This window comes from Odocoileus virginianus, chromosome 29, assembly GCF_023699985.2.
Source record: "Odocoileus virginianus isolate 20LAN1187 ecotype Illinois chromosome 29, Ovbor_1.2, whole genome shotgun sequence".
NCBI lineage: Eukaryota > Metazoa > Chordata > Mammalia > Artiodactyla > Cervidae > Odocoileus > Odocoileus virginianus.
In genome coordinates, this window is record NC_069702.1 from 30,923,820 (window position 1) to 30,995,908 (window position 72,089).

At 37.0% G+C, this 72,089-nt stretch overlaps 2 pseudogenes; both read left to right on the forward strand.

The window, feature by feature from the left end:
- The first annotated feature begins 20,629 nt into the window (after positions 1 to 20,629).
- Positions 20,630 to 35,278, forward strand: LOC110124841 (UDP-glucuronosyltransferase 2B31-like; annotated as a pseudogene).
- Positions 35,279 to 35,803: 525 nt separating this feature from the next.
- Positions 35,804 to 53,738, forward strand: LOC110123246 (UDP-glucuronosyltransferase 2B4-like; annotated as a pseudogene).
- The last annotated feature ends 18,351 nt before the right edge of the window (positions 53,739 to 72,089 follow it).

A 72,089-nucleotide genomic window follows, 5' to 3' on the forward strand; every position in this document is an offset into this window, starting at 1 on the left:
TTTGCACCTATGTTCGTCTGTGATATTGACCTGCAATTTTCTTTTATCATATTGTCTTTTCCTGGTTTTGGTATTAGGGTGCTTGTGACCTCTTAGAATGAGTTTGGAAGTGTTCCTTCCTCTGCAAATTTTTGGAAGAGTTTCAGAAAAATAAGCATTAGCTCTTCTCTAAATGTTTGATAGAATTCCCCTGTGAAGCCCTCTGGCCCTGGGCTTTTGAGAGTTTTGATCACTGTTTCAATTTCAGTGTTTGTAATTGGGTTGTTCATAATTTCTATTTCCTCCTAGTTCAGTCTTGGGAGGCTGATCTTGGCTTAAGTATCTGTCCATTTCCTTTAGGCTGTCCATTTTATTAGCATATGTTTGTTCATAATATTGTCTAATGATCCTTTGTATTTCTGTGTTGTCTGCTGTAACCTCTCCATTTTCATTTCTAAGTTTACTGATTTGATTTTTCTCTTTTTTTCTTGATGAGTCTAGCTAGTGGTTGTCAATTTTGTTTATCTTCTCAAAGAACCAGCTTTTAGTTTTATTAATCTTTGCTATTGTTTCCTTCATTTCTTTTTCATTTATTTTTACTCTGATTTTCACGCTCTCCTTCCTTCTGCTGACTTTGGTGGGGGGGGGGAGGTTGGTTCTTTTTCCAGCTGCTTTAGAAGTGAAGTTAGGCTGTCTATTCAATGCTTTTCTTGCTTCTTGAGGTGTGATTGTATTGCTATAAACCTCCATCTTAGAACTGCTTTTGCTGAGTCCCATAGGTTTTGGGTCATCATTCATTGCCATTTGTTTCAAGGAATCTTTTTATTTCTTTTCTTATTTCTTCAGTAACCTCTTTGTTATTTAGTAATGTATTTTTTAATTTCCACGAGTTTGTGTTTTTTGCTGTTTTTTTTTTTCTCCTGTAGTTGATATCTAGTCTCATAGCATTATGGTCAGAGAAGATACTTGATACAATTTCAACTTTCTTAAACTTACTGAGGCTTGATTTGTGGCCCAAGATGTGGTCTATCCTGGAGAATGTTCTATGTGCACTTAAGAAAGTGTATTCTTCTGCATTCGGATGGAAAGTCCTGAAGATATCAATTAGGTCCATTTTGCCTAATGTTTCATTTAAGCTTTGTGTTTCCTTATTGATTCTGTTTTGAGATCTGTCCATTGGTGATATTTGGGTGTTAAAATCCCATACTATTAATGTGTTGCTGTAGATTTCTCCTCTTATGCCTGTTAGTGTTTCCCTTATGTATTGAGGTGCTCCTATGTTGGGTGAATAGACAATTACAATTGTTATATCTTCTTCTTGGATTGATCCTTTGATCATTATGTAGTGTCCTTCTTTGTGTCTTATGATATTCTTTATTTTAAAGTCTATTTTGTCTGAAATAAGGATTTCCACTCCAGCTTTCTTTGGTTTCTATTCACATGGAATATCTTTTTCCAGCCTTTTACCCTCAGTCTGTATGTGTCCCTAGGTCTGAAGTAGGTCTCCTGTAGGCATCATGTGTATGGGTCTTGTTTTTGTATCCATTCAATCAGTCTGTATCTTTTGATTGGTGCATTTAATCCATTTACATTTAAGGTAATTATTGATACATATGTTCTTATTGGCATTTTCTTGATTGTTTTGTTTTGTTTTCATTTATTTTTATTAGTATGGAGGCTAATTACTTTACAACATTGCAGTGGTTTTTGTCATACATTGAAATGAATCAGCCATGGATTTACATGTATTCTCCATCCCGGTCCCCCCTCCCACCTCCCTCTCCACCCGATCCCTCTGGGTCTTCCCAGTGCACCAGGCTCGAGCACTTGTCTCATGCATCCAACCTGGGCTGGTGATCTGTTTCACCCTAGATAATATACATGTTTCGATGCTGTTCTCTTGAAACATCCCACCCTCGCCTTCTCCCACAGAGTCCACAAGTCTGTTCCATACATCTGAGTCTCTTTTTCTGTTTTGCATATAGGGATTATCATTACCATCTTTCTAAATTCCATATATATGTGTTAGTATACTGTAATGGTCTTTATCTTTCTGGCTTACTTCACTGTGTATAATGGGCTCCAGTTTCATCCATCTCATTAGAACTGATTCAAATGAATTCTTTTTAATGGCTGAGTAATATTCCATGGCGTATATGTACCACAGCTTCCTCATCCATTCGTCTGCTGATGGGCATCTAGGTTGCTTCCATGTCCTGGTTTTTGTAGGTATTTCCTTTCTCTTGTGTTCATTGGCTGTGTAAGTCCCTTTAATATTTGTTGCAAGGCTGGTTTGGTGGTGCTGAATTCTCTTAACTTCTGCTTGTCTGTAAAGCTTTTGATTTCTCCATCAATTTTGAATGAGATCTTTGCTGGGTATAGTAATCATGGTTGTAGGTTTTTCTCTTTCAATACTTTAAATATATCCTGCTAGTTCCTTTTGACCTGTAGAGTTTCTGCTGAAAGATCTGCTGCTAATCACATAGGTTTTTCCCTTGTATGTTACTTGTTATTTTTCCCTTGCTGCTTTTAATATTCTTTCTTTGTGCCTAATCTCTGTTAGCTTGATTAATATGTGTCTCAATGTGTTTCTGCTTGGGTTTAACCTGTAGGGGACACTCTTGGCTTCTTGGACTTAATGACTATTTCCTTTCCCATGTTGGGGAAGTTTGCAACTATAAGTTCTTCAAAAATTTTCTCAGTATTTTTCTTTTTTTCTTCTTCTTCTGGGACCCCTATAACTTGAATGTTGGTGTGTTTAACATTGTCCCAATGGTCTCTGAGGCTTTCCTCAATTATTTTCATTCCTTTCCCTTTGTTCTGCTCTTCAGCAGTTATTTCCACCATTCTGTCCTCCAGCTCGCTTATCTGTTCCTTGCTTCAGTTATTCTGCTCTTGGTTCCTTCTATAATATTTTTAATCTCAGTAATTGTGTTATTCATCTCTGTTTGCTTATTCTTTATTTCTTCTATGCCATTGGTGATTGTATTAACTGTGTTAAGTGCTTCTTGCATTTTTCCCATTCTATTTTCAAGTCTTCAATATTCTGAATTCTCTTTCAGGGAGATTAGTTATTTCCTCTCTGTTTATTTGGTCTTGTGAGTTTCTACCTTGCTGTTTCATTTGTGCTGTATTTCTCTGTCTTTTCATCTCTTTTTCTAACTTGCTCCTCTTGAGGTCTTCTTATCCCAGGCTTTAGGGTTCTACTACTTCTTCCTTTTGATTTTTTCCCTTGGAGGGAAATGTTAGTTTTGTGGCTTGTGTTTATTTCTTCTTGAGGGTAAATTGCGCCTGTGTTCTCATTTCAGAGAGCTTCTCTTGTCCCCCCAGAGGCCTGGGGTCTTCTGCTATTGCCTAGAGGTTGCTTTGTAGTTGTTCCATATCTTGATGAGTTTTTGATGTATTTGGGGGGATGCTGGTGATCTCCCCATCTTATTCCTCCACCATCATCCATCTCCCTTGAAGGACTTCTAAGGCATGATAACATACAAATGTTCTCAGGAGTTAACATTTAACAGTAAATATAATCACAGAATAATGTTAAGCAATATTGTTAAAAGTCTGTTGTGCCTCTTGCAGTCAGTGTGTACTTAGCATGTAATTGTGGTTTGTTTTACATCCCCTAAATTTTGGAATAGACATGTTCAATGTGTTTTCCAGAGAAAGGATGAGCAGTGCTACCCAAGCTGCCTTCAGTTACCCAACCATGAATCAGTCACCGTGATTTAGAAAAGAGAAACATAAGCCTCCATGACTGACTGGACCCTGCCAAAGTGTGAAGCAGGAAGAAAAAACAAAAGGGTAATCTGGGGTCCTTCCTTTAGGGTGAATCCTCTGCATTCTGAAGTCTGGCCCTAAATGAACTCTTCTTCTAAACTATCACATTACTCCTCCTGTGAGGGAGAAGGGACTATAAGAAGCAGTCAAGTATAAGGAAGACTGGCATGGAAAAGATTCAGCTACCTCCTTCTCCATGAAATATAGCAGCAACTTATTTTCTAATATAGAATACCCTGGGGTTTTCAGATATATGTGAACAATTTTTTTAGTTTGCTATATGATAAACTTCACCTAATAATCAATGCAAAATTTTGTTGAGAAATTAATTTTACATTCATGCACAGAGTGAATAAATGTTCAGTTCAGTTCAGTTCAGTCACTCAGTCACGTCCGACTCTTTGCGACACCATGAATCGCAGCATACCAGGCCTCCCAGTCCATCACCAACTCCCAGAGTTTACTCAAACTCATGTCCACTGAGTCGGTGATGTCATCCAACCATCTCATCCTCTGTCACCCCCTTCTCCTCATGCTGCCAATCCCTCCCAGAATCAGGGTCTTTTCCAATGAGTCAACTCTTCACGTGAGGTGGCCAAAGTATTGGAGTTTCAATGAACTCTTTCCAATGAACACCCAGGACTAATCTCCTTTAGGATGGACTGGTTGGATCTCCTTGCAGTCCAAGGGACTCTCAGGAATATTTTCCAACACCACAGTTCAAAAGCATCAATTCTTCGGCCCTCAGCTTTCTTCACAGTCCAACTCTCACATCCATACATGACCACTGAAAAAACCATAGCCTTGACAAGACGGACCTTTGTTGGCAAAGTAATGTCTTTGCTTTTTAATATGCTATCTAGTTTGGTCATAACTTTCCTTCCAAGGAGTAATTGTCTTTTAATTTCATGGCTGCAATCACCATCTGCAGTGATTTTGGAGTCCCCCAAAATAAAGTCTAACACTGTTTCCACTGTTTCCCCATCTATTTCCCATGAGGTGATGGGACCAGATGCCATGATCTTAGTTTTCTGAATGTTGAACTTTAAGCCACGTTTTTCAGTCTCCTCTTTCAGTTTCATCAAGAGGCTTTTTAGTTCCTCTTCACTTTCTGCCGTAAGGGTGGTGTCATCTGCATATCTGAGGTTATTGCTATTTCTCCCAGCACTCTTGATTCCAGCTTGTGATTCCTCCAGCCCATCGTTTCTCATGATGTACTCTGCATATAAGTTAAATAAGCAGGGTGACAATATACAGCATTGATGTCCTTTTCCTATTTGGAACCAGTCTGTTGTTCCATGTCCAGTTCTAACTGTTGCTTCCTAACCTGCATGTAGGTTTCTCAAGAGGCAGGTCAGGTGGTCTGGTATTCCCATCTTTTTCGGAATTTTCCACAGTTTATTGTGATCCACACAGTCAAAGGCTTTGGCATAGTAAAAAAAAAAAAAAAAGCAGAAATAGATGTTTTTCTGGAACTCTCTTGCTTTTTTGATGATCCAGCAGATGTTGGCAATTTGATCTCTGGTTCCTCTGCCTTTCTTAAAACCAGCCTGAACATCTGGAATTTCATGGTTCACATATTGCTGAAGCCTAGTTTGGAGAATTTTGAACATTACTTTAGTAGCATGTGAGATGAGTGCAATTGTGTGGTGGTTTGAGAATTCTTTGGGATTGCCTTCCTAAGGGATTAGAATGAAAACTGACCTTTACCAGTCCTGTGGCCACTGCTGCATTTTCCAAATTTGCTGGCATATTGAGTGCAGCACTTTCACAGCATCATCTTTCAGGATTTGAAATAGCTCAACTGGAATTCCATCACTTCCACTAGCTTTGTTCATAGTATTACTTCATGCATATTAAGTAGATTTTTTATTGTAGTCTATTCCTACAGTGTTACAAAAATGTTTCCTAATTACTACAGTCCTCTCAAAAAACCAGTATACCCTCTGTGTTTTTGACAGAAAAGGGAAAGAACTTACCTCCATTGTTATTGCTATGGCGTCATATTACAACATTTTGTGATTTAATATTCATGAGCCATATCTCTTTATTCTTCCTTCTTTCTTATCTTTTAGTATATCATCATTTCAACAGTGGAAACAAATGCAACTGCAGTGTCCAAAAGTGAAATGTTGAGCCTTCTCCATCTTTTAGAACAACAAGAACAATACTAGCAAACATTTCCTGGGCGTATATTACATCCTAGGAACGCCTCTTGGAGAAGGCAATGGCAACCCGCTCCAGTACTCTTGCCTGGAAAATCACACGGTTGGAGGAGCCTGGTAGGCTTTGGTCCATGGGGTCGCACAGAGTCAGACACTACTGATGTGGCTTAGCAGCAGCAGTGGCAGCGGCAGCAGGAATGCCTCTAAGACTCAATGTAAAATTCTCAAAATAGTCAGATAAAGCACTATTCTTATCAATTTTATATATCAAGGAAAAACTGATAAACAGATCCTACTATGATTAGGCTCTCCAGTATAAAATTAAAATTTTTAAATAAAATATTTTATATGCAAGACAGAAAAAGAGATACAGATGTATAGAACAGACTTTTGAACTCTATGGGAGAAGGCGAGGGTGGGATGATCTGAGAGAACAGCATCGAAACATGTATACTATCAAGTGTGAAACAGATCGCCAGTCCAGGTTGAATGCATGAGACAAGTGCTCGGGGCTGGTGCACTGGGATGACCAGAAGGATGGGATGGGTAGGGAGGTGGGTGGGGGGTTCAGGATGGGGAACACTTGTAAATCCATGGCTGATTCATGTCAATGTATAGCAAAAACCTCTACAATATTGTAAAGTAATTAGCCTCCAACTAATAAAAATAAATGAAAAAAAAAAAAAAAAGCAGCCAACAGGATAAGTGTCAGAGTCAGTAATTAAACCCAGACAATCTACTTCCACGTTTTCAACCACTACTTTATTAATGTAAAATCAGCCCTGCCTAGATGTGTCTGTGAACCTATTCAAAGATAAACCTGCTATCTCTGGATTATAACATGTTTTAAAGCATGTCTACAAGATCTATTAATTCTTTACTAGAGCATTCAAACTTTGAACACACTAATCATGAATTTCTTTTCTTTCCCTTTGGGACAATGCATTTCATTCTTTAAACTACAAAATCTTGTCTCTCATCTTCTTTCTTTTATTGGTGGCTGGAAATCCTATGCATTTAAGACATCTTAGCCCATAAGTTAAGATCTCAAGAATCACTTCACAGGAAAATAATTTTTCTTCTATTCTGTGATGCACTCTTTGTTGCCATTGCAATAAAATTTCACAAATTTTCTGTTGCAGTTCATTCTATAAAATGATGCCTGTTTGATTTTCCTTCAGCTACAAAGAGAATGTGATGAGGTTATCAACCATTCAACATGATCATCCTATGAAACCCTTGAACCGAGCAGTTTTCTGGATTGTATTTGTCATGCGCCACAAAGGAGCCAAGTGTTTAAGACCAGCTATCCACGACCTCACCTGGTTCCAATACCACTGTCTGGATTTGATTGGGTTCCTGGTAGCATGTGTGGCAACTGCTGCCTTTGTCATCACAAAATATTTTCTGTTTTGTTGCCAGTGCAAGAAAGAAAGAGAAAAAAGAGTAGCTGTTTCTGAGACCTCCAGTAGGTTTGCTTCATAGATAGCACACCTTCATAATATTCCAGTAGGAGAAATTATGATAAGCTTTCCATTTTCTTGTAACAAAATATAAACTTCACTTTCAAGGGATTTTCTACCTGAGTTAGAAATATGTCATGCCAAGGAAAAATACTGTTGAAAAATTAAATAAAACTAAAACTATACGGGTATATATTGAAATTTATTACTTCAATTCAAAAGTTATACTAAAAAGAAATTATTGAATGTAATCATTTTTCACAGTTTGCATGTAGAAACAAGAACAATAATAAGTCGACTTATGGTGTCCATACTAATTTGTAGATATTCAGAATTTTTAACTTCACTTTGATGTAAAATTTTATAGTTTTCTTGCTATAGAAATTGCTCAATAATTGAAATTCTGTCAAAAGATTCCACCCTTAATTTTATTTGTGAAACCACTATCAGTTCTTCATTTTTACTGTGCATCCAACTCCAACATCGCTTCTTACCTAAAGGCATGGCAAGACATCTGCCTTCATCCATTGTAGCTCATTATCCAGGGGAGTATTTGTGAAATCAGGAATAGAGCAACTACTACCTGCTTCCTATTGTGAAACTGAGGTATTTGCAAAAAATATTTAATTTCATGATCTAATTCTCTTTTTCTCATCCACCTTGTAGTCATCTATTATTTTTACTCTTATATTCAGCCTTTGATAATGCATGTAAGTTCTCAACTGTATAGTAAGAAAATATATAACCTGTACTCTGAAGGGACTTCAGAATTCTCCCTCTCTCCAAATGTGCATAACTATATCTGTATCTATTACATATAAACATCTATATAGATCTAGCTCTATATATAGATCTTATCTATATCTATGTACATATCTAAATCTATATATATCCTTACAAAGTGAAAGTGAAAGTCTTTCAGTCATGTCCGATTCTTTGCAACCCCATGGAATATACAGTCCATGGAATTCTCCAGGCCAGAATACTGGAGTAAGTAGCCATTCCCTTCTCCAGGGGATCTTCCCAACCCAGGGATCGAACCCAGGTCTTTCAGAGTCTCCTACATTGCAAGCAGATTCTTTACCAGCTGAGCCACAAGGGAAGCCCACCATACAAAATAGGACACAATATCACTTAGCTACTTGTAGATATGATGTGAAATTCAATTGACTTGTTGAACACATTGAATTAATTACTATTAAATTATAATATATTGTAACTACACTTTCAATCAGCATTTATTTTTCATTTATCTCTTTCCTAAGGAAGCTATTGCCTTGTTCCTCCCATAATCCTTTATCACGACACAAAATAATACAAACATTATTTTCTTTAAACCTAGGTTCACTGTGACTGAGATAATCAGAAAAAAATGAGCACAATACAAAAATCACATAAATTTTATGGAAAACTGGTGAATCAAATGGAAGCAGTCTGAAGTCTGGTCATGAAAACTGCAAATCAGGAAAGCAGTTTATGATCAATGTGATCCAGATGAGGAAAACAGTACTTGTCTTTCTGGTCAAGGGGACCACTATCCACACCATATGACATTCTTCAGCCTAAGGCATAATTGATTTTTTAAAAAAATAAATTTAAATGTTGTTACTTAGGGATTATAGGAAAATTTATCATATAATTTTCCATAGAACCCCTCTAAATAACTGGCACATATTTAAAGAAAAGTAGAGCTAACAGAAAAGTAAGAAAGTAGAACAATATTATGCCATAGTAGAAAACATTGTTAAGCCAAACATAATTTTCCTCAAATCTATACAGCAAAACTTGTAATAGACAAAGGGCTGGTACTCATCGTATAGTGAGAAGGACTACAAATCTTCAATGAAACATCAAGCAGTCCAATATGAAAATAAATGAAGATTATGAACAACAAATTCGTAAAAGTGAAATGGCCAATGACATATAAAAGGTGACATAGAAAATTTGGGAAATAAAAATTGTCAACAATAATTTTCCTACAAATGATTTGCAGAACAAGTAATCTGGTAGGACTAATTTTGAGGGAATATAATATGGAAATATCATTTAAATAAAATTTATATACACTCTTTCAAATTAAAATTCTACATCTCATTACCTGTCATGCAGAAAGACTTGTGCATGTTCATAATTATAATGAATAGTCCCAATAGCACTTAAATGGCTATCAGTTTGTGAACACACTTACCTACAACATAGATATGGGTTATATAACCATGAAAAGAAGCAGTTAGATTATGGGCAATATTGTTAAATACTCTCCATTTCACATTACCAAACAAAGAACATGTTCCAAAAATTACATAAAATAAGCATGACAGTCTTCTTTGAAAATAAAATGAAATATATATAAATATAAGTAAATTTGTGTACCACAGAGGAAATGATCTTCAGAATACACTGACTTTCCAATGAAGAGAATTCTATAAACTTCTTCATTACTTGACTTTTCACATTACTTGACTTTTCACAATAAAGTTTTTGTTAGTTATATGATTTTTAAAAACTAGTGAAATAACCATATTGATTCAAGATATTAAGTTCCTAATATCTGAAGATATCAAATTTTAAGATTTTCATAACTTGTTATCAGTGTATTAACTTCCTTCAGAACACTTGAATTGAGGACTTTCCTGGTGGTACAAGGGGCATTCCAGGAGGCTCAGTGGTAAAGAATCTGCCTCCCAATGCAAGAGATGGAGTAGATGGAGCTTCCATTCCTGGGTCAGAAAGATCCCCTGGAAGAGGGCATGGCAACCTACTTGAGTATTCTTGCCTGGGAGAGAAAGAATCCCTGATGAGCTGCAGTCCATGGGGTCACAAAGAGTCAGACACGACTGACTAAGCACACACTTGCACTGGTGGTCCAGTGGTTAAGTCTCCATGCTTCCACTGAAGAGGGCACAGGTCCAATCTGTGTCTGAGAACTAAGGTCCCCCATCCTACATGGTGCAGCCAAAAGTAAAACTTTAAAATTTTTAAAAAGACACTGAATTGACTAGAAATCTGGCATATTATCCAATATGTCAAAACAAGGGCTTTTATTTAGGACACCTTATATTTATAATTTCAATAGTTTAAAAAAAAGCTTAATCCACAAATGTCTACTGATTTTATTGTGGTTACAATTGTCAATATTAAATGAATTTTCCAATAGTTTGGGGACCTCTGCTGGCTTACTTCTATATTATATTTATAGTGTTTTTGAGACATGGCTACAAATACTTTGACAGCTCTCCCATCAAGTAATTTCCTCTCTCTTGAACTTTAGTAAGTCTTGCTGCTGTCTCACAAGTGTTTCAGCCTAACCTCCAAGTCTCAGTTACAAAATGCAACACATTCTGTCTCTGCCTCTCTGTCTCTTTCTGCCAATCTAAGTCTCTCTCTCTACATATATATGTAGAGAGGGAGAGAGAGATAGGTATATATCCATCAATCTGTCTATATCTCTATCTCCGTTTCTTCTCTCTCTCCCTATTCACCAAGGAGTTCTGTAACTTACTCAAAGTTTCCGTGATAAATGACCATTTGTGAAGACACACATAGATATGCCTATGAAGTCCCAGCAGTTCCAGCCCTCCAGCAATTTGAGTCTTTTAAAACAAATCACCAGACGTCCACATGATTTCGACCCCACAGCCACCACAAGACTGTAACTACTGAAAAACCTATTACAAGAATCACCTGGATGAGCCTAACCAATATTCAGAACTATAAGAGAGAAAAATAAAAGAGAAGTGTTTTTTTTTTCACTAATACACAACTAAAACAATAATTATGCTTTTATCATACTATTATACTTATGATATAGCTTAATAATGGGAAATTATCAATGTTACACTTTGAAAGTAACTGTAACCCAGAAAAGGGAGCCACCATACCATAATAATTAAGAGGTTGCACTCTGAACACAGTGTGGCCTTAAGTCACTGAAAAACTACTACATGAATCATGATGCTCATAGCAGCATTATTTACAATAACCAAAACATGTGATCCACCTAAGTGTCCAAAAACAGCAATTGTCTTAAGAAGATGTGGGATAGATGTACAAATGAATATTAGCCCCCCTTAGAAAGAATAAAATATTGCCATTTGTAGCAATATAGATCAATCTGGAGAATATTATTCTTAATGAAATATGTCAAACAGAAAAATATTATATCACTTATATGTGAAATATAAAAAGCAATACAAATGAATCTACTCACAAAATAGAATTGGATTGACAGACATAAAAAATAAACTTATGCTTACCAAACTGCAGAAGCAGAAGGACAAATTAGGAGTATAGTGTTATAAATATAAACTACTATACATAAAATAGAAAAGCAATGACAACCTACTAGCTAGCACAGGAAATACCCAATATCTTATAATTACCTTAAAAAGAAACCTACTTCTGCTTTATTGACTATGCTAAAGCCTTTGATTGTGTGGATTACAACAAACCATGGAAAATTATAAGTGATGGGAAACCTGTTTGAGAAACCTGTGTGCAGACAAAAAGCAAGAGTTAGAACCAGATATGGAACAACTGACTGGTTTCAAATTAGGAAGGGAGTATAACAAGGCTGTATGTTGTCAGCCTGCATATTTAACTTATATGCAGAGTACATCATGTGAAATACCAGTCTAGATAAGTTACAAACTAGAATCAAAATTGCCAGGAGAAATATCAACAACCTCAGATATTCAATGATACCACTTTAATAGCAGAAAGCAAAGAGAAACTAAAGAGCATCTTGATGAAAGTGAAAGAGGAGAATGAAAAAGCTGGCTTAAAACTCAGGATTCAAAAAATTAAGATCATGATATCTGGCTCCATCACTGCATGGCAAGTAGAAGGAGGGACAGTAGAAACAGTGACAGATTTTCTTTTCTTCAGCTCCAAAATCAATACGGTGACTGCAGACATGAAATTAAAAGATGTTTATTTCTTGGAAGAAAAGCTATGACAAACCTAGACTGTGTATTAAAATTGAGACATCACTTTGCCAACAAAGGTTTGTATAATCAAAGCTATGACTTTTCCAATAGTCATGTATGGATGTGAGAGTTGGACCATGCATAAGGAAGGCTGAGCAGCAAAGAGCTGATACTTTCGAATTGTGGTACTGGAGAAGACTCTTGAGAGTCTTTTGGACAGTAAGGAGATCAAATCAGTCAATTCTAAATGAAATCAACCCTGAATATTCACTGGAAGGACTAATGCTGAAGCTGAAGCTCCAATACTTTAGCCACTTGATGCCAAGAACTGACTCATTGGAAAAAAAACCCTGATACTGGGACCTTTCAGGTAACAAAGTGGTGAAGAATCTGCCTGCCAAGGCAGGAGACCCAAGAGACAGCGATTTGATCACTGGGTGCAGAAGATTGCCTGGAGAAGGAAATGGCAACCCACTCCAGTATTCTTGCTTAGAAAATTCTATGGACAGAAGAGCCTGGTGGGCTACAGTCTGTGGGGTTGCAAAGAGTTGGACACGACTGAGTGACTGAGCACACACACACACACACACTGATGCTGGAAAAGACTGAGGGCAGGAGAAGGGCACGACAGAGGATGAGATGGTTGGATGGCATCACCGACTTGATGGATGTGAGTTTGAGCAAATTCCAGGAGATACTGAAGGACAGGGAAGCCTAGCGTGCTGCAGTTCACAGGGTTACAAAGATTTGGACACAACTTAGTGACTGGACAACAACAACAATAATGAAATATAACCTACAAAAATCCTGATTTGTTATATTATACATCTAAAACTAATGCATAATTGTAAATCAACTACACTTAAAGATTGATAAATCAGTGGATAGATAGATAGAGGATAGACAGATACACTTATGTTACAAACCAAAGGGCTTCTAAACCATGGCCTCTGGGCCATATCTTGGCAGCAGCCATCTGTGGTTCTACTGGTGAAGTTAAATGTATACAGCACAAAATTTGCCCTTTTAACCATTATAAATTATATAGTTCAGTTAATAAGTTTACATAATATGCAACTACCATCTCTAGCTAGATGAAGAGTATTTTCATCTCCCCAAAGAAACTACATACCCATCAAATAGTTACTTCCCATTTACTCACTCCTCAGCCCTAGCAAATTGCCATCTACCTCCTGCTGCATGTATTAAGGCAGAAGAATGTTGAGAAATTTCAGAACACTTTGCATCTCCCATTTCTCAAATGCCAACATGACATATTCTATGGACAAGCTCTTATATGAAGGAAGAATAACTAGTGGAAATTATGCTTTAAAACAACTAAAGTGTCTAGAAATTCACTTAATAGCATCAAAACAAATAGCCCACTCAAAGAATAGTCAGAAGATCTGAACAGATTCAGAATAGAAATCTGAATTTCTCCAAAGACATATAGATGGCCAATAGGCATATGAAAAGATGTTCAAAATTGCTAGTTATTAGAGAAATGCAAATCAAAACTACAGTGACATATCACCTCACACTCATCACTATCATCAAAAAGAATCAGAAATAACAAATGCTGGTGAGGATGCAGAAAGAAGGGAACCCTGCTACACTGTTGGCGGGAATGTAAATTAGTATAGCCACTATGGAAAACAGTATGGAGGTTCCTTAAAGAACTAAAAATAGACTTGCCATATGACTCTGCAATCCCACTCCTGGTATATATCCAAAGAAAAACTTGATCCAAAAAAAAAGCATGCATCCCAATATTCATTGCAGCACTGTTTACGATAGCCAAGACATGGAAACAACCTAAATGTCCATCAACAGAGGAATAGATAAAGAAGACATACATATATTCAATGGAATATTACTCAGCCATTAAAAAGAATGATATGATTCCATTTGCAGCAACATTAATGAACCTAGAGAATGTCATACTGAGTGAAGTAAGTGAGACCAAGAAGGAAAAATATCATATGACATCTCTTATATGTGGATTATAAAAAGAAATTATACAAATGAACTTGCAAAATAGAAAGAGACTGACAGAAAATGAACTTATGGTTGCTGAGGGAAGGAGATAGATAGAGAGTTTGGGAAGGTCATGTACACACTGCTATATCCAGAGTGAATAAGTGACAAGGACCTATTGGATAGTACATGGAACTCTACTCAATGTGGCAACCTGGATGGGATGGGGATTTAGGGGAGGATGGATACATCCATATGTATGGCTGAGTCCTATAGCTGTACTACCATAACATTGTTAATTGGCTATACCCCCAATACAACATAAAAAGTTTAAAGTTTGAAAAAAAAAGGACCAATAATAATAAAATGTATAGAGATTTCCTGAAGACACAATAAATAAACACACACTTATTCCAGAAAAGTATACTAACAGCAAAATCACTGAAAGCCTAGGCCATTTAAACCCCAAACTGCTCTCTTTTTCACTGTCCATCAGAAAAATAGATTCCACTCTAAGTAGGTTCAGAAAGAACACAGAGCTCTCACTCCCTACAGTTCTTCTGACTGCTATGGTATCTTCTTAGAAGAGTCAAGTCATTTGAATTTCTCACACATACACATCCCAGCTGTATGTTACAGAGGCAAAGTTCCAGACAAGTGTGGTCAACAAGGTTCTCCTGTCTTCCACCCAGCCAGATTCATAGGGCAAAGGTTCTCTTTAAGCAAAACATATTTAGAATACAGAATCCCAAATAGTCATTTCCCCAGCTCATTCATAGAATGGAGGTTCCAGGACAAAAGAGGCAGATTAAAAATAGATACTACTGTTTACACCTAAAAGAAGGATGTCACAGAGAGAGAGAGGTGTGCCACTATCCATATTCCCAGTTCTGAAGTCAGTGTTCAGGGAGTTTGACCAGATGGAGACACAAAACATAAAACACAGAGCTCCAAGCTATTCTCAAGACACTCACTTTATTTGAATCAGATTGTAGGCAGGAAGGTCAAGCCTATGATTACCCACAAGTTATGAAAGATTTGTTGGTAAACAGTTCAGAGGAAGCTAATTGTTTCATGACAGACACAAGCTAAACCATCAGCATGCTAGTTATCAGAGAAAAACAAAGAAAGACACAGCTAAGAATAGTCTTCCTGAGGTCACAACAGACCTCAAACATCGACTTCCAAAAACATCCTTGCAAATGAAAATGAACTTCTGGAAGTCAGATTCTGGAGGAATTTATGCTCCCAAGATATTAACATAACCTATAGCACAATCAGTCAACAGTTGATGAAAGTTAACAATAAAAAATAAAGAAACAGTCAAAAGGAGTCCCCTACTAAAACTACTCTCAGCCCAAGGAATGTGAATATGCCCAAGACTGCACCCCTGAAATAGCCCCCAACAGAGGCTTCACACTGTAGGAGAAAGAGACTTCACTAAAATAGTCCATTTAGTCATTAAACAAATAATAGTAATAATTAATGGAACTGGAAAGGACCAGTATCCAGAGTTGCTATACTCATTATCTAAATGTCAGAACTTAACAAAAATTTCACAGTATATAGAAACAGGGAAATGTGACCTACATGGGGGGAAAAGCAATAGAAACTGCCTCTGAGAGGGACTAATAGTTCTAACAGGTAAAAACTTCATACGAGCTATCACAAATTGTGTTCAATGACCCAAAGGGAATTATCAAAAAGACAAAACAGTAAAATAAAATGAGAAGCTAAATATATATGTATGTATAAATATATACATATACACATATATAAACGATCATAAGAGAACATTGTGAATCATTATATTCTAAAAAACTGTAGAACTTAGAAGGAATGGGTAAATTCCTAAAAACATACAATGTTTCTTCTGTAAAACAAGCTTAAAGAAGTAAAGAAAGTTATAAAAACAATGTACCATTGGCAGAGTCTACAAGTAAGAGATAGAAATCATATTTTTCAAAAGTACCAAATGAAAATTTGAGTTGAAAATTAAAATAATTGAAAAAATTCACTAGAGGGAGTCAGTAGTAGATTTGAAGCAGCAGATGAAAAATTCAGCCAGCTTAAGATAGAGCAGTAAGATAATATAATCAAAAGAACAGAGATAAAAATGAATAGAAAAGTGAACAGAGGGATAGCAAATTGTGGAATATAATTAAACACACTATTAAACACAATTAAACACACTAACATATGCAAAATAGGGGTGCCATAAGAAAAATGAGTAAAGCAAAATATTCAAAAATATAATGCTGGAAAATATCCTAAATATTATGGCAAATATTAATCCATTCAACCCAGTATTTCAATCAGTTCAAAGTAGGATAAACATAGGAGAGCCATACATAGACACTAGTCAAATATTGAAAGCTAAATACAGAAAATCTTAAAGTGCTGAGAAAATAATACATCCATACAAGTGAACTGCAATAAGATATTACTTATATTTCATCAGAAAGTATGGATGCTCTATGGCAGTGGAATGACATATTCAAAGTGCTGAAAGACAAAACTCAGTCAAAAATTCTATGTAAACAAAGCTATCTTTCAAAAATGAGGACAAAATACAGATAATCCTCTGCCCCTCATGCCTTCCCCTGCCCTCGACAAAAAATAAAAATAAAAAAGACTTCATTGCTGGGTAAATTCGCCTTACAGGAAAAACTTGAGGAAGTTCTTCAGGCTGAGGACGGTAAAGTGAAGTGAAGTGACGTAAAGTGAAGTAAAGTGACGGTAAAGTGGCTCAGTCGTGTCTGACTCTTTGCGACCCCGTGGACTGTAGCCTAGGAGCGTGCTCTGTCCATGTGATTCTCCAGGCAAGAATACTGGAGTGGGTTGCCATTTCCTTCTCCAGAGGATCTTCCCGACCCAGGGGTCAAACCTGGATCTCCCACATTGCAGGCAGATGCTTTACCCTCTGAGCCACTAGGGAAGCCCTGGTAAAGGACGATAAAACCAGCCTGCAATTCTAATCCACATGATAAACCAAAGAGCACTGGTAAAGATAAGAAAATTTTTTTTCCATTTATTTTTATTAGTTGGAGGCTAATTACTTTACAACATTGCAGTGGTTTTTGTCATACATTGAAATGAATTAGCCATGGATTTATATGTATTCCCCATCCTGGTCCCCCCTCCCACCTCCCTCTCCACCCGATCCCTCTGGGTCTTCCCAGTGCACCAGGCCCGAGCACTTGTCTCATGCATCCAACCTGGGCTGGTGATCTGTTTCACCCTAGATAATATACATGTTTCATTGCTGTTCTCTTGAAACATCCCACCCTCGCCTTTTCCCACAGAGTCCAAAAGTCGGTTCTATACATCTGTGTCTCTTCTTCTGTTTTGCATATAGGGTTATCGTTACCATCTTTCTAAATTCCATATACATGTGTTAGTATACTGTAATGGTCTTTATCTTTCTGGCTTACTTCGCTCTGTATAATGGGCTCCAGTTTCATCCACCTCATTAGAACTGATTCAAATGAATTCTTTTTAATGACTGAGTAATATTCCATGGTGTATATGTACCACAGCTTCCTCATCCATTCGTCTGCTGATGGGCATCTAGGTTGCTTCCATGTCCTAGCTATTATAAACAGTGCTGTGATGAACATTGGGGTGCACGTGTCTCTTTCAGATCTGGTTTCCCTGGTGTGTACTCCCAGAAGTGGGATTGCTGGGTCATATGGCAGTTCTATTTCCAGCTTTTTAAGAAATCTCCACACTGTTTTCCATAGCGGCTGTACTAATTTGCATACCCACCAACAGTGTAAGAGGGTTCCCTTTTCTCCGCACCCTCTCCAGCATTTATTGCTTGTAGACTTTTGGATAGCAGCCATCCTGACTGGCGTGTAATGGTACCTCATTGTGGTTTTGATTTGCATTTCTCTGATAATGAGTGATGTTGAGCATCTTTTCATGTGTTTTTTTTTTTTTTGCCATCTGTATGTCTTCCTTGGAGAAATGTCTGTTTAGTTCTTTGGCCCATTTTTTGATTGGATCATTTATTTTTCTGGAGTTGAGCTGGAGAAGTTGCTTGTATATTTTTGAGATTAATCCTTTGTCTGTTGCTTCGTTTGCTATTATTTTCTCCCAATCTGAGGGCTGTCTTTTCACCTTGCTTATAGCTTCCTTTGTTGTGCAAAAGCTTTTAAGTTTCATTAGGTCCCATTTGTTTATTTTTGCTTTCGTTTCTAAAATTCTGGGATGTGTGTCATAGAGGATCCAATGGAACAGAATAGAAAGCCCAGAGATAAACCCACGAACCTATGGTCACCTTATCTTCGACAAAGGAGGCAAGGATATACAATGGAAAAAAGACAACCTCTTTAACAAGTGGTGCTGGGAAAACTGGTCAACCACCTGTAAAAGAATGAAACTAGAACACTTTCTAGCACCATACACAAAAATAAACTCAAAATGGATTAAAGATCTAAATGTAAGACCAGAAACGATAAAACTCATAGAGGAGAACATAGGCAAAACACTTTCCGACATAAATCACAGTAAGATAAGAAATTTTGTAAGGCAGTACAAACACATATTTCTTCTCTTTCTTCTCTTCACAAATATAAGAAAGCAAGCATGTAAATCATATACATAGTTGTATTGTTAGACATATGATGTATAGTTAATATATTTGTCAAAAGCAAGATAAAGTAGGTGGTGATAACAAGCTGTATTAAAGAAAAGAATGATGCTACATGATAACATGAATACATGGAAGCAAACATAGAAAATAAGAATAGATAAATAAAAAGGTTATCATAACCACTGAAATAATATATACTTATTCTCATTTTGCCTCATTTTGCCTTAAAAAAGGATAAAACTATGTAAATTCCAGTATACAATACATACACTAGTATATAATTACATGTATGAATATAGCATGTATAACAATGACAGCACAAGTTTCCAATAAAATAGAGCTTTTAGGAGCATTTTTTTCAGTAGTGAACAGGAATTAAGTTAGTAAAAAACTAATAAAAATTCTGATAGTTTATCATGTATATATAATAAACCAAAGAACAATACAAAAATAATTTAAATCATTAAATGAATTGAGATGTTGTGCTAGTAAGTATTCATTTGATGCAAAAGAAAAACATCAAAAAAAAAAAACTGAGCAAATAAAATGACGTGCAGATATAAATCCAACAGTAGCAATATTAACACAAAATGTAAATAAATTAAAAATTCAATCAAAAGACATGTATTAAAGATTGTAATAAAATATTCAACTATGTTACTTAAAGATACAGTATACATTCAAAGATACAAATAGGTGGAAATAAAAGAATAGAGTAAGATATATATCATATGAACAGCAACCATTAAAAAAATCTGGAATGACTATATTAATATCAGCCACATAAACTTTAAAACTAAATTGTTACAATAGATGAAGAGACACATTTTATTATAAAAGTGAGAATCTATCAGTGTGAATATATATCAGTTATAAAGACACACATACCTAACATATGACCAAAACACATTAAGCAAAAGCAGGTGAAAATTAAAGGAGAAGCAACCCAACATTAATACTGGAACACTTTACTCACTTACAGTTAATAATAGATAGAAAACTAGGCAGAAGATCAACAAAGGAAACAGGAGAATTCCATAACACTATAAACCAATTAGATTTTAAGAGACGTCTATAGAATACCCCATTCTAAAAAGAGTAAAATACACAACCTAATCAAGTGCACATAAATATTTCCCAAGATACACTACCACTAGTGAATTTTTTAAGTCTCAATAAATTTTAGAAACACAAATTATAAGATGAATGGCCTCTGGCCACAATGCAATAACAATTAAAAATTTACAAATAAATTGAGAAATTCACAAATACATGGAAATTCAGTTCAGTTCAGTTCAGTCGCTCAGTCTTGACTGACTCTTTGCGACCCCATGAATCGCAGCACGCCAGGCCTCCCTGTCCATCACCAACACCCGGAGCTTACCCAAACTCATGTGCATCGAGTCGGTGATGCCATCCAGCCATCTCATCCTCTGTCGTCCCCTTCTCCTCCTGCCCCCAATCCCTCCCAGCATCAGGGTCTTTCCCAGTGAGTCAACTCTTAGCATGAGGTGGCCAAAGTATTGGAGTTTCAGCCTCAGCATCAGTCCTTTCAGTGAACACCCAGGACTGATCTCCTTTAGGATTATTCAAAAAAAGCATCACAGATGAAAGCAAAAGAAAAATTAGAAAATAATTTAAGAAAGAAAATGAAAAATAAAAATTAGGAGAATACACTGTTAAGAGGGTTGTTTAAAACCTAAACATCTACATTAAAAAATAAATATTTCAAATCAATAGCTGATGAGATTGGCTCAACAAGCAGGGTTTCTGAAAGTGCAATACTGCAAGAGAATGAGAAACGAGACAGAAGAATTCAGAGAAAAGCGAGGATCACGGGACCAACCCTGCTCCAAGGTGAAGGTACCGAAACTGAATCAAAGCCAGCTTTATTATACTTTCAGCCATGAATGAAAGAATATGCGGGGAGTTAAACTATAACTCATGTGGCCTTCAGGGCCAAAGAATAAAATGGTCATTAACCATTGAGTAATTAAGAAACAGTAATCGATAACAAATCAGTAACTAAGACTAATAATATTCTTATCTATAGATTTTCCCCCAGATACGTAAAATATGTGACTCTGAGACGCCAGTTGAGAAACAGTCTGTGGTCGGTTTTCCAACCCCAGGATCATATCTTGTTTTCAAGATTATGAACTATTCCCTTTGGACTTGTTCAAAGAGTCTCATACCTTAGAGCATCTAGTTCATCAATAATTATAAATTTCTTTTGTGGCCCTTGTCGGGGTCTACTTTTCTTTTATTCTTCCTGTCTCTTACAAATAGCCTAAATTTATACCTTAAGAAATCAGAGTATGAGGAAAGATAGGTTCCAGTTCAAGATGGTGTTTAGGAGCCTAAATTGCCAGTCTAACCCAGCAAAATTCACACTCTTTTGCAGGAATGTTTTTTGAAGTTGATGTTATGTCAAAGAATAAATTATGACAAAGAGTATTCTGCTTATGTTTTCCTCCAAGATTTTCCTTTAAGTGTCCAGTCTTACATTTAGATCTTTAATTCATTTTGAGTTTATTTTTGTGTATGGTGAGAGAGTGTTCTAATTTCAATTTTTTCATATGTAGCTGTCCAGTTTTCCCAGCACCACTTATTGAAGAGACTGTCTTTTCTCCACTGTATATTCTTGCCTCCTTTGTCATAGGTTAGATGAACATAGGGTTCATGAGTTTATTTCTTGGCTTTCTAGGACACAGTTCACAGAGGTTTTTTTCATTCTTTTCTTTGTGTGTGCCTAGTTGTTCAGTTGTGTCTGACTCTTTGCAACCCCATGGACTGTAGCACCCCAGGCTCCTCTGTCCATGGGAATTCTCCAGGCAAGACTGGATTGTCATGCCCTCCTCCAGGAGATCTTCCTGACCCAGCAATCGAACCAAGGTCTCCTGCACTGCAGGCAGATTCTTTACCAGCTAAGCTACCAGGGAAGCCCTTTTCTTTCTATCAACTGGATAATACCAAAACATCTGTTTTCAAATTTGAATATTCTGTCTTGTGCTTGATTGAGCCTATTGTTGAATTTCAATATCAATTGTGTTTTTAATTTCATTCACTTATTTTTTAGTTACAGAATTTCTGTTTAGCTGCTTTTATAATTTCTTTTTTGCTTATAAACTACTTTTTTTTGTTCAGGCATTATTTTTCCTGATACTATTGAATTATGTATGCCCCCTTTAATCTCACTGAGCTTCCTAAAAATAATTATTTTGAATTACTTCCTGGCAACTCATAGATTTTCATTTTTGGGGGGTCAGTTACTAAAAAATTATTGTGTTCCTTTGGTAACACAATAATTGTCTTGCAGTGCCCAGAGGGAACTGTCACATTTCTAGCCTTTGGGGGCTCACTTTATTGGCAAAAGTCTTTCACCTGAAGTTGGCTGTGAGATAAATAAATGAATAAGTTGTCATATCTTTGTTCCTGGGAGTACATGGCTGAATAATCTCTGTGTGGCTATCACACAGATCAGCATCTGTGAAGACTGCATGGGTCTTCAGTGACCAAGGCTAGAGAGCTAGTTCTTGATGGTTGCAGCAGTAACTAGTGAAGTCTGCTGGCATCCTCCTGCTGGGGATCTCCATCTTGGTCCATGACACACAGTCGTAACTGAGGGGATGCTTTTTGGCACCAGGCACAGTGTAGTGGGACTGAGAGGGGCAGTGAAGCAAAGGTCCTGAAATTATGTTCCTGTGTAACTACTACACTGCCTTGGCCCTGATGTGCCAGAGTACATGCTGGAGCAGTGGTGTCAGAGCCTAAGGTACAAGCACGTGCAGATTTGTGACAGAACTTAGGTCTGTGGCTCATTTGCTTCAGTGACTTGCAAGGGGAAGGGGTGGGTGCAGCAGCCGTAAAGGGCCTGAGGTGACAGAGCACAGTAGTGGCTTAGGCCCCAAGGGACTGAATGTTATAGCAGCCCAGGCTGAGGACGGTGCATCAAAATTCCAACACTTACCCCAGGGGAAGTCTCAGAGCAGCATGATCCAGTGATGGCATGTTAAAGTCAATGTCAGGACCCAGGGGCTGTGGGTCAGGAAAGCAGTGGGGTGGCCCCGGTAACAGTCGGTCAAACCCTGACTTAGAACCCAACAAGGGGGTTTAGAACAGCCTGGGTAATGGCCAAAGACATGACCGCAAGTACAAGATGAGGTCTACAGCTGTAGCAGCATGGCTCCAGTTATGTGGTGGTGGTTTAGTCACCCTGTTGTGTCCGACTCTTGTGACCCCATGGATTATAGTCTGCCAGGCTTCTCTGTCCATGGGATTTCCCAGGCAAGAATAATGGAGAAGTTTGCCATTTCCCTCTCCAAGGGATCTTCCCAACCTAGGGATCAATCCTGTCTCCCACTTTGCAGATGGATTCTTTACTGACTGAGCTGCCAGAGAAGCCCAACCCCAGTTACAGCAGGAAAAGAACTGACTTGGAACCTGGGGGCAGGGTGCAGTTCAGCAGCTCCTCTCACATAGACCACAAGGCTTGTGGCATCCCAATCAGAGAAAGCCAGGCACAGGATTGACAGGGCCCCACGGGTCAGGTCCCACCACAGGGACAGTTCCAGTCTCAGGAAAGACACAGCAGCAAAGACTCGGCAGCTCTGTGGCTGGAATCAGAGTTGGCAAAGACTGTGGAAGTCCTCAGTAACAAAGGCTGTGAGCACCTATGATAGTGAGGCTTACTGGTCTTTTCTGACACTATTCTTCCCCATGGAGGGAACTTACTCTGACGAAACCTCTGCTGGTGCCAAGCTGTTCTGAACTCAGTGTGCTACGTAGCTCAGTCATATTCAACTCAGTGCGACCCCATGGACTATCGCCCACAGGGCTCCTCTGCCCAAGGAATTTTCCAGTCAAAAATACTGGAGTGGTTTGCCATTTTCTACTCCAGGGGATCTTCCCAAACAGGGATCGAACCTGTGTCTCTTGCATTCCCTGCATTGGCAGGTGGGTTCTTTATACCACTGAACCACTTGAAAGTGAAAGTAGATTAGTCATGTCCAACTGTTTGCAACCCCATGTACTATACAGTCCATGAAATTCTCCAGGCTAGAATACCTTATTCTGGCCAATCCCTTCTCCAGGGACCTTCCCAACTCAGGGATTGAACCCAGGTCTTTCACATTGCAGGTGGATTCTTTACTCAGCCACCTAGGAAGTCCCAATACTACACTCGATCTTAGCCAAAAGACCCAGAATCTCTGAACTGGAGGATGGGGTAATGCAAGTAAAATCAGTCCCACGTTTTCTATATGACCACTCTCAGTTTTCAGTCATGCTGGGTTTCTGTTGCTTCTTCATTATAGTCCAGAGCTTTCCCAACATAGGGTTCACTGGTTTGTAGTTGTTTATTTATAGTGTTTGCTCTTTCTCTGTGGGAGATACAAGTGTTGAAACCTTCAAACTGTCTATCTTGCTGTGTGTGTGCATGCTAAGTTGCTTCAGTCACGTTTAACTCTTTGCAACCCTATGGACCGTACCCCATCTATCTTATTGATGTCACCTTAACTCTAACTCTGCTTGAAGGAGACTGCAGACATTCACCTGCTACAGTTTTCAGGCTAGTCTTGTCTCTTACATAACATAGTGGATTTGCATGTGTAAACTCATCAACTCTTAGATCAGTGACAGCACTGACAATACTGAACACGCTGTATAACCTAGAAGTGTTTTACTCTTTGCCCTTTCACTTGCTTTCCACTTCTGCTGACAATTAATATAATGTCCTTATTTGAGTTGTATTATATTATAAATATATAAACTCCCATATTATAGATCAGGAGTTATAATTTAACCTCCTTTTATATATGCATGAGCACTGGTGAAAGGATGCAGTAATATTTACAGGAGCAAAATGTTTATGAAGTGGCTCTCATTTCTGGTACTGCTACAGATGACTTGCTACTTTAGCTCTAGAAGTTATGGAAAGGTGCTGGTGTGGCCAATGGAATACAGTCATTGAATGAATATGAAAATAGTTCTGCTGCCATATGACCCAGTAATACCACTTCTGGGCATACACACCGAGGAAACCAGATCTGAAAGAGACATGTGCACCCCAATGTTCATCACAGCACTGTTTAAAATAGCCAGGACATGGAAGCAACCTAGATGCCCATCAGCAGATGAATGGATGAGGAAGCTGTTGTACATATACACTATGGAATATTACTCAGCCATTAAAAAGAATTCATTTGAATCAGTTCTAATGAGATGGATGAAACTGGAGCCCATTATACAGAGTGAAGTAAGCCAGAAAGATAAAGACCAATACAGCATACTAACACATGTATATGGAATTTAGAAAGATGGTAATGATAACCCTATATGCAAAACAGAAAAAGAGACACAGATGTATAGAACCGACTTTTGGACTCTGTGGGAGAAGGCGAGGGTGGGATGTTTCAAGAGAACAGCATCGAAACATGTATATTATCTAGGGTGAAACAGATCACCAGCCCAGGTTGGATGCATGAGACAAGTGCTTGGGTCTGGTGCACTGGGAAGACCCAGAGGGATTGGGTAGAGAGGGAGGTGGGAGGGGGGATCGGGATGGGGAAAACATGTAAATCCATGACTGATTCTTGTCAATGTATGACAAAACCCACTACAATATTGTAAAGTAATTAGCCTCCAACTAATAAAAATAAATAAAAAGAAAAGAAAAGAAAACAACAATAACAACAAAAAGAAAACAGTTCTGGATGAACTTGTCAGGAGAGGTCATGAGGTGACTGTTCTGACACCTCCAACTTCCATTCTTGTTGTTCCCAATGAATCATCTCCTGTTAAATATGAGACTTTTCCTTTGGCTAGAGAAGTCTGGCAGGTTGCAGTCCATGGGGTCCCAAAGAGTCAGACATGACTGAGTAACAGCACAGCACACAGCACATTGTAAGAATTTTATCAAACATTTGGTCAGCACGTGGACATATCTGGCAAAAGATTTGTTTTGGACACATTTTTCATTAGCAAGAAGTTTATACTTGGAATTTTTTGATGTTTTTAAGGATCTCTGTAAAGATGGTGTTTCTAACAAGTGATTTATGACAAAACACGGGAATCAAGTTTGATGTTGTTCTTGCAGATGCCGTTGGATCCTGTGGTGAGCTGCTCACTGAGATACCTAAAGTACTTTTATTTGTACAATCGCCTGGTGATTCAGTTGAAAAGATTAGTGGAAAACTTCCATTCTTACCATCCCATGTACCTGTTATGTTGTCTGAATTAAGTGATCATATGACATTCATGGAGAGGGTCAAAAATATATGCACTTTATTTTGATTTTTGGTTCCAAATGTCTAATGAGAGCACATGGAGTAAGTTTTACAGTGAAATACTAGGTAAGTCATGTTTTTAGTTGGTAGCATGAAATCTTATTTTTCCTAGTTCATTTGGAGGTGAATTCACATAAAGTCACATGAATTTGTCTCCTCTAAGTGAAATGAGAAAATGAAAATATAAAATGATTCAGCAAACTCATAAATATTATGGAAACTTTTATGGAATCCTGCAAGTAGAACTCTGTGTTCCGTTACTAGAATAGAACACTCCAGGAAGTTATAAACCACAATTTTAAGGATTAAGACTTTTCCAAAAGATTATATATCTACCTTACTAAACTTCCTTTTTTAATTTAGAAAGCATCACTAGAAACCTCGTAAAATTTTTGATTAATGAAGACATGTATATTGAAGAGTTACACACATATTTGTAGCAATAGTATCCAGGTAGCTTAGAAACTGCTCCAACTTGTGTAACTCAGTCTTATTATTATATTACACTATATTATATATTATGGGCTCCCAAGATGGTACTAGTGGTAAAGAACCTTAATGAAGGAGACTTAAGAGACATGGATTCAATCTCTAGGTCAGGAAGATCCCCTGGAGGAGGGCATGACAGGGTTCAGCAAACTCATTAATATTATGGAAAAATTTATGGAATACTGAAAGTAGAACCCTGTGTTCCGTTACTAGTATAGAGCATTCCAGGAAGTCATAAACCACAATTTGAAGGACTAAGACTTCTCCAAGCAATTATATATCTGCCTTACTAAACTTCAGCATCTCCCTTACTAATACTCCAATATTCTTGCCTAGAGAATCCCATGGACAGAGGAGCCTAGAGAACTACTAGGTCCACAAGCTCACGGAGAGTCAGACATGACAGAAGCGATTTAGCATGCATGCATGCATATTGCATATTATACATGCACATATGTATATGCTTTATCAAAAAACAGACACTTCAAAACATCTTTGGCCAAAACATTCCAAGCCTTTTTCCAAAAATTACCTAGTATATGAATGTGACAAGATAGTCACTTCATCAAAGATTTGTTTTTGTTTTTCCTTTCAGGAAGACCCAGTACAACATTTGAGATAATGGGGAAAGCTGAAACATGACTCATCATGGAATATCTATTGGAATTTAGAATTTCCTCTTTCAGTGCTACCAAATTTCAAATTTATTGGAGGCCTCCTCTGCAAACCTGCCAAACCTCTGCCTTTCTGGATTTATTTCTTCACTGATCTCCAGTAGCATATTGGGCACCTACAAACTTGGGGAGTTCATCTTTTAGTGTCCTTTTTTTTTTTTTTTTTTTTTTTACCTTTTCATACTGTTCATGGGGTTCTCAAGGCAGGAATACTGAAGTGGTTTTCCATTCCCTTCTCCAGTTCTGACCACATTTTGTCAGAACTCTCCACCATGATTCATCCATCTTGGGTGGCCCTACACAGCATGGCTCATAGTATCATTGAGTTAGATAAGTAATAAAGTATTACTTAACTTTTAGAAGAAAATTCTGACACACCACACAATAATGATGAATTTTACTCTAAGTGAAATAAGCTAGTCCAGAAAGACAAGTACTATAAAAGTCCAAAGTATCCAGTCTAGTTAAATTTATGTAGAATTTATGTACATTTATGTAGAAACATAAAGCAGAGTGATGGCTGCCAGAGGCTGAGGAAAGAGGAAAATGTAGTTTCTTAATGACATAGTCTTCCATTTATGAAAAAGTCCTGGTGATTGGTTGCACTATATGAATACACTTAACACTACTGAACCATACCTTTAGGAATGAATAAGATGGCAATATCTTTTGAAAAGCTACTATTCTAATAATTCCAGAATATATCCAGTGTTCTCTCTTTAGGTGTTTGGAGCAACTTTTCAATATGTTAGCTATGCTGTTGCTCCTTTGTGATGAAGCGTCTTGCTGATCTTGTTTGTGACGCCAGTTTTCTCGCCATTCAGTGTTTGCTGAACCCAGGGTAGGCAAGGCACAAGCTAAGAGGCTGGAAGGAGACTCAAGGAGGCACAGGAACTACAGACAGGGTTATTCTCTCCTGACTGGCATGGCAGCCATGAAACAGCTTCTCTCCTGGCTGATGCAGAATCTGTAGCAGCAGCCATAACATAACCGTAACCTAGCCATAACATAACCTCCTGTGACATAACCATGGGTCACACCAATGTAGCCCCAGTGCAGCAGCAGCCAGGGTGAAGCTCCTACAGGTCTACTGCACAAAGCGGCCCATGACCGGAAGTACCTCGTGATGTGCATGTGCAGTGCTACATCTGTTACAGCTCCCACCTGTTACATAACCGTGCAAACTCATTGTTTACAAAACAGGGGTGACAGGGCCTGAGAGCATGGGGCGAGAGAGCCTGACTGGAGTCATCTTATTCATTTCCCCACAGGAAGCAAATTTTTTTTCCACAGGAAGTGAAAGAGTTTACCCAAAGCTCTGGAGAAAAAGATATTGTGGTGTTTTCTTTGGAGCCAATGGTTATTAACAGAAGAAAGGGCCAATATGATTGCATCAGCTCTTGCCCAGGTTTCACAAAAGGTAGGTAAAGTAATTTAAGAGTGGAAAAATATTTAATGAGTCATGTATATAATATAAAAGGTGTGATTACAGACAATTTCCGCAACAAAGGTCAACTACTATGATAGCTCCAACTTATCTCAGATATTTATACAAACCAAATATATATGACAAGGTCTACAGTGGTGTAATCACTCACCCAGGGCCAGACATCCTGGAATGTGAAGTCAAGTGGGCCTTAGAAAGCATCACTATGAACAAAGCTAGTGGAGGTGATGGAATTCCAGTTGAGCTACTTGAAATCCTGAAAGATGATTCTGTGAAAGTGCTGCACTCAATATGCCAGCAAATTTGGAAGACTCAGCAGTGGCCACAGGACTAAAAAAGGTCAGTTTTCATTCTAGTACCAAATAAAGGCGATCCAAAGAATGCTCAAACTACTGCACAATTGCATTCATCTCACATGCCAATAAAGTAATACTCAAAATTCTCCAGGCCAGGCTTCAGCAAAACGTGAACCATGAACTTTCAAATGTTCAAGCTGGTTTTATGAAAAGCAGAGGAAACAGAGATCAAATTGCCACATACCCTGGATCATCAAAACAGCAAGAGAGTTCCAGAAAAACATTTACTTCTGCTTTATTGACTATGTCAAAACCTTTGACTGTGTGGGTCACAATAAACTGTGGAAAATTCTGAAAGAGGTGGGAATGCCAGACCACCTGACCTGCCTCTTGAGAAACCTATATGCAAATCAGGAAGCAACACTTAGAACTGGACATGGAACAACAGACTGGTTCCAAATAGGAAAAGGAATATGTCAAGGCTGTATATTGTCACTTTGCTTATTTAACTTATATGCAGAGTACATCATGAGAAATGCTGGGCTGGAGGAAGCACAAGCTGGAATCAAGAATTCCAGGAGAAATAACTAGTACACCCACTATGGAGAACAGCATGGAGATTTCTTTAAAAACTGGAAATAGAACTGCCATATGACCCAGAAATCCCACTTCTGGGCATACACACTGAGGAAACAAGATCTGAAAGAGACATGTGCACCCCAATGTTCATCACAGCACTGTTTATAATAGCCAGGACATGGAAGCAACCTAGATGCCCATCAGCAGATGAATGGATAAGGCTGATGTGGTACATATACACCATGGAATATTACTCAGCCATTAAAAAGAATTCATTTGAATCAGTTCTAATGAGATGGATGACACTGGAGCCCATTATACAGAGTGAAGTAAGCCAGAAAGATAAAGAACATTACAGCATACTAACACATGTATATGGAATTTAGAAAGATGGTAATGATAACCCTATATGCAAAACAGAAAAAGAGACACAGATGTACAGGACAGACTTTTGGACTCTGTGGGAGAAGGCGAGGGTGGGATGTTTTGAGAGAACAGTGTATATATTATCTATGGTGAAACAGACGACCAGCACAGATTGGATGCATGAGACAAGTGCTCGGGTCTTGTGCACTGGGAAGACCCAGAGGAATCGGGTGGAGAGGGAGGTGGGAGGGGGGATCAGGATGGGGAATACATGTAACTCCGTGGCTGATTCATGTCAATGTATGACAAAACCCACTGCAATGTTGTGAAGTAATTAGCCTCCAACTAATAAAAATAAATGGAAAAAAGATAAAAAGTAAAAAAAAGAATTCCAGGAGAAATATCAATAACCTCAGATATGCAGATGACACCACTCTTATGGCAGAAGGTGAAGAGGAACAAAAAGCCTCTTAATGAGAGTGAAAGAGGAGACTGAAACACGTGGCTTAAAGCTCAACATTCAGAAAAACTAAGATCAGGGCATCTGGTCCCATCACTTCATGGAAAATAGATGGGGAAACAGTGGAAACAGTGTCATACTTTATTTTGGGGGGCTCCAAAATCACTGCAGATGGTGATTGCAGCCATGAAATTAAAAGAGTCTTAGTACTTGGAAGGAAAGTTATGACCAACCTAGATAGCATATTACAAAGCAGAGATGTTAACTTTGCCAACAAAGGTCCGTCTAGTCAAGGCTATGCTTTTTCCAGTGGTCATGTATGGATGTGAGAGTTGGAATGTGAAGAAAGCTGAGCACCTAAGAATTGATGCTTTTGAACTGTGGTGTTGGAGAAGACTCTTGAGAATCCCCTGGACTGCAAAGAGATCCAACCAGTCCATCCTAAAGCAGCCAGTCCTGGGTGTTCATTGGAAGGACTAATGCTGAGGCTGAAAATCCAATACTTTGGCCACTTCATGGGAAGATCTGACTCATTGGAAAAGACCCTGATACTGGGAGGGATTAGGGGCAGGAGGAGAAGGGGATGATAGAGGATGAGATGGTTGGATGGGATCACCGAATTGATGCAAATGATTTTGGGTGATCTCCGGGGATTGGCGATGGACAGGGAGGCCTGGCATGCTGCGATTCATGGGGTTGCAAAGAGTTGGACACTACTGAGTGACTGAACTACTGACTGACAGTAGTTTAGAGTATCTTTTATTAACAATACTTTGGATTAACATTATCAAAATGAAAATATTTAAGAGATCCAGTATGAATTTTGATATTATAATGGGATTGTGGGCAGGAAGATAAACCATCAAATTCTGCTTTGTCATTTGTTCCTTTTCATTGAAGGACTCTTGAGGACACAGTAAACATACAAATATTCTCAAGAGTTAAATTTTAACAGTAAGTGCAGTAGCACAAAGACATTATGCAATAGTGATAAAAGTCTGGAATGCATCATGCAGATTTTACTTGCCAGATATTCCTGGCCCCTTTCATTTCCCCTAAATTTTAAAGTAGCCCTATCAGTGTGCTTTGCAAGGTGCTATTCAGAGAAAGGATGGTCAGGGCTCCCCAAGAGACCTCCAGATCCCATCCAGGCACAGTGACTTAGAGAAAGAGAAACATCAGCCTCCCTGGTGACTTGGTCCTCCCAAATTCTGAATCAGGAACATCAAAGAGAAGAATGGGTCCTGCCCTTAAGTGAACCCTGTGCATTGTAAGGTCTGGCCCTTAATGGACTCTGCTTCTAACCTGTCATATTGCTCCTCCTGATTGAGGAGGGAGAGGGACTGTAAGAAGGAATCAAGCATATGGAAACTGGCATGGAAAAGATTCAGCAGCCTCTTCCTCCATCAAATAGAGTGGTATCTTATTTTCTAATACATAAAATTCCCCTGGGGTCTTTGGATATTTTGAACTACTTTTATAATTTGCTATCTGATATGGTAATCTTCTCCTAATGACCTATGCTGTTTCTTTGCTGATAGAGTTACTTTACATTCCCAGAGCAAATAGATGTTAAACACTATAAATTATAATCCAGTGTATGAGAATTGATTGGGAATTCCAAAATCCATACCTTACTTTTGTACTGGGCATAGGAACTACATGATTGTCACTGTCACTCCTTTGTGGTTCATTGTTAATGTGTTCATGGTTAGCTCAATAAATTTTATTATCACAAAGTTGGAACTTTTTCAACAGCATTATTGATACTTATAAATTACAAAAAAAAAAAAAAAAAGTCTTCCTTTATAAATGTAAACTATTTCCAAACCAGGAAAGTTGGAAACACTCTTGATTCATGTCAAAAATTACTAATTATTTTTTTCTTGTAAGTAATGCTTTACAATTTGTAATCTAAGAAGGTATACTTTTCAGGTAGCCTTAATTAATTTATTACTAATAAATTATAAATAAGATTGATTTCTCTTAAGTGGCTGATTCAGTTCAGTTCAGTCACTTAGTCATGTCCAACTCTTTGCAACCCCATGGACTGCAGCATGCCAGGCTTCCCTGTCCATGACCAACTCCTGGAGCTTGCTCACACTCATGTCCATCAAGTCAGTGATGCTATCTAGCCATTTCATCCTCTGCTGTTCCATTCTCCTCCTACCTTCAATTGTTTCTGGCATCAGGTTCTTTTCCAATGAGTCAGTTCTTCACATCAGGTCGCCAGAGTATTGGAGTTTCAGCTTCAACATCAGTCCTTCCAATGAATATTCAGGACTGATTTCCTTTAGGATTAACGGGTTGGATCTCCTTGCAGTCCAAGGGACTCTCAAGAGTCTTCTCCAACACCACAGTTCAAAAGTATCAGCTCTTTGGTGTTCAGCTTTCTTATAGTCCAACTCTCACATCTGTACATGACTACTGGAAAAACCATAGCTTTGACTAGATGGACCTTGTCGGCAAAGTAATGTCTCTGCTTTTTAATATCCTGTCTAAGTTGGTTATAGTTTTTCTTTCAAGGAGCAAATGTCCTTTAATTTCATGACTGTAGTCACAATCTGCAGTGATTTTGGAGCCCAAAAAAGTAATGTCTCTCCCTGTTTCCACTGTTTCCCCATCTATTTGTCATGAAGTGATGGGACTGGATGCCATGATCTTTGTTTTCTGAATGTTGAGTTTTAAGCCAAGTTTTTCACTTGGCTCTTTCACTTTCATCAGGAGGCTCTTTAATTCTTCTTCACTTTTTGTCATAAGGTAGGTGTCATCTGCATGTATGAGGTAATTGATATTTCTCCCAGCAATCACTCTGAATATATGTCAAATAAGCAGGGTGACAATATACAGCCTTGATATACTCCTTTCCCAATTTGGAAACAGTGGCTGATGACACTTGTGTTTGCCTTGTGTATCAAAAGATGTAAAAGATTTATATCAAAATATATATTAATGAGTGGATATATAACTCTCTTCTATAACATAAGTGAGTAAATATCAATTTTGAAAATTAGGACTAGAATAAAAAATGAAATTGTAAAATATATAATAAACTAAAGCTTTGTAAAACTTGTAAATTGTGAATTTTTCTCAATGGTATGTTTAAACCTCTGAGGGTTGAGGATTGAAGGGGTATAAAAGTTAAGAAAATTAGAAAAAGTAAAATGGAGAGATAAAGTATGTCAGTTATTAGAAATTTCCCACTCTCTTTTTTCTTTAGAATAAAGACCATCTAGAAACTTTTTAAAATATCTGAATTTGGCAATTAAACATCATTCGTCTATTCCATCATGTGTGCATGGTCATGATTATATTCCATAGCTGATTGAATATAGTAATAAGTATGTAAAATGTAAGTATTCCTACTGATGTCAGTGCATTAGTAGTTATCCTTGCTTAAGATCACACATACTTTCTTCCTTACATGCCATATAGAAGATATTTAACTAGTTATCTATTAATCTCTTGAATTCTAATGCTATAACTTTAAACTCAAGAATAAGGTATTTTTCTTACCCTAACAGCTTCTATGGAGATATGATGGCAAAAAAGCAGACACCTTAGGACCCAACACTCATCTGTATAACCCAGAATGCATTTCTTGGTAAATATTCGCAGAACAAATGCTAAAAACCTGATTATCGGCTGAGAGAGTGATAGTACTTCAATAGGAAACAAACTTATCAAGTGTTTATTATTAAAACATTCAGAAAGAAACCTTTACTTCTGTGTTTTTACTCCCAGCACTGTGGGGAGAAGGAAAACATATCATAGTTGGCACTGTATTATACCTGGTCATGTCCCTTATGCCCAGAATTAAAATATCTTCATTTTGCCTGTAATTGCTTCTAACAGTGAATAGCTTAATGGGTTATTGTTCTAACTCTGAATTCTTTCCTTACTCCTATTGCTTCTCCTGTGTAGGAGTATTTTAAATACTACTGATAAATAACAGCTCCTTATTTATTACCAGTGACTCTCCATTTTCTACAGAAAAAAATCCACAATCATTTTCATGAAGTGGTAGCATATTTCTTAATAAAATGAAGATTCTCCTTTCTTTGGTTCCACTGCCATTACCTTTACTCTTTCTGTGACCTTTACACCATTCTCATCAGATTAAATGACTTCCTTAATCTTTATAGAGTATATTTCTGAATGCCCCCTTTTTATGCATATGTGGTTTCTTTTACCCAGAGTGTTCTTTAAGTTGTTCATCTGCCAATCTTGAATTCACTTGTGAAGTTCAAGTGACAAAGCACTTCTTTCATGAAGTCTTCACTTATCTCTCCAGCAGACAGGAGTTTCTGGCTGTGAGTTCTGAAAGCAATTTAAATGCAGTTTCCTCTGTGTAACCATCTGTTATCTTAAAACACACTGCTTTTTACAGTGCCTTATAATGCCCATTTCTCATTTTATTCTGAATTATAATTAACAATTTACTGAGAGTCACTCAATGCTAGGTCATCCAAAAACCAAAGGCTTTATAACTCACGGTGGAACCAACGGCACTTATGAGGCCATCTACCATGAGGATCCCTATGGTGGATATCCCTGTGTTTGCTGATCAACCTGATAACATCATCTGATGGACCACAGCACACCAGGCTTCCCTGTCCTTCACCATCTCCCAGAGTTTGCTCAAGCTCATGTCCATTGAGTCAGTGATGCTACCCAACCATCTCATCCTCTGTCGTGCCTTCTGCTTTAACTCCTCACTGTCATCAGTAGGCAGATCGTTCACACAAAAAAATCAATAAAGCAACAGTGATCATAAATTACACAATTGACCAGTCAAATTTCATTGATATCTTTAGTATTGATGCATTACACTCAAAAATCAGAACACACATCCTCAGTCTTTGCAGACTGCAGGATTTATGCTGCTTTTTCATTTTAGTCCAGAACTTTCCCAAAATAATTTACATTGGTTTGCAGTTGGTCATTTACTGTTTTTGCTGTTTCTCTGACAGACACAATTGTTGTGACCTCATAACCCTCCATCTTGTTGATGTCACCGTATCTCTAATTCTGGGTCACAGCGACTGCAGACACAAGAGTCTCTCACTTGCTATTGTTTTACACTAGTCTTCTTTCTCACAAAATATAATTGATGTGTGTGTACAAGATGGGTGACAGCACTGACAAATCAATACTAAACACACTGTATCATCTCGAAGTGTTCTGCACTTTGTCTTTTCATTGGATTTCCACATCTGCTGACTATTCATGTAATCTATTTTTCTAAGGAATAGGAGTTATAATTTAACTTCTGGTTGATTTCTTCTGGATATAAGCCTGAGCAATAGCAAAGTTTACAGTAATTATTTAAAAAGTACTAGATATGAGCAAGATGTCTATGAAAAGGCTCTCGCTTCTGCTGCTGCTACAGCTGACTTGCTACTTTAGCGCTGGGAGTTGTGGAAAGGTGCTGGTGTGGCCGGTGGAATTTAGTCACTGGCTGAATATAAAGACAATTCTGGATGAACTTGTCACGAGGGGTCATGAAGTGACTGTTCTGATATCTTCAGCTTCCACTATTACTAATTCCAGCAAACCATCAACCATGAAATTTGAGACTTTTCCTGTATCTTTAACAAAAAGTGATTATGAGAATTTTATAGAACTTCTTCTTGAGAAATTGATGTATGTGGCGAAAGATTCCTTTTGGACCTATCTTTCAGCAGTGAAAACTTCATTTTGGGAATTTTTTGATACTTCTATAACTATGTGTAAAGACGCTGTTTACAACAAGAAACTTATGACAAAACTAGAGGAATCAAGGTTTGATATCCTTATTGCAGATGCCGTTGGACCCTGTGGTGAACTGCTGGCTGAATTACTTAAAATACCATTCGTGTACAGTCATTCACACCTCACCTGGCCATATAATTGAAAAGAATAGTGGAAGACTTCCATTCCCACCATCTTATGTACCTGTTATGCTTTCAGAATTAAGTGATCACATGACATTCATGGAGAGGATCAAAAATATGTTATATACACTTTATTTTGACTTTTTCTTCCAGATACACAATGAGAAGAAGTGGAATCAGTTTTACAGTGAAGCACTAGGTAAGTTGGGCTTCCTGATAGCTCAGTGGTAAAGAATCTACCTGCCAATGCAGGAGACACAGGTTTGATCCTTTGGTCAGGAAGATCCCTTGGAAAAGGAAATGGCATCCCATTCCAGTGTTTTTGCCTGGGAAATCACATGGACAGAGAAGCCTTTTGGGCTATAGTCCATGGGGTTGGAAAGAGTCAGTTACCACTTAGCCACAAACAACTAGGTAAGTCATGTTTTTAGTTGGTTTCATTAAGTCCTATTTTTCCTAGTGCCTTGGAAGTTGAGTTTGTATAAATATAAATTCACAAAATTTTATCTCAAATAAGTGAAAAAGTGAAATAAAAATATAAAATGACCCTCAATCTAACAAATATTATGAAAACACTTAAATTATAGGGTAGGGTAAAGTGCATTACTAGGATCGGATACCAGGAAGTCATTTACCACAAATTGAAGTATCTAGGACTTCTGCAAGTGACTATCCAACTTACAAAATTCCTCTTTTAATTTAAAGTCTTTAGGAACCTCATAAACTGTCTCAATAAATGAAGACATGTACATTGAGAGTTATACACATATTTGGAGTACAAATATCCACTTAGCTTTTAGAAATTGTTTCTACTTGTGTAAAAACAGATGTATTCCAGATCTACTTTATTATCCTAGACTATGCTATGGTATATATTTATCAAACAACAGACACATTAAAACATCTTTGGCCACAACATCCCAAGTTGTTTTACAAACATTATCTAATGTACACACATGACAATAGTCTCATTTGATCAAACATTTGTTGGTTTTCTTTTTACTTTCAGGAAGACCTACTACCTTATCAGAGACAATGGGGAAAGCTGAACTGTGGCTCATTCGAACCTACTGGGATTTTTCATTTCCTCGTCCACGACTCCCAAATGTTGAATTTGTTGGAGGCCTCCACTGCAAGCCTGCCAAGCCCCTGCCTAAGGTCACCTACTCCTCCTTGGTGTTCTTTGTGAATGTTGTGTTTTCAATAGGAATCATTCTGTATTCTTTCTTTGGAATGTTTGATTATAGGTAGTCAGATGTGGGAACCTGGATAAAGTGACCTTCCACTTAGAAAGTGATGTATTTCTATATCAACACAACTATCTGAATTTCATTATCATTACAGAATAAACTAGAGTTCATGGGACACTTTAACAATACATCAATTAAATACAACTTCATTATTCAACACATAGAGAAGCATCATTCATTAAAGGACACTAGTTATATTATACTTTTACATAAAAATATGCATTTTATATAAATAAAATAATAGTTATATTATCATCTGGTGATGCCATCCAACCATCTCATCTCACTATAATATGATTCATTATAATTGTATTATAATTATTATAGGATAATTTTGTATATAGCATATTCCAGAAGTGAGTATGAACATAGAATAATGGTGTAGGCACAGTTTCTACCACCTGACAGTCCACCTGTACTGACAGAACACAATCAAATTGTAAAAAATGTTACAATATGGAAAGACCAGAGTGTTAAAGAAATATTCAGCATGAATCATAGAAATTATCTCTGATTCATAGACAATTATGATATCTGAAGGATGCTCAGGAATAAACAGAAGGAATAGGGCAGGGTTGAAAGAAGATACGGGCTTCCCTTATAGCACAGTTGGAAGAAGATATAAAAGAAAGGTAGGTGCAGTAGTAATGACAGTTGGCAAAAAGTCCAAGTTTAGTCTAGAGAAGAAAAGGCTGAATAAAGAAGAAGATGATGCTGATGAGGTAAGTTGGAAACAGATAATTATAAAGAGTTGAGACATCTAGTAGGGGCATGGGGAAGAATATTGAAAGGATTAAGAAAGAAAGAGATGGTGGTGGTGGTTTAGTCTCTAAGTCGTGTCCGACTTTTGCCATCCCATGGACTGTAGGCTGCCAGGTTCCAATCTCCATGGGATTCTCCAAGTGTGAATACTGGAGCAGGTTGCCATTTCCTTCTCCAGAGGATCTTCCCAACCCAAGAATCGAGCCCGGGTCTCCTGCATTGCAGGCAGATTCTTTACTGACTGAGCTATGACAAAAGCACTGAGCAAGAGATAGTCATATATAATGTAAAAATAAAAAGCAAGATGTAGTCACTGGGTTGGATTGTAAATGGTTAACAGTAGGAAGAGACCATTTAACAGATTGTTCCTAGATACATACAATGAGTGAAAACTAGAGTACGGTGTTCCCAGAGATATCACATTAACTCATTTTTTTCTTTATTTTAAATTAATTAATTTATTTTAATTGGAGGATAATTACTTTACATTACTGTGGTGGGTTTTTCCATATATTGACATGAATCAGGATGATTTACTTTAAATAAATTTAAATAAATCTCTGGGTTGGGTTAAAAACATATATTTATATATACATTCATATACATTTATATTGTTGGAAAAAGGCATTTATTTTAGCTAGTGCACTGGTGAAAAGCCTTAAAACTTACAAAAATACTTTAGTATTTCATCTTCTTCATCTGATCACCAAAACCTTAAAAATTCCTAACATTAAAAAAGTTTACATTAAATGCTGCTGCTGCTAAGTCACTTCAGTCATGTCTGACTTTTTGTGACACTATGGACTGCAGTCCTCCAGGCTCCTCTGTCCAAGGGATTCTCCAGGGAAGAATACTGGAGTGGGTAGCCATTCCCTTTTCCAGGAGATCTTCCCGACCAAGGGATCAAATCCTGGTTTCCTGCACTCCAGGCAGATTCTTGACCATCTGAGCCACTAGGAAAGGCCAAACAATGCTAAATTATACTAAATCAGATATAATAAAATATTTACTTTGAAAATACCAAATATAATATTATCACAGTTTGCTTGAAGGTTAAAAAAGCATAAACTAGAGTTACAATTTTCAGGATGTATATCATAGTGTATATTTGATTATAGGAATAGAGTAAAGTTTAAAATGAAAACACAAATTTTAGCATAATGTCTTCAAGGTCCACCCATGTTGTCGAAAATGGCAGGATTTCCTTCTTTCTCGTGGGTGAATAACATTCCATTCTGAGCATTTGTGTCTCTGTGTGTGTGTTTATGTCTGTGTGTATCTATGAAACATCTTTAAATAATTCATCCATAGGTGGGCACTTAAGTTTTTTCCCTAGCTAATTGTGAATAATGTTGCAGTCAACATGGGAGCACATATACCTCTTCACTGTCCTGTTTTTATTTCCCTTGACTATATACCTGGAAGTAGAATTGCTGGATCATAGAATAGATGTATCTTTAATTGTTTTAAGATCCTTCAATTTATGTTCCATAAGGGCTAAACCAATTTACATTCCCACTGAGAGTGTACAAGCATTCACTTTTCTCCACATTCTCACAACAATTTTTTCTTCTTGGTTATAGACTTTCTAATAGGGGTGAGGTAATATCTGATAATATCTGATTGTGATTTTGAAATACATTTCCCTGATGATTACTGATGTTGAGTATCTTCTCCTATACCTGGTGATCATTTGGAAATCTTCTTTCTACAGTGTCTATTTTGTTCATCTGCCCATTCTTTCATTGAATTTTGTTGTATGAGTTGTGTCTATATTCTGGATCTTAACCCCTCATTCAGTATGTGGTTACAAAATTTTTCTTCCATTTTGTAGATCGCATTTTCATCTTGTAGATTATTTCTTTGGCTGTGCAGAAGCTTTTAAGCTTGATGTAGTCCCACTTGTGATTTTTTTTCTTTTGTTGTGGTCTTGGTATCATATAGATAACATCATTTTCAAGATCAGTGCCATGGAGTTTCATCCTTATATTTTCTTTTAGGGATGTTATGGTATCTGGTCTTATGTTTAAGTCATTGATTCATTTTGAGTTGTTTTGGTGATGGTATAAGTTGGAGGTCTCATTTTGTTTTTGTTTTTTTTTTTCATATGTCTATCCAGTTTTCTCAGAAAAGAAAGAAGTGACTAATATTTCCACAATGGTTATTCTTGTCTCCCTTGCTTCCTTGTTGAATTTAGTTGAACCCTGTATGCTGTTCCATGGTCTATGTGTCTATTTTGGGGCAAGTACACTGTTATTTGAAATATTGAAACTTTGTGGTAAATATGAAATTTCAAGGTGTGATTCTTTTGGCTTTTGCTAATGTCAACATTTTAACAGTATTAGTCTTCTGGTCCATGTCACAAGATGACTTTCCATTTATTTGTGTTTTCTTCTATTTCTTGCAATTTCTTATAGTTATCACTGTACTGATCTTTCACTTCACTGATTAAATTTATTTCTAGTTATTTTCTTGCTTTTGATGCTATTGTAAATTGGATAGTTTTTTTTTTTCAGATGTTTCATTAATAGTACACAGTAATGAAGTTGAATTCTATATAGTGATTTTATATCTTGCAAATTTACTGAATTTGTTAATTAGTTCAGGTTTTTTTTGTTGTTGTTGTTTTCTTGAATCTGTGAGATTTTCTGTACAAAAAAAAATCATGTCTTCTGTAAAAAATAAAAATCTTACTTCTTCCTTTCTATTTAGGATGTCTTTTATTTCTTTGTCTCACCTAGTTGTTCTAGCAAGAACTTCTACTACTATATTGAATCAGTGTGGGAGTAGGCATCCTTATTTTGTTTCTGATTAGAGAAAAAGCTTTCAAGTGTTCACTGTTGAGTATAACATTAGCTTTGGGTTTGTCATATATGTTCTTTATTACACTGAGGTATTTTCCTTCTATACCCTATATGTTGAGGGTTTCATCATGAAAGAATGTCATACCTGTCAAATGTTTTTTGGACATCTATTGAGATAATCAAGCTATTTTACAGTTCATTCTATTTATCCTTGCAACCCAGAGATAAATCTCACTTGGTCTTAGTATATAATTCTTTTAATGTGTTCTTGAATTTGGCTTGTTGATATTTTGTTGAGAATTTTTGCATCAATACTCAATCTGGATATTGACTTTGGTTTTATCTTCTTGTAATGTCCTTATCCATTTGGTATAATGATCAAGATGATGACCTTGTAGGATGAGTTTGGAAATGTTCCTACCTTCCTCCTTAATTTTTAAAGATTTCTTTGAAGAACTGGCATTAATTTTTCTATAATATTTCATAGATATGTCAGTGAAGCCATCAGGTCCTGGGCTTTTTTTTTTTTTTTTAGGTCCTGGGCTTTTGTGTGTTGATAGGTTATTGATTACCAGTTCAATTTCTTTACTTATTAGGAGTGTTCAGATTTTCTACTTCTTCCTGATTCGGTCTTGGTAGGTTTTGTTTCTAAGAAGTTCTCCACTCTTCTCATATATGTATTAATAATTTCTTAGCTTATAATTATTCCTCATAGTCTCAGAATCCTATGTATTTTTTCAGTATCAGTTGTAATGTCTCCATTTCATTTCTAATCTTATTTATTTGACTCACTTTTTTTCTTGATTAGCCCAACTAAAGGTTTTCAATTTTGTTTATCTTTTTGACAAGACACAGAAGGACAAATACTGTAAGATGTCACTTGTAAATGAAATCTAAAAATGCTGAACTTGTAATGACAGGGAGTAATATGGTGGTTGCCAGGGCTGAGAGGTGGAAGAACAGGAGAAATGTTGTTTAAGGATACAAATTTGCATTTTTTAGTAAATAAGTACTAGAGATCTAAGGTACAGAGTAGTGAATATGCATACATGCCCAGTCATGTCTGACTCTTTGCGACCCTGTGAACTATAGCCAGCCAGTCTCCTCTGTCGATGGGATTTCCCAGGCAGGAATATTGGGGCAGATTGCCATTTGAAATTTGGAATTATTCTAGTATAGAAAGTAACTTCTTTTTAATCAGAAAGGCTCAAGGACCACAAAGCAAAATAATTCAGAAACAATTCCAGGCAAATACGGATTCACCAGGAGCTTTATTTAGGTAGAAGTGAATTTCTCAAAAGCTGACCAGACCTGTGCTGCAGAAAGCCCTGGACACCTCTTCCTCTGTGGAGCATGTGCCCCAGGGGGACTCACTGAAGTCATGCTGAAGGTCCTTCACTGCAGTTAGACATAGCACATCCATCTGTGACATTCATTATACAAGTTCAAGACAAAGGTATCATATGTAAAGAAACACATCAGTGTGGTCACTCAAATCAGTAACTATATAAGAGTAACTTTGGATTATAAACAGAACTCATAGAACTATTTCATAGAACATCCAAGCTATAATAATTGACTCCTCAAGTCAGTAGTTAGTAATTTAGATGGAGAGTTTGGAAATCATGACAAAGTTTAAGGTGAAGGATAGGATTACAGAGCTGAATGAATGACATAAAGTGATTAGGATCATTTTTTTTCTTAGTGCTCATAGTCAGGAAATGAAATATTAATGAATAACCTAAAATAATTCTCAAAAAGCCTGTCTGGAATAAATAAATGATTTAGTAGAACTATAATAACAAAGAACCAAAGGGAGTTGAATCCTGCAAGTAACTTCCTTCCAAGAATCTGTTAGTAATTAACATCATGATTAATGAAGATTCTGAGGATAGTATAGTTTAAGAGTATCTTCTTGTCGCTACTGAGTACTGGCTCTATCTTATTTCCTGCTTATACAGAAACACATTTGCACAAATATATATAATGGAAGAAATTGACCTCATATCACCCATTCCTTTCCCAGGATCTCAAGGACGAAAAATGCTTTTTTAAAAAACAAAAAGGAACATTATAAAAAATAATATGAAGTTCCTGAAAAAAAAGTTTTAATGATTTCTTAGTGCTGAATATTTATTAGCACAACTGACCAAAGTCCAAGAGGTGAAGTTAACATGTTCAAGAGAATTGGGGGAGTGGGGTGGGTGAGGGAAGGAAATCACTCTATTAGATAACTGTATAGTATGTCATAAGAATAATGTGCACTTTCTAATATAAAACCTGTCTATGCATAGAGCTCAGCAATTACTTGTCTGGGTTTATATCCAAAATAATTGAAATTGGGATCTCAATGAGATATCTGTACAACATATGCATAAAAATCTATTCAAAGGAGCCAAGAGGTTGAAGCAACCCAAATGTCCATCAACAGAGGAAGCAATAAACAAAATGTCATATATACAAACAATGGAATATTACTCACCTTTAAAACGAAGTTCTGACATGTGTCACAACATCAATGAACCTTACATTAATGGAAAATAACTAGTCAGAAAAAGACAAATACTGTACAATTCAACTTATAAGAAGTATCCAGACTAATCTCACTTGTGAAACAGGGTAGAATGAAACTTGCCAAAGGCTAGAGAAAGAGGAAAGTAGAGTTTCTTAATGATCATAGACTTCCAGTTTTGTCTAGATGAAAATGTTCTGGAGATTGGTTGCACAATGTGAGTATACTTAACACTAATATGATATACACTTAGGAACAATTAAGAAAGCAAATTTTATGCCATGTGTATCTTACTACAATATATTTGTAAGAAATCACTACTCTAGTATCTTGAGACAATTTCTGATTTTCTCTTTTAGTTGCTTGTAGCAATTCCTTCAATAATGTGTGCTATGCTGCTGCTCTTTTGTGATGGGGCAAATTCTTTTTCCACAGGAAATGGAAGAGTTTGTGCAGAGCTCTGGAGAAAATGGTATCGTGGTGTTTTCTTTGGGGTCAATGGTCAGTAACATGTCAGAAGACAGAGCCAAGGTGATTGCATCAGCCCTCGCTCAAATTCCACAAAAGGTAGATACAATAATTTAATCATGGACAACTACTTAATGAGTCCATTAAACTCTGTAAAGATCTGATTTTAGACATTTACTATCAGAAAGGTAAATAATATGATAGCAGCAATTTATCTCATATCTATACATATATATATGTATATGTATATATAAACCAAAATATACATGGCAGGTGCTACTGCAGTACAGGGAGTGCCTTTGATCCATAATAAGTTTAATTATTCAACATAGTAATCAAAAAGAATGATGTTTAAGAGGCACAGTGTGAATTTTGGTGTTATTAAGACAATGGTAGCATGGGCAGGAAGATTAACCAGTAAATTCTGCTTTGTCACTTGTTCCTTTTCCTTGAAGGACTCCTGAGGACACAACAAACATACAGATGCTCTCGGGAGTTAAATTTTAACAATAAATGTAGTCGTGTGATATTGATTCAAGTCAAACAATTCCACTGTGCATTGTTTTTGGAAGTAGTGCTTAATAATTTGTAATTTAAAAGAACATACTTCTTGACAGCACTAACTAACTTATTATTAAAAAAATTTGCTGTTGTTGTTCAGTCATTAAGTTATCTGAATCATTGCAATCCCATGGACTGCAGCATGCGAGGCTCCCTGTCCTTCATTATTGCCCAGGGTTTGCTCAGATTCATGTCCATTGATTTAGTGAGGCTATCTAACCATGTCATCCTCTGCCAGCCCTTCTCCTTTTGCCTTCAACCTTTCCCAGATCAGGGTCTCTTCCAATGAGTTATCAGCTGGCCAGAGTATTGGAGCTTCAGCATCAGTACTTCCAATGAATATTCAAGATTGGATTTCATTAAAGATTGTCTGGTTTGATGTCCTTGTAGTCCAAGGGATTCTCAAGAATCTTCTCCAGCACCACAATTCAAAGGCATCAATTCTTCAGTGCTTAAAGTGGTAAAGCGTATGCCTACAATGTGGGAGACCTGGGTTCTATCCCTGGGTCAGAAAGATCCTCTGGAGAAGGAAATGGCAACCCACTCCAGTACTCTTGCCTGGAAACTCCCATGGATACAGGAGGCTGGTAAGCTACAGTCCGTGGAGTCGCAAAGAGTCGGACACGACTGAGTGACTTCACCTTATCTTACCTTCCCTACCCTTCTTTACTGTCCAACTCTCATATCTATACATGATTACTGGAAAAAAAATAGCTTTGATTATATGGACCTTTTTTGGCAGAGTGATGTCTCTGCTTTTAATACTCTGTTGAGATTTGTCTTAGCTTTTCTTCCAAGAACAAAGTGTCTTTTCATTTCATGGCTGCAGTCACTATCCACAATGATTTTGGAGCCCAAGAAGATAAAATATGTCACAGCTTCCACATTTTCCCCATATATTTGCCATGAAGTGATGGGACCAGATGCCATGGACTTATTGTTTTGAATGTTGAGTTTTAAGACAGCTTTTTCACTCTCCTCTTTCACCCACATCAAGAGTCTCTTAGTTCCTCTTCAATTTCTGCCATTAGATTGGTATCATCTGCATATCTGAGGTAGTTAATATTTCTTCCAGCAATCCTGATTCCAGCTTGTGAGTCACCCAGCCCAGTATTTTACATGATGTACTGTGCATATATAAGTTAAATAAAGAGAGTGACAATATACAGCTTTTTTGTACTTCTTTCCCTATTTTGAACCAGTCTGGTGTTTCATGTCTGGTTCTAACTGTTGCTTCTTGACCTGCATACAGGTTTCTCAGGAGGCAGGTCAGGTGGTCTGGTATTCCCAACTCTTTAAGAATTTTCCACAGTTTGTTGTGATCCACACAGTCAAAGGTTTAGTGTAGTCAATGAAGCAAAAATAGATGTTTTTCTGGAATTCTCCTGCTTTATCTATGATCTAATGAATGATGGCAATTTGATTTCTGGTTCCTCTGCCTATTCTAAACCCAGATTGTACATCTGAAGTTCTTGGTTAATGTACTGCTCCAGGCCTAGCTAAATGATTTTTGAGTCTTACCTTGCTAGCATGTGAAAGGAACATAATTTTAGAGTAGTTTGAACATTCTTTGGCATTACCCTTCTTTGGGTTTGGAATGAAACTTGCCTTATCCAGTCCTGTGGCCACTGCTGTGTTTTCCAACTTTGCTGGCATATTGAGTGCAGCACATTCACAGTACCATCTTTTAGGATTTGAAATACCTCATCTGAAATTCCACTAGCTTTCTTTATAGTAATACTTCCTAAGGCCCCATTTTCTTCACATTCCAAGATGTCTGGCTCTAGGTGAGTGACCACACCATCACGGTTATCCATGTTACTAAGACCTCTTTTGTATAGATCTTCTGTGTATTCTTGCCACCTCTTCTTAATATCTTCTTCTTCTGTTAAGTTCATACAATTGCTGTCCTTTATTGTGCCCATCTTTGCATGAAATGATCCCTTGGTACCTCTAACTTACTTGAAGAGATCTCTCGTCTTTCATATCCCATTGATTTCTCTATTTCTTTGCATTGTTCATTTAAGAAGTCCTTCTTATCTCCCGTATTTAATCTCTGGAATTCTGCATTCAGTTGAGTATATCTTTCTTTCCCTTTCTCCCTTGGCTTTCACTTCCCTTCTTTTCTCAACTATTTATAAAGCCTCCTCAGATAACCACTTTGCCATCTAGCATGTCCTTTTCTTTGGGATTGTTTTGATCACTGCCTCCTGTACAATGTTACACGCCTTTATCCACAGTTCTTCATTCCACAGGCACTCTGTATATCAGATATAATCCCTTGAATCTATTCATCACCTCCACTGTGTAATTTTATGGGATTTGATTTCTGTCATACCTGAATGGCCTAGCAGTTTTCCCCACTTTCAATTTAAGTCTTTCTTCAATTCAAATCTGAATTATGCACTAAGGTGCTCATGATCTAAACCACAGTCAACTCCAGGTCTTCTTTTGCTGACTGCATAGAGCGTCTCCATTTTCAGCTGTAAAGAATATAATCAATCTGACTTCGATATTGAGCATCTGGCGATGTCCATGTATAGAGTCATCAGTTGTTGGAAATTGATGTTTACTATAACCAGTGTGTTCTCTTGACTAAAGTCTGTTAGCCTTTGCCTGCTCCTTTTACTACTACAAGGCCAAACTTGCCTGTTATCCTAGATATCTCTTGACTTCTTTTACATTCCAATCCCTATGATGAAAAGACTTTTTCTTCTTCTTCTCCTCCTCTTCCTCCTTCTTCTTTTTCTTCTTCTTCTTCTTCTTTTTTTAGTGTTAATTCTAGAAGGTCTTGTAGGTCCTGCTGAATCAATCAACTTCAGCTTCTTCAGCCTTAGTGGCTGTGGCATAGACCTGGATTGCTGTGATGTTAATGGTTTGCCTTGGAAATGAAACAAGATCATTCTGTTGTTTTTGAGATTGCGCCCAAGCTCTGCATTTCTGATCTTTTTGTTGACTGTGACGGCTACTCCATTTCTTCTAAGGGATTCTTAACCACAGTAGTAGATATAATGGTCATCTGAATTAAATTCACTGAACTTGTCCATTTTAGTTCATGGATTCCTGAGATATTGATGTTCATTCTTGCCATCTCCTGCTTGACCATGTCCAATTACCTTGATTTCATTGGTCTAACCTTCCAGGATCCTATGTTCTTTACAGCATCAGACTTTCACCACCAGACACGTCTACAACTGAGCATCATTTCTTCACTGGCCCAGTCACTTCATTCTTTCTGGAACTCTTAGTAATTGCCCTCCACTCTTCCTCAGCAGCATATTGGACACATTCTGACCTGGAGAACTCATCTTCCAATGTCATATATTTTTGCCTTTTCATATTATTCATACCATTCTCATGGCAAAAATACTGGAGTGGTTGGCCATTCTCTCCTCCAGTGGACCACACTTGTCAGCACACTCCACTATGACCCATTTGCCCTTGGGTTGCCCTGCATAGCATAGCTCATAGCTTCATTGAGTTACACAAACCCCTTTACCATGACAATGATGTGATCTATGAAGGGGGTACTAAATTATAAATAAGCCAAAATATTAATCTTAAGAGATTGATTGCATACATTTTCCTCTTTGTAATCAAAACATGTAAAATTCTAATAAAATAACTTTCCACCTTAACAACTTGATATAATTAAACTCTTTTATAATAGTCAAAAATAAATAAATCAGTGACTATTGAATCTGAAAATGAGTGCTCCATATAAAGAAATCAAATAAATATGTAGGTTATGTGTAATCTGCCACTGACTTATTGTATTAGAAATAAAACCAGCTATCCATGGAAGAAAAGTTATGACAAACTTAGCATATTAAAAAGCAAAGACATCACTTTGCCAAGGAAAGTTCATATAGTCAAAGCTATGGTTTTTCAGTAGTCAAGTATGTATGTGAGAGTTGGGCCATAAAGAAGGCTGAGTGCCAAAGAATTGATGCTTTTGAATTGTGGTGCTGGAGAAGACTCTTGAGAGTCCCATGGACTGTAGGATCAAACCAGTCAAACCAATGGAAATTAACCTTGAACATTCATTGGAAGGACTGATGCTGATGCTGAAGCTCCAATACCTTGGCCACCTGATGCAAAGAGATGACTCATTGAAAAAGATCCTGATGCTGAGAAAGATTAAGGGCAGGAGGAGAAGGGAGTGACAGAGGATGAGTTGGTTAGATAGCAACACCGAATCAATGGATATGAATATGAGAAAATTCTGGGAGATAGTGAAAGACAGGGAAGCCTAGCATGCTGCAGTCCATGCAGTGCAAAGAGTTGGACACAACTTAGTGACTGAAAAGCAACAACAAAACAGCTTTTTAAATATTTGAGTTGGTCATTGAAAATCTCACTTGTCTGTGCCATCATGTGTACATAATTAACACATCAAACATAAGTATTCCTATTTATGTCTTTGTATTAATAGTTACCATTACTTAATATGTCTTCATATCCTTACATGTCATGTGGAGGACATGTAATTCTATGTATTTGAGTCAATTTAGAAATTATTAGTACAACTTTGATGTTCAACTCTTAGAATAAGGTATTTCCTTTACCTTTAACAGGTTCTATGGAGATATGATGGCAAAAAACCAGATACCTTAGGACCCAACACCCGGTTGTATAAATGGCTTCCCCAGAATGACCTTCTTGGTGAGATTTGTCAGAACAAATAATGAAAACATGAGTAACAGCAGTGCAGAGTGAGAATACTTCAACAGGAAACACACTTACAAAGCAATTATTCAAACACTGAAAAAGAAAACTTTACTTACTTTATTATAATTTTCTTTGCTATGGGAATAAAGGAGAATATATAAAAGTTGTCATTTTATTCTATGTAGTCACATTCCTTACAGCCAGAATCTTTACTTTAGCTGTAATTGCTTCTCACAGTGAACTTTTCAGCAACTTCCTGGATTGTTGTTCTCTCTCTGAATTCTTTCCTTATACTTATCTTTTCCATCTGTAGAGGTATGTTAAAAGCTACTAAAAATAAGAACTCTCCTGCCATTACCAGTGACTCTCAATTTTCTGTAAGAAATAATTCACAATCATTTCTGTGAAGCAATAACTCTTCAAGATAAAATTTAGCTTTTCCTTCCTCTGGTTCCAGTGCCACTAACATTATCCTTCTTTTCCCCTGACACCATTCCTATCAAACTAAATGACTTCACTATATCTTTAGGAGAATAAATTCCCTCATGCCATCCTCTTTTTTTGCACATGGGTTTCTTTTACCCAGAATGCTCTTCAAGTTTTTCACCTGCCAATCCTGGATTCATTTGTAATGTTCAAGTGACTCAGTGCCTCTTTCACAAAGTCTTCATTTACCCCTTCAGCAGACATAGCCCTTTCTTCTCTGAGTTCTGAAAGCAAGTTAAAAGCACTTTCATATGCGTAATAATCTGTTATCTTAAAAGATACTGCTTCTTCCAGTGCCTCATAATACCCATTTCTCATTTTATTCTGAGTTATAATTAATATTTTTACTGAAAATCACTCAATCCTAGGCCATCCAAAAACCAAAGCCTTCATAACTCATGGTGGAAGCAATGGCGTTTATGAGGCCATCTATCACGGGATCCCTATGGTGGGCACTCCTTTGTTTGCTGATCAACCTGATAACATCGCTCGAATGAAAGCCAAGGGAACAGCTGTCAGGTTGGACTTGGAAACAATGTCATCAAGAGATTTGCTCAACGCATTGAAGGAAGTCATTAATAACCCTTCGTGAGTACATATATATATATGTGTGTGTGTGTGTGTGTATATATATATACATATATTAGCTATATATATATATATATATATATATATATATATATATATATATATACTAGCTAATCCTAGAGAAGTTCTCATCTGAAGACCAGGGACTCAGCCATGTGTCTTCACATAAGCACAGTGAGGTGTAAGATATGCTCAATGCTTTTGAAAACAGACAATAATAACGAGTTGTGAGTGTCACATTCAGATTTTTTCATAGTTTTATGGAAAAGGTTTGTCAGTGGTTTAAAGATAGTGGAGAAATTTTGAAAAACTTAATCATTAGAATGCGAAGAACCACTGAAATGGTAATAGAAGGATTAAGAAGCACTGAGAACAGTTACTATAGGGAACCATGAATGCTGTGGATCCTCATCTAACCACTGTACTCTCTTTCGGCATGTGAACTTCTCAAACGTTTTAAACTCTTTAAAGATGGCTTATTTTCAGTAAACCACCATGACATAATCCATTTCAAATTCCAATTACATTTAATATTTTCCAAGTTTTCTATGCTAATATTTTGACTCCATCTCTGATAAAGGATAAACAGCTATAACTTTCTAATTACCCAGTTTCAACTATGTATATACTATTTATAAAGGTGGGTATATTCTTGGGTTGTTTTTTTTTTTTTTTTTTTACTGTGGTCATTTTGTCTTGTTTGGAAGAATTATAAAATCTAAACATAATTGACTTGGGAGGAGTATGCTGACGTAAAAAAGTGGAAGTATTGGTTTCTCAGTTGTGTTTGACTCTTTGGGACCCCATGGACTGTATCCCACCAGACTCCTCAGTCCGTGGAATTTTCCAGGCAAGAACATGGGAGTAGGTAGCCATTCCCTTCTCCAGAGGATCTTGCTGACCCGGCTATCAAATCATCAAACCAGGTCTCTGCATGCAGGCAGATTCTTTACATCTGAGCCACCAGGGAAGCCCATGTGTTGGGATATTCCTTTTTTCAAAAATGCTACACAATTTTTAAAGGTTATTTTCCATTTAAAGTAATTACCAAATAGCAGTTAAATTTCCAGTGTTTTACAACACCTCCTTGAGCTTATATTATTCCCAATAATTTTGCCTCCTACTCCCCCACCCATGTGTTTCTACTCCCCCAAATCTGGTAACCAATAGATTGTTCTCTATATCTGCTAGTCTATAATAATATTTTGATCCCATTATTGATAAATTGCAAACAATTAGAATTTTCTAATTCACTCAATTACAGCTATGTAGATACAGCTTATAAATGTAAGTATATTCAGAGTTCTTTTACTTGTGTTCATTTTTGTCTTATTCGGAATAGATAGTTATGTTGGGATATCCCTATTTCAAAGCCACATTTTCTGAAAAGAGAAATATTTGATTTCCAAATCACTTCAGGATATACATGAATTTCAATGACACAATTATATTAATATCACAAATATGATGCATATATTTCCCCTTTTTTATCATAATGACTTTGTAATTAAAACGTTTTGAGAATGTGTCAGTAATGGCAGCAAAATGCATTTTGTGTTTTATAAGCAGTGTTATTTACATTTAATTTTAGCACAGCTATTTTCCTAAGTGAGCAGCATAAGAAGCACTTTTTTTTTTAAAAAAAGAAACAAATCTATCATTTGCTGTTTTTATGTAAATGTACATATCTCTGGTATATTTATATGTCTTTTGAATTTTTAATAATGTAATGTTGGTGTCAAAAATGAAGATATACTGAATGTTCATGATATGCTACATGTTGTATTCAGTAAAACAGTGTTACTTTACACATATTAAGTAACTTCTTTATTGTAGTCTATCCCTATTATATTAAAAATATATTTCCAGGATTACTGCAGTCTTCTCAAAAACCCAGTTCTCATCCTGTGTTTTTGACAGAAAAGGGAGAAAAGTTACTTCCATTGTTATTACCACATTGCCATGATACAGTACTTTGTGATTAAAGTTCATGAACTATAGTTCTTTATTCTTCTTTCTTGTCTATTAGTCTGCCATCATTTCAACAGTAGAAACAAGTGTGTCTGCAATGCCTGAGAGTGAAATGTTGAGCCTTCTCCAGAATTTCTAGAACAAGAACCAGAACAACAATACTAGTAAACATCTACTGAGTGTCTACTGCATGCTAGGAATGCCTCTAAGAATCAGTAAAATATTCTCAAAATAATTAGATAAGGTACTATCCCTAGCCATTTTATATAACAATGAAAAACTGAGAAACAGATTCTATCATGATTGAACCCTCCAAAGTAAAATTAAAAGTTTAAAAAATAAAAAAGCTTTAAAATGTTAATAAAATTATTATTATTATTATTGTTATTATTTAACCTGAGGAATAGAAAGAATAAAAAAGCAGCCAACGAAGAGTCAGGAATCAAACTCAATCTACTTCCACACTTTCAACCACCACTTCACTAATGTAAGATCAGCCCTGTCTAGACATGTCTCCAGACCTCATCACTGATTTACCTGCTATATCTGGATTATAACATTTTGAAATACATCTACCAGGTCTATCAACAATTCTTTATGAGATAATTCAAACTTTGGACGAACATATTACGAATTTCTTTTCTTTTATTTCCCTTTGGGACAGCTCATTCCATTCTTCAGAATGCACAATCTTGTTCTCTCCCATTTTCTTTCTTTCCTTTGTAGCTTGAAATGCTATGCATTTAAGAAATCCTAGCCCTTAAGATAATATCTCAATAATCACCTCAGAGAAAATTATCTATTTTTCTTCCACTCTGTGTTGCACTCGTTGTTACCATCTGCAAGAAAATTTCACATATTTGTCTATTATAGCTCACTCCATAAATGATCACTGTTTGATTTTCCTTCAGCTACAAAGAGAATGTGATGAGATTATCAGCCATTCAACATGATCAGCCGATGAAGCCTTTGGACAGAGCAGTCTTCTGGATCGAGTTTGTCATGCGCCACAAAGGAGCCAAGCACTTGCGGCCAGCCGCGCACGACCTCACCTGGTTCCAGTACCACTCTCTGGATGTCGTCGGGTTCCTGCTGGCCTGTGTGGCAACTGCCATGTTTGTCATCACAAAATGTTGTCTGTTTTGTTGCTGGAAGTTTGCTAAAACAGAAAAGAAGGGGAAAAGAGACTAGATGTATCTGAGACCTCAGCACAGGGGTCCCCAACCTCTGAGATCTAATGCCTGATGATCTGAGGTCAAGCTGATGCAATAATAGAAATAAAGTGAGCAATAAATGTAATGTGCTTCCCCAATGTTCATTGCAGCACTGTTTATAATAGCCAGGACATGGAAGCAACCTAGATGCCCATCAGCAGATGAATGGATGAGGAAGCTGTGGTACATATACACCATGGAATATTACTCAGCCATTAAAAAGAATTAATTTGAATCAGTTCTAATGAGATGGATGAAACTGGAGCCCATTATACAGAGTGAAGTAAGCCAGAAAGATAAAGACCACTGCAGTGTACTAACACATATATATGGAATTTAGAAAGATGGTAACGATAACCCTATATGCAAAACAGAAAAAGAGACTCAGATGTATAGAACAGACTTGTGGACTCTGTGGGAGAAGGCGAGGGTGGGATGTTTCAAGAGAACAGCATCGAAACATGTATATTATCTAGGGTGAAACAGATCACCAGCCCAGGTTGGATGCATGAGACAAGTTCTCGGGCCTGGTGCACTGGGAAGACCCAGAGGCATTGGGTGGAGAGGGAGGTGGGAGAGGGGATGGGGATGGGGAATACATGTAAATCCATGGCTAATTCATTTCAATGTATGACAAAAACCACTGCAATATTGTAAAGTAATTAGCGTCCAACTAATAAAAATAAATGGAAAATAAATAAATAAATAAAATTTAAAAAAAAAAGAAACTTCTCCAGCAAAAATAAATAAATAAATAAATAAATGTAATGTGCTTGAATCATCCCAAAACCATTGCTTCCTACCCCAGTCCGTGGAAAATTGTCTTCCACAAAACTGGTTCCTGGGGCCTAAAATGTTGGGTACTGCTGCTCTAGCAGCTCTGCCTCATAAATAGAATTCCTCCATAAAACAATGTGGGTATGTATTGAAATTTATTATTTTAATGCAAAAGTTGTACTAAAAAGATATGATTCAATTTAACTGTTTTTCACATATTGGGTGTAGAAACAAGAACAATAATAATCTATTCATAGTATCCATATTACTTTGTAGATATTCAGAATTTTACCTTCATTATTGTATAGAATTTTACACTCTCCGACATAAATCACAGCAGGGTCCTCTATGACCCACATCCCAGAATTTTAGAAACAAAAGCAAAAATAAACAAATGGGACCTAATGAAACTTAAAAGCTTTTGTACAACAAAGGAAACTATAAGCAAGGTGAAAAGACAGCCCTCAGATTGGGAGAAAATAATAGCAAATGAAGCAACAGACAAAGGATTAATTTCAAAAATATACAAGCAACTCCTCCAGCTCAATTCCAGAAAAATAAATGACCCAATCAAAAAATGGGCCAAAGAACTAAACAGACATTTCTCCAAGGAAGACATACGGATGGCTAAAAAACACATGAAAAGATGCTCAACATCACTCATTATCAGAGAAATGCAAATCAAAACCACAATGAGGTACCATTACACGCCAGTCAGGATGGCTGCTATCCAAAAGTCTACAAGCAATAAATGCTGGAGAGGGTGTGGAGAAAAGGGAACCCTCTTACACTGTTGGTGGGAATGCAAACTAGTACAGCCGCTATGGAAAACAGTGTGGAGATTTCTTAAAAAACTGAAAATAGAACTGCCATATGACCCAGCAATACCACTTCTAGGCATATACACCAAGGAAACCAGACCTGAAAGAGACACAATGTTCATCGCAGCACTGTTTATAATTGCCAGGACATGGAAGCAACCTAGATGCCCATCAGCAGATGAATGGATGAGGAAGCTGTGGTACATATACACCGTGGAATATTACTCAGCCGTTAAAAAGAATTCATTTGAATCAGTTCTAATGAGATGGGTGAATCTGGAGCCCATTATACAGAGTGAAGTAAGCCAGAAAGATAAAGACCATTACAGTATACTAACACATATATATGGAATTTAGAAAGATGGTAACGATAACCCTATATGCAAAAAAAGAAAAAGAGACTCAGATGTATAGAACAGACTTGTAGACTCTATGGGAGAACCCGGGGATGGGATGTTTCAAGAGAACAGCATCGAAACATGTATATCTATCTAGGGTGAAACAGATCACCAGCCCAGGTTGGATGCATGAGACAAGTGCTCAGGCCTGGTGCACTGGGAGGACCCAGAGGGATGGGGTGGAGAGGGAGGTGGGAGGGGGGGACCGGGATGGGGAATACATGTAAATCCATGGCTAATTCAATGTATGACAAAAACCACTGCAATGCTGTAAAGTAATTAGCCTCCAACTAATAAAAATAAATGGAAAAAAAAAAAAAAAGAAAGAAAACTCAAAAAAAAAAAAAAGAATTTTATAGCTTTTCCTTGATATAGATATTGTTCAATATTGGAATTCTTTTGAAAGATTCACCCTTTAATTTTATTTGTGAGACCACTAATAGTTCTTCATTTTTACTATGCATCCAGCGTCAACATCACTTCTTACCTAAAGCCATGGCAAGACACTTGCCTTCATCCAGTTAAACTCATTTGCCTTTGGAGTGTTTGTGGAATTAGAAGTATAGCAACTGCTATTTGCTTCCTTTTATAAAATTGAGATATTTGCAAAAATCTTTAATTTCATGACCTAATTCTTTTTTTGTCATCCACCTTTTATTTACCTATTATTTTCACTCCCATAATCAGCCTTTGCTAATGGATATAAGTTCTCAACTGTATGTTAAGAAAATTATAACCTGAATTCTAAAGGGACTTTGAACTTTCATTCTCTCCAAAGCTACCTGAATATATCTATGATCTTATCTATATCTATATACATAGATAAATCTATGTATATTTTTACAATTCAGGACACAGCACCACTTAGCTACTTGCAGATATGATGAAAAATTCAATGGGTTTGTTGAACACAGACTGAATTATTTACTATTATATTATAATATGGGCTTCCCTGGTAGCTCAGCTGGTAAAGAAACTGCCTGCAATGCAGGAGATCCCGGTTTGATTCCTGGATTGAGAAGATTCCCCTGGAGAATGGATAGGTTACCCACTCCAGTGTTCTTGGGCTTCCCTGGTGGCTCAGATGGTAAATAATCTGCCTGCAATGAGGGAGACCTGGGTTGGATACCACATTGGGAAGACCCCCTGGAGAAGGGAACAGCTACCAGCAGGCCAGTACTCTGGCCTGGAGAATTCCATGGACAGAGGAGCCTGGTAGGCTACAGTCCATGGGGTCCCAAAGAGTTGGACATGACTGAGCAACTTTCACTTTCATATTATGGTATACCATAACCACACTTTAGATCAGCATTTATCATTCTTTTTTCTCTTTCCTCAGGAAGCTACTGTGTTGTCCCTCTCATAACACTTACATGTGAACATTCAATCCTTTATCATGACAGAAAATATTATAGACATTATTTTCTTTAAACCTAGGTCCACTATGACTGAAATAATCAGAAACAATGAGCACAATACAAAAATCACATAAATTTTGTAAAAAATTGGTGAACCAAATGAAGACAATCTGAAGGTACTGATGAAAACTGTACACCAATTTACCTTATACCAAGGACCTCAAGAATCTCAGGGATGAGGTCTGTTAAAAAACAGTCATTATTGAAAACACTATGGAGTTTCCAAAAAAACTTAAAAATAGAATTGCCATATAGTCCAGCAATTACCCTTCTGAGAATGTGTTCACAAGAATTCAAATTAGGATACCAACAAGATATTTGCACATCATGTTCATGAAAGCACATTTCACAAGAGCCAAGAGGCTGAAACAACCCAAGTGTCCATCAACCGATAAAGCAATGCACTATTACTCAACCTTTAAAAGGAAACTCTGAAACACCACACAACTTGGATGCACCTTCCTCTAAGTGCCATAAGCCAGTCTGCAAAGACAAGTACTATAAAATTCAAAAGTATATAGCTTAGTCAAATTTGTAGAAACACAAAGCAGAGTCATGGTTGCCAGAGGCTGAGGAAAGAGGAAAATGTACTTCCTGAATGACATAGATTTTCAGTTTTGCCAGATGATAAAGTTCTGGTGATTGGTTGTACAATATGAATACAGTTAACATTACTGAACCACACATTTAGGAATGATAAAGATGGTAATATCTTTTAAAAATCTACTACTCTAATAATTTCAGACCATATCTGATTTTTCTCTTTAGTTGTTTGCAGCAAACGTTTCAATATTGGTCACTATGCTGTTGCTTCTTTGTGATGAAGCAGATTCTTTTCTCATAGAATATGGAAGCGTTTGCCCAGAGCTCTGGAGGAAAAGATATTATGGTAATTTCTTTGGGGTCAGTGGTCACTAACATAAAAGAAGAAAGAGCCAATATGATTACATCAGCTCTTGCCCAGATTCCACATAAGGTAGGCAAAGTAGCTTAATAGTGAAAAATTATTTAATGACTTGCTTAAATAATGTAAAAGGCCAGATTACAATTTCTGCAAGAAAGGTAAACTGCTATGATAGTTCAACTTATCTCAGATATTTATAAAAACCAAAATATACATGGCAAGTGCTACAGTAGTACAGTGTCTTTTACTAACAATGCTGTGGATTAACATTATTATAAAGAAAAATATTTAAGAGATACAGTGTGAACTTTGGTATTATAATGGGATTGTGGACTGAAAGGTAAATCACCAAATTCTGCTTTGTCATTTGTTCCTCTTGAATGAAGGACTCCTGAGGACAGTACACATACAGATGTTCTCAAGAGTTAACTTTTAACAGTTCATGTAGTAACACAATGATATTATGCAATAGTGATAAAAATCTGGAATGCATCATGCAAATTGTATTTGCCAGATAATCCTGGCCCCTTTCATTTCCCCTAAATTTTAGAATAGCCGTATCAGTGTGCTTCTCAGGGTGCTGTTCAGAGAAAGGATGGCCAGGGCTCCCCAAGTTGCCTCCAGATACCCAACCAGCAACAAAGACTTAAAAAAAGAGAAATATCAACCTCCCTGGTTGACTGAGCCCTGCCAAAGTCTGAAGCAGGAAGATCAAAGAGAAAGTGGGAAGATGGGGCCTTGCCCTTTATTAAACCCTGTGTATTGTAAAGCCTGGCCCTAAATGAACTTTGTTTCTAACATGTCACATTACCCCTCCTGATTGAGGAGGAAGAAAGGATTAGAAGAAGGAGTGAGGCACAAGGAAGACTGGCATGGAAAAGAGTTAGCAGCCTCTTTCTCCATAAAATAGAGTGGTATCTTATTTTATAATGTATAAAGTCTCCCTGGGGTCTTTGGATATTTGTGAACTACTCTTTTAGTTTGACATCTGATATTGTAGTCTTCTCCTAATGACCTATGCTATTTTTATTTTGCTGAGAAACTAAACTTACTTTATATTCACATAGCAAATAGAGGTTAAAGACTATAAATTATAATCCAGTGAATGAGAATTGATTGGGAATTCCAAAATTGGTACCCTATTTTGGTCCTGGGCATAGAAACTACATGATTGTTACTGTCAATGCTTTGTGCCTTGTTGTTAAAGTATTCAAGATCAGCTGAATAACTTTTATTATCACAAGGTTGGATATTTTCAATAACATTATTGATGTGTATAAATTACCTACAAACACTTCTTTTCTAAATTTAAACTATTTCCAAACCTAGTAAGTGTGGAAATACTCTAGGTTCATGACAAAACTTACTAATTTTTATTTTTCTTGGAAGTAATGCTTACAATTTGTAATCTAAGAAGGTATGCTTTCTAGGTAGCATTAACTTATTATTGATAAATTATAAATGAACAGAAAGATTTATTTCTCTTAAATGGCTAACTATTTATTTCTCTTAAATGGCTAACTACACATGCATTTTCCTTGTATATCAAAAGAGTAAAAGATATCTATCAAAAGATTTATTAACAAGTGAATATAAGTTAACTCTTTTCTGTAGCATGTCAGTGAATATCATATTTGAAAATTACAGCTAGTATATGAAAGTGAAGACACTCAGTCGTGTCCGACTCTTTGAAACTCCATGGACTGTAGCCTATCAGATTCCTCCATCCATGGGATTTTCCAGGCAAGAGCACTGGAGTGGGTTGCAATTTCCTTTTCCAGATGATCTTCCCAACCCAGGGATGGAACCCAGGTCTCCCACATTGTAAGCAGATGCTTTACTGTCTGAGCCACCAGGGAAATCAGAAAAAATATATTTGACGAACGTTTAAGCTTTATAAAACATATGAATTCTGAAACTTTGTCAATAATGTGTGTAAAACTATGAGGGTTAAGGGTAAAAGATATAAAATTTAGTAAATTATGAAAACTAAGAAAATTAGATATAAAAATTAAGAAATTTAGAAGAAAATAAAATAAAGTGATAAAGTATATAGATTATTAGAAATTTCCCAGTCTTTTTACATTAGAATAAAGACCATCTAGCAATTTTTAAAAATATCTAAATTTGGCATTGAAAATTTCATTTGCCTATGCCATCATATGTAGAAGTTCATGATTATATTTCCATACCTGACTGAACATAGTAATAAGTATGTAAAATATGAGTATTCCTACTGTCAGTGCATTAGTAGTTGTCTTGACTTAAGATCTCTTGTCCTTGTTTCCTGACACATTATATGGAAGACAATTTAACTAGTTGTCTTTTAATCTATTCAGAATTCTAATGCTATAACTTTAAACTCACTGAACAAGGTATTTCCTTTACCCTAACAGGTTCTATGGAGATACAATGGCAAGAAACCAGACACCTTAGGACCCAATACTTGGCTGTATAGCTGAATCCCCCAGAATGACCGTCTCAGTAAAAATTGGCAGGACAAATGCTAAAAACATGAATAACAGCTGAGCAGAGTGATAGTACTTCAATAGGAAACAAACTTATCAAGTGTTTATTATTGAAACGCTCAAAAAAAAAGCTTTAATTCTGTATTTTTACTCCCAACCCTAGAAGAGGAAAGGAGAAAATGTAATTGTTGGCACTGTATTATACCTGCTCATGTCTCTTATGTTCAGAATAAAAAATATCTTTACTCTGACTGTAATTACTTCTCACAGTGAAATATTCAGTAGCTTCATGAGTTATTGTTCTATATCTGAATTCTTTCCTTACATTTCTCTTTTCTCCTGTGCTCAGTTCAGTTGCTCAGTCATGTCTGACTCTTTGGGACCCCATGGACTGCATTACACCAGGCCTCCCTGTCCATCACCAACACCCAGAGTTTACCCAAACTCATGTCCATTGAGTCGATGATGCCATCCAGCCAGCTCATCCTCTGTCATCCCCTTCTCCACCTGCCCTCAATCTTTCCCTGCATCAGGGTGTCTTCAAATGAGTCAGTTCTTTGCAACAGGTGGCCAAGTATTGGAGTTTAAGCTTCAACATCAGTCCTTCCAATGAATACCCAGGACTGATTTCCTTTAGGATGGACTGGATGGATATCCCTGCAATCCAAGGAACTTTCAAGAGTCTTCTCCAACACCACAGTTCAAAAGCATCAATTCTTCTGTGCTCAGCTTTCTTTATAGTCCAACTCTCACATCCAAACAGGACTACTGGAAAAACCATAGACTTGACTAGATGGATCTATCTTGGCAAAGTAATGTTGCTGCTCTTTAATATGCTGTCTGGTTTGGTCATAACCAAATTAAGGAGTAAGAGCCTTTTAATTTCATGGCTGCAGTCACCATCTCCAGTGATTTTGGAGCCCCAAAAAAATGAAGTCAGCTGTTTCCACTGTTTCCCCATCTATTTGCCCTGAAGTGATGGGACCAGATGCCATGATCTTAGTTTTCTGAATGTTGAGCTTTAAGCCAACTTTTTCACACTCCTCTTTCACTTTCATCAAGAGGCTCTTTAGTTCTTCTTCACTTTCTGCTATAAGGGTGGTATCATCTGCATATCTGAGGTTATTGATATTTCTCCCAGCAATCTAGATTCTAGCTTGTGCTTCATCCAGCCCAGTGTTTCTCTTGATGTACTCTGCCTATAAGTTAAATAGGTAGGGTGACAATAAACAGCCTTGACATACTCCTTTTCCTATTTGGAACCAGTCTGTTGTTCCATGTCCAGTTCTAACTGTTGCTTCCTGATCTGCATACAGGTTTCCCAAGAGGCAGGTCAGGTGGTCTGGTATTCCCATCTCTTTCCGAGTTTTCCACAGTTTGTTGTGATCCACACAGTCAAAGGATTTGGCGTAGTCAATAAAGCAGAAATAGATGTTTTTCTGGAACTCTCTTGCTTTTTGATGATCCAGTAGATGTTGGCAATTTGATCTCTGGTTGCTCTGTCTTTTCTAAAACCAGCTTGAACATCTGGAAGTTCACGGTTCATGTACTGTGGAAGTCTGGCTTGGAGAATTTTGTACATTACTGTGTAGGGGTATTTTAAAAGCTACTGAAAAATAACAGCTCCTTTTTTATTACTAGTGACTCTCATTTTTTGCAGGAAAAAGAAATCCACAATCATTTTTTCAAGGCAATTACACATTTCATGAGAAAATATTTTTCCTTCCTCACGTTCAACTGCCAGTACCATTATCTTTCCTGTGGCCTTGACACCATTCCTATCAGACTAAATGACGTCACTATTTCTTTAAGAGAATATATTTCTGTTTCAACCTAGATAATATACAAGTGCTCGGGCCTGGTGCATTGGGAAGACCCAGAAGGATAGGGTGGAGAGGGAGGTGGGAGGGGGGACCGGGATGGGGAATACATGTAAATCCATGGCTAATTCATTTCAATGTATGACAAAAACCACTGCAATGATGTAAAGTAATTAGCCTCCAACTAATAAAAATAAATGGAAAAAATAAAAAATTTTTTAAAAATTTAAAAAAAAAAGAGAATATATTTCTGAATATCCCCTTTTTATGCATATGCGGTTTCTTTTACCCAGAATTTTACCCAGGTTCTTTCAAGGTGTTCACCAGCCAATCATGAATTCATCTGTGAAGTTCAAGTGACAAAGCACTTCTTCCATGAAGTCTTCACTTACCTCTTCAGCAGACTTAGGGGTTTCTTGCTTTGTGTTCTGAAGCAACTTAAATGGGCTTTCATATGTATAATCATCTGTTATCTAAAAGACACTCCTTATTTCAGTTACTTTATAATGCTCTTATTTCATTTTATTTCTCAATATTATAATTAATAATTTTACTGAAATTCATTCAATCCTAGGACATTGAAAAACCAAAGCCTTTATATGGTAGAACAAATAGCAATATTTGCCAATGTACCATGGGATCCCTATGGTGAGACTGCTTATGTTTGTTGATCAACCTGATAACATCCCTCAAATGAAGGTCAAGGGAGCAGCTGTTAGATTAGACTTGGAAACAATGTCAAGATCAGATTTTTTTAATGAATTGAAGCAAGCCATTAATAATCCTTTATGAGTACAATTTTTTTCTTTACTAGATACTATTTCTAGAGAAGTTTTCATAGGAAGACAAGGAAGGCAGCAGTGAGTCTTCACATAAACACAATGAGGAGTAAGATTTGCTCAACACTTTGAAAACTGTAATCAGTAACTTATTGTTAGGGTCACAAAAGTTTTTCTGGTGCTTTTGGGGAAAGGTTTGTCAGAGTTTTAAGGATAGTGGAAAAATTTTGAAAGAGCTAATCATTAGAATGAGAAGAATCACCGCAATGGTAACAGGAGGATTAACAAAGGTAACAGTAAATATTGAGAACAAGATTAGAGCAGGAACAATCAATATTAAAAGAGTATCCAGCTGCACAGTCATAGATTTCTTTTAGCAAGTGAGCTCCTCAAATGTTTTCAACTCTTCTAAGATTCTTTATCCTCAGTAAGCCACCATGATTTGGTCAATCTCAAATTTCCTTTACATCTAACACATCCCAAATATTATGTACTATGGTTTTGACCCCATCACTAATAAGTGGCAAAAGCTAGAACTCTTTGATTTACCCAATTACAGCTATGTAGATACTACTTATAAATGAAAATACATTCTGATTCTTTTTGTTGTGCTTGTTTTGTCTTATTTGGAAGAATGCAAAATCAAAAAGCAACTGACTTGAAGATATATTGGTATATTCCTGTAGAAAAATCAGATTTTTTGAAACCAGGAAATATTGGGTTACCAACTCATTTAAAGATATACATTAATTTCAGCAATACTCTTATCATTAATATCATAACTGTGATGTATACATTTTCCTCCATTTGTTTCATAATGACTTGAGGGAATAAAAAACATTTTGAGAATGTATTGGTAATAATAACACAGTCAGCATTTCTCTCTTAAAATCAGTGCTATTTAATTTTAGTTTCAGCATAAATATTAGACTAAATGAATACCATAAGAAGCACATTTTATTATTTTTTTAAGAGATACAGTTTTCATATGGTGGTTTTTATGTAGAAGTACATCCCTCTAGTATCTTTATACATTTCTTAATCTTTAATACTCTAAATGTAGTGTGCAAAAATAAATATAAATTATTACCTGATATATACTGAATGTTTATGAAACTTTACACTCTGTACTAAGTCTTCTGCATATACTAAGTAACTTCTCATTATAGTCATCCCCTGCGTGCATGCAGGGAGTGTCAACTCTGCAACCCCATGGACTGTAACTCACCAGGCTCCTCCATCCATAGGATTCTTCAGGTCAGAATACTGGAGTGAGTTGCATGCCCTCCTCCAGGAGACATTCTCAATCCAGAGAATGAACCAGTGACCCCAGAATCTCCTGCATTGCAGGCAGATTCTTTACCGCTGAGCCACCGGGTAGCCCCAAGTCTTTCCCTAGGGCAAAACAAAAATATTTCTGGTTTACTGCTCTCTTCCCAAAAACCCAGTGCTCTCCCTGTGTTTTCTACAGAATATGGAGAGAAGTTAACTCAGTAGTTTTCCCTACAGTGCCATGTTGTAGCATTTTGTGATCCAGAGATCCTGAGCCATATTTCTTTTTTACCCCTTCTTACTTGTCTGTTAATCCATCATCATTTTAACAGTAGAAACAAATGTAACTGCAAAGCCTGAAAGTGAAATGTTGAGCCTTCTCCAGATTCTAAAGTAACTGACAATAAAAACAATAAAACTAACAAAAATTTTCTGAAGGGCTACTATATGCTAGGAATACCTCTAAGAATCAATTTATTATTCCTCCAAAGACTCAAATAAGAAACTATTCCTATGCACTCCATTTAAAAAGGAAAAAATAAGGAACAGAAAGAATTAAAATGTAGGCAACAAGATAAGTATCTTCAAACCAAGACAATCCACTTCCACACTTTCAACCTCTACTTCACTGAAATAGGCTAAATCCAAACTTAGCTCAAATGGTAAAAAATCTGCCTATAATGCAGGAGACTGGGGTTCAATACCAGGTCAGAAAGTTCCCCTGGAGAAGGGAATGGCAACCCACTCCAGTATTCTTGCCTGGAGAATTCCATGGACAGAGGAGCCTGAGGGCTATAGTCCATGGGGTCACAAAGAGTCAGTCACGACTGAGCGACTAACACTACTACTACTACTACTAACTAAAATAAGGTCAGTATCAACTCCTGGTCAGTACCAACTCCTGATCAGCTCTGAGTGGATGCACCTCTGAACCCCATCATGGATTTGCTTCCTATTTCTTGATTATGATTGTATTTTAAAACTTGTCTCTTGGGTCTGTTAACAAAACCTTACTGGATAACTCAAGCTTGGAACACTCAGATCATGTATTTCTTTTCCTTTCTCATTTCTTTTCTATATTCCTCTTTCTATCTGTGGCCCTTAACTCATCCCATTCTTTGGGTTATAAATACTTCTCCTCTCCCATGTTCTCTCATTTCTTCATAGCTTGAAATTCTTTTCATTTAACAAACTTTATCCCATAAGATAAAGTGTCTGAAGAAAATAATCTATCATTCTTCCTGTCTATGAGGCACATATTTCTTCTATCTGCATGGAAATTTCACATATTTATCTTTTCTAATTCAATCTATAAATTGATATTGCATTGTTTTTCATTTGGGTATAAAGAGAATGCTATGTGGTTACTAACCAGTCAGCCTATGAAGTCCCTGGATTGAGCAGTCTTCTGGTTCGAGTTTGTCATGCACCACAAAGGAGCTAAACGCCTGTGACCAGCCACCCATGACCTCACCTTGTACCAGTAGCATTCTCTGGATGTGATTGTGTTCCAGCTGGCCTATGTGGCAACTGCTATTTTCCTTGTCATAAAATATTGTTTGCTCTGCTATCAAAAGTTTCTTAAGACAGAAAAGAAGAAAAAGAAGAAGTAGATTTTGAGACCTCAGGCTAGTAGACATGATAGGGAATATTATTCCATTTAATTCAACTACTATGGATCAAGTTGTGCCAAGATTTTTCTCCGTATTTAACAGGAAGTGTGTTTTTCCAATTTACCCCAAGATTTTATCCTTGTTTAAACATATTGTGTTTGCTAATCCGTTCAACTCCAAGGATGGAAATAATTCTGTGCAATTTTTGATAAATACTTAAATATTACTCTTGAAATGGTCAGTTCTGTTCATGAAAACAAAGAAAAGGGGTAATGGAAGATATGAGTGGATTATATTCAATTTACAATTCTAACTTTATAAACCTTTCAGTGGTCAATTCTGCTTTTCATACTAATTTACATATAATTTCATAACTATGAAAAAATGAGACTGTCAGTCTGCTGATTTAAAAAGATTGAGCCAACTGTTTTCACTATGTATTTTCAGAAACATCTTCTGCATAAAAAATCAAAAATATAACACAGGTATCATTATAAAAAAAAAAAAAAAGAGCTAGACACATTAAAGAACAAGACAAACTTTTATTCAAACTGCTGAAGTAGGGGAGAGAGAGAGATTCTAGTATAAACTGAGGTTCTGCTTCAAATTAGACACAGGTGACTGGGGTCTTTAAAGGGTGAACAGATACGGAACAAAGAGACTATGGGGAAGTTAAAGAAGGGGGGAAAAAAAGAACGAGGTGCTATGTAGAAGTGGAAAATTACAAAAAGGGCAAATGGTGCCTTATATGCTAAATCGCTTCAGTTATTTCCAACTTTTTGCAACCCCATGGGCTATAGCCTGCCAGGCCTCTCTGTGGGATTTTCTAAGCAAGAATACTGGAGGGGTTGCATTTCCTTCTCCAGGGGATCTTCTTGACCCAGAGAGGGAACCTGCATCTCTTTATGTCTCCTGAATTGGCAGATGGGTTCTTTACCACTAGCACTACAAGGATAAGTGGAAAAATTACTAAAAATGGTTTGCCAAGGTGCATTAGACAATGTACATTTTGTGGTTCACAGGATCGCATTTTCTTGAACAAAACTCATCATAATGGTTGGGGTTATCTTTACAGACACCAGCTACAATCCGGTACAGGCTGAAGTGAGGCTGAAGTTGGTTAAGTCTCTTAATACAGTGTTTAAGCAGCTTCTTTGTTCTGTATAGGAGTTTAGAGTTCAAAAGCCTCAAGAAACACAAAACATTCTTTCATGTAAATTTTGTTTCTTTCAGAAATTCTGAATGGTGTTAACTGGCTTGCTACCTAAAAATAAATAGTAAAATCTTTGGTTAAAAGGAGTAAAGACATTTTCCATACAAAGCCTTGATTATACTGAATTACTGTTCTCCCTTAATAATACCTATGATAATTTGTTGTTATTGTCATTAAGTAATGTCTGTCTCTTTACAACCTCATGCGCTGCAGCACGCTAGGCTTCCCTGTCCTTCACTCTCTTCCAGGGTTTGCTCTAACTTAAGTCTGTTGAGTCAGTAATGCTATCTTGTCCTCTGTTGCCCCCTTCTTTGCCTAGCCTCAATCTTTCCCAGCATCAGGGTCTTTTCCAATAAGCTGACTCTTTCAAATCAGGTTGCCAAAGTATTGGAGCTTCAGCTTCACTGCCAATCCTTCCAATGAATATTCAGGACTGATTTCCTTTAGGATAGACTGGTTTGATGTCCTTGGTCTCCAAGGAACTCTCAAGAGTCTTCTCCAACACCACAGTTTGAAAACATCAATTCTTTGTCCCTCAACTTCTTTATGGTCCAAATCTCATATCTGTACAGAACTACTGGAAAAGCAATAGCTTTGACTAGATGGACATTTATCAGCAAAGTGATGACTCTGCTTTTTAATACTTTGTCTAGGTTTGTCACAGCTTTCCTTGCAAGGAGCACGCATCTTTTAATTTCAAGGCTGTGGTCACCATCTGCAGTGATTTAGGAGTCCAAGAAAATAAAAACTGGAAGCAATCCTAAAATGGCAGAGGAATAGAACAGGAAGACTACTTTCTCCCCCACAAATTCATTGAAAGATCATTTGAATGCTGAGCAAATTCCACAAAACAATGTCTGGAAACTGGCGGAAGACACCAGACTCCCAGAAAGGCAGCCCATTCTCTTTGAAAGGAGGGATGGAGAAGTCTTGAGACCACTGTAACAGGAAGACTGAAACCTAGAGGCAGGAGGCTTAAATCTAAAACTTGAGAACTCCAGAAAACTCCTGACTCCAGGGAATATTAGTCGACAAGAGCTCATCCAAAACGCCTCTACACCTACACTGAAAACAAGCCCCGCCCAAGAGCCAGCAAGTTTCAGAGCAAGACATACCAAGATAATTCTCCAACAACGCAGGAACATAACCTGAGCATTAAAATACAGGTGGTCAAAAGTCACACCAAACCCATAGACACCTCATAACTCACTACTGGACACTTCATTGCACTCCAGAGAGAGGAGATCCAGCTCCACCCACCAGACCATTGATGCAAGCTTCCCTAACCAAGAAACCTTGAGAAGCCACTCGTCCAATCCCACCCACAGGGAGGAACCTCCACAATAAAGAGGAACCACAAACTACCAGAATACAGAAAGGCCACCCCAAACACAACAATCTAAACAAGATGAAAAGGCAGAGAAATATTCAGCAAGTAAAGGAACATGATCAATGGCCACCAAATCAAACAAAAGAGGAGGAGATAGGGAGTCTACCTGAAAAAAATTCAGAATAATGAGAGTAAAAATGATCCAAAATCTTGAAAACAAAATGGAGTTACAGATAAACAGTCTAGAGACAAGGATTGAGAAGATGCAAGAAATGTTTAACAAAGACCTAGAAGAAATAAAAAAAGAGTCAATCAATAATGAATAATGCAATAACTGAGATCAAAAACACTCTAGAGGGAAACAACAGTAGAATAATTGAGGCAGAAGATAGGATAAGTGAGGTGGAAGATAGAATGGTGGAAATAAATGAAGTAGAAAGGAAAAAAGAAAAAATAATTTAAAAAATGAGGACAACCTCAGAGACCTCTGGGACAATGTCAAATGCCCCAAAATTCATATCATAGGAGTTCCAGAAGAAGACAAAAAGAAAGGCCATGAGAAAACACTTGAGGAGATAATAGTTGAAAACAGTCCTAAAATAGGGAAGGAAATAGCCACCAAAGTCCAAGAAACCCAGAGAGTCCCAAATAGGATAAACCCAAGGCAAAACACCCCAAGACATATTAATCAAATTAGCAAAGATCAAACACAGCAAATATTAAAAGCAGCAAGAGAAAAACACAAATAAGGGGATTCCCATAAGGATAACAGCTGATCTTTCAATAGAAATTTTTCAGGCCAGAAGGGAATTGCAGGACATATTTAAAGTGATGAAAGAGGAAAACCTACAACCCAGATTACTGTACCCAGCAAGGATCTCATTCAAATATGAAGGAGAAATAAAATGTTTTACAGACAAGCAAAATCTGAGACAATTCAGCGCCATGAAACCAGCTCTTCAACAAATGTTAAAGGATCTTCTCTAGACAGGAAACACAGAAAAGGTTTACAAACTCTACAACAAAGCAACAAAGTAAATGGCAACAGGATCATACTTATCAATAATTACCTTAAATGTAAATGGGTTGAATGCCCCAACCAAAAGACAAAGACTAGCTGAATGGATATAAAAAAAAGATCCCTATAAATGCTGTCTACAAGAGACCCACCTCAAAACAAGGGACACATACAAACTGAAAGTGAAGGGCTGGAAAAAGATATTTTATGCAAATGGAAAACCAAAAGAAAGCAGGAGTAGCAATACTCATATCAGCTAAAATAGAATTTAAAATAAAGGCTGTGCCCCCCCCCAAAAAAAAATAAAATAAAGGCTGTGAAAGGAGACAAAGAAGGACATTGCATAATGATCAAAGGAGCAATCCAAGAAGAAGATATAGCAATTATAAATATATATGCACCCAATGTAGGAGCACCACAATATGTAAGGCAAATGCTAACAAGTATGAAAGGAGAAATTAACAGGAACACAGTAATAGTGGGAGACTTTATTACCTCACTAACATCTATGGATAGATCAACTAAACAGAAAATTAGCAAGAAAACACAAACTTTAAATGATACAATGTACCAGTTAGATCTAATTGATATATATAGGACATTTCACCCCCAAACAAAGAACTTCACCTTTTTCTCAAGTGCACACGGAACCTTCCCCAGGATAGATCACATCCTGGGTCATAAATCCAGCCTTGGTAAATTCAAAAAAATTGAAATCATTCAAGCATTTTTCTGATCACAATGCAGTAAGATTAGATGTCAACTAAAAGGGAAAAAAACTATTAATAATAAAAATATATGGAGGGTAAACAACACACTTCTGAATAACCAACAAATCACCAGAAGAAATCAAAATTTGCATAGAAACGAATGAAAACACAACAACCCAAAACCTATGGAATTCAGTAAAAGCAGTACTAAGGGGAAGGTTCATAGCAATACAGGCTTAACTCAAGAAACAAGAAAAAAGCCAAATTAATACCTACACCTAAAGCAACTTGAAAAGAAAGAAATGAAGAACCCCAGGGTTAGTAGAAGGAAAGAAATCATAAAAACTAAGGCAGAAATAAATGAAAAAGAAACAAAGGGGACCATAACAAAATCAACAAAGCTTAAAAGCTGGTTCTTTGAGAAGATAAATAAAAGAGACAAACCATTAGCGAGATTCATCAAGAAATAAAGGGAGAAGAATCAAATCAACAAAATTAGAAATGAAAATGGAGAAATCACAATAGACAACATAGAAATACAAAGGATCATAAGAGTTTAATTCAGTCACTCAGCCATGTCTGACTCTTTGCGACCCCGTGAATCGCAGCACGCCAGGCTTCCCTGTCCATCACCAACTCCTGGAGTTTACCCAAACTCATGTCCATTGAGTCAGTGATGTCATCCAGCCATCTCATCCTCCTTCATCCCCTTCTCCTCCTGCCCCCAATCCCTTCCAGCATCAGGGTCTTTTCAAATGAGTCAATTCATCGCATCAGGTGGCCAAAGTATTAGAGTTTCAGCTTCAACATCAGTCCTTTCAATGAATTTTCAGGACTGATTTCCTTTAGGATGGACTGGTTGGATCTCCTTGCAGTCCAAGGGACTCTCAAGAGTCTTCCCCAACACCACAGTTCAAAAGCATCAATTCTTCAGTGCTCAACTTTCTTCAGAGTTCAACTCTCACATCCATACATGGCCACTGGAAAAACTATAGCCTTGACCAGATGGACTTTTGTTGGCAATGTAATGTCTGCTTCTTAATATGCTGTCTGGGTTGGTCATAACTTTCTTTCCAAGGAGTAAGCATATTTTAATTTCATGGCTGCAATCACCATCTGCAGTGATTTTGGAGCCCCCAAAAAAGTCAGCCACTGTTTCCACTGTTTCCCCATCTATGTCCCATGAAGCGATGGGACTAGATGCCATAATCTTAGTCTTCTGAATGTTGAGCTTTAAGTCAAAATTTCACTCTCCTCTTTCACTTTTATCAAGAGGCTTTTTAGTTCCTCTTCACTTTCTGCCATAAGGGCGGTATCATCTGCATATCTGAGGTTATTGATATTTCTCCCAGCAAACTTGATTCCAGCTTATTTTTCTTTCAGCTCAGCATTCCTCATGATGTACTCTGCATATAAGTTATATAAGCAGAGTGACAATATACAGCCTTGGTGTACTCCTCTTCCTGTTTGGAACCAGTCTGTTGTTCCATGTCCAATTTTAACTGTTGCTTCCTGACCTGCATACAGGTTTCTCAAGAGGCAGGTCCGGTGGTCTGGTATTCCCATCTCTTTCAGAATTTTTCACAGTTTATCGTGACCCACACAGTTAAAGTCTTTGGTATAGTCAATAAAGCAGAAATAGATGTTTTTCTGGAACACTCTTGCTTTTTTGATGATCCAGCAGATGTTGGCAATTTGATCTCTGGTTCCTCTGCATTTTCTAAAACCAGCTTGAACATCTGGAAGTTCACGGTTCATGTATTGCTGAAGGCCTGGCTTGGAGAATTTTGAGCATTACTTTACTAGCACGTGAAATGAGTGCAATTGTGTGGTAGTTTGAGCATTCTTTGGCATTGCCTTTCTTTTGGATTGGAATGAAAACTGACATTGTCCAGTCCTGTG